At 38.5% G+C, this 72,089-nt stretch overlaps 1 protein-coding gene, 1 long non-coding RNA gene and 1 other non-coding gene across 3 annotated transcripts; 2 read left to right on the forward strand and 1 right to left on the reverse strand.

The window, feature by feature from the left end:
- Positions 1-23,014: 23,014 nt before the first annotated feature.
- Positions 23,015-24,811, reverse strand: LOC110897578. Its single transcript, XR_002568736.2, has 2 exons — positions 24,481-24,811; positions 23,015-23,537 (listed from the first exon to the last, which is right to left on the reverse strand). It is a non-coding gene; the product is annotated as an uncharacterized LOC110897578 (long non-coding RNA).
- A 38,480-nt stretch (positions 24,812-63,291) lies between these two features.
- On the forward strand, positions 63,292-67,565 carry LOC110897577 (thioredoxin-like 3-1, chloroplastic). The gene is made up of 5 exons (XM_022144344.2): positions 63,292-63,744; positions 66,507-66,581; positions 66,824-66,890; positions 67,193-67,210; positions 67,291-67,565. The coding sequence occupies exons 1-5, from the start codon at positions 63,440-63,442 to the stop codon at positions 67,387-67,389; spliced, it is 564 nt and encodes a 187-aa protein (XP_022000036.1). The 5' UTR covers positions 63,292-63,439; the 3' UTR covers positions 67,390-67,565.
- A 971-nt stretch (positions 67,566-68,536) lies between these two features.
- TRNAS-GCU lies at positions 68,537-68,618 on the forward strand. The gene has a single exon. It is a non-coding gene; the product is annotated as a tRNA-Ser (tRNA).
- Positions 68,619-72,089: the final 3,471 nt, after the last annotated feature.

Genomic DNA, 72,089 nt, shown 5'->3' on the forward strand with positions numbered 1-72,089 from the left:
CATCATCAAAAATCTGTGACTGGTATATGATGTTAAGGTCATTGAGCGAACCGGGTAGACCAAAAAAAGCATGCCATATCCAGAGATCCTGTGACGCAACAGCCTCTAGAATGATAGTCGGATGTCCCTGATCTCCCCTAGTATACTGACCTTGCCATGCAACTGGGCAGTTCTGCCACTGCCAGTGCATGCAATCAATGCTCCCGAGCATTCCTGGGAAACCATGTCTCTGTTCGTGTGCTTGATATAATTTTTGAACGCCGTTTGCGTTCGGTTTCCGCAGGTATCGCTTGCTATACAATTTGACAATCCATTGGCAAAACTTGTGCAAACATCGACGTGCGGTTCTTTCAGACATCCTAATGTACTCGTCTAATGCATCGGGTGCGTAACCGTACGCAAGTTGGCGAATGGCCGACGTACATTTTTGTAAATTACTGAAACCCCTTTGCCCCCTAGCGTCGTTTCGCAATGTAAAAAACGGATCAGACTGGGCCATGTCACCTGCAATACGTAAAAACAGTGGACGACTCATGCGGAAACGACGTCGAAAAATCTCGGCTGGGTACACGGGTTCGTCGGCAAAATAATCGGCTACTAGTTTATCGTGGCCGACTATAAATTTAAAACAAAACATAAATGAAACTAATTATAAAATACAATTTCAAATCTATATAAAACATAAGGAAAAAAAAGTAAAATACCTTCTTGGTCTCGGTTATATTTTGCTCGTCTAGTTAGCCGTTGGGACGACCCTTCATCAGCCGCCATGAACACCTGAGCCGCGTTCATAATCATGTTGTGCATAATAGCATCCTCTTCTGAAGATGATGAATACCACGCAGACGAAGACGATGAAGACATAGAAGAAATTGAAGAAATGGAAGAAACGGGTGAAGCCATGATAATTTTTTAGCGAGAGATGGGGTGGTAGCGGGTAAAAAATGGTACAAAATATGAAGAGTTTTTATAAAAAGGGAAGAGTGGTAATAAAATGTGAGAGAGAATGGGTTGGTAGAGAGTGAAAAGTTATGAAAAAAGGGTTAAATAGGTGAGTATTTATAAAAATGGAAGTGAAATGGGGTGTTTTTGGAATTATGACCGTTAGTTTTTAAATAATTTAAATTCTGAATTTAATTTTTTTTTTCAAACGGTCAAAAAGCACATCGGTCCCCACACTATTTTGTCATCTTGTGCGCGTCCTAAATGTCGGAACTCGGACGTTGGCGACAGGACGGGAGGGAGGGGGGGCGACGGTGTGCCCAGCGGCGCCAGACCAAGACGTCGCGGGGAGGTCCCCATACCGAGTAGCCTAAGACCCTTCATTCATTACGAAACACTTCCCAAGACAAGACTTAGTATTTGTTAAGGCGGGAATGTCGTTTCCAATTAATAGTACATCTTCTACACCCAAGGTCATGAAAACAACTATGCTCTCACTAGCTTTTAAGTAAAATGTAAACACAAACTTATCTTCGTTCTCAATAAATCCAAATTGCTTTTTCCCTTCAAAGCCAAGAGTTCGGGTACGAGATTTGTTTATTTTCATTTGTTTAACATTAATTGCACAAATGAATGAACACGAATACAGAAAAGAAAATGAACGTGTTTGTGTTCGTTTTCATGTATGTTCTTTCATTAATATTTGACAAATATAAACAAAAGAAAATGAACGTGTCCATTGGTTAGCTAGTTGATTACCCAATGCATGATTCTAAAATTTGATTGTGTTGATGCATGATGGGCGGATTAGTATTACTAAGTGTTTTATATAGAGTGCTTAAATTTAGAAATTTGATTTTTCTTTAATTTCTAGTCGTTGAAGGAGTTAAATTTGAAATTTCTAGCCGTTCGGAACTCCCCTCCCCCCCTTGGATGTCACCCACAAATCGACGCCCCATCAATCTTGTTTGATTTATTTTAATCTCGTCCGCTCATCACTACCAAGATCCGGACATCGCCAAGAATGTGACTATATTTATAAGGGATAATGATAGCACCCGATTATGGTAACGGATAGTATTTTGAAATTAAATGATAAACGGCTAGAAACTGATAGATCTAACGCCCGTTTGTGATACAGACACACCACACAAACACACGATAGGGCAGCCGTTAATACTAGATACAAATTCATCACTAGTATCAATTTAGGATCCAAAGAACACCATTTAAGTTGCCACACTTAAACTAGCAATGGAATGATCAATTAACTCAAAATCCAATGAGATAATATAACCAAAATAATATTCATAAACACACTGTCCTCCATAGATTGTCCTTTACGAAATACATATAGAAAATAAAAGAAACTGGTGATAACCTACCACTACTCACGAACAAATCTAGTACTATCTTTTAAGCTAAAAGTACAATTAACTAAAAGTACAATTAACTAAAGCATAAGAAATAAACTAAAATAAAGTGCTAGACTTTTTTTAAGCAAAACGTGGGGATGTGGGGTTGCATGGAGTGATCATGCATGTAACTACTAAAATCTTCCAACGAGCCGACTGAAATAAGTTGACCCACGTTTTCTCCATCTGAATCGGGTTGGGTCGCGGGTCTACGGACTTGGATTTTTTTGCATTCCAACCAGATCCGTTATAGATTGGCTATTAGATAATATCAAATTTGCTTCCACACATATATTCATTTGTAAAGTTGTGTTAGGTTTACATATAAACAAAGTTATGTAAAAACTTAATAACTATTATATTAAATAAAATAAAAGGTTAAAATAAAATTCTTATTGAAACATAAACAAATTAACATAAGTAAACAACACTAAATCAACCCATACATTATCGAAAGTTCACAAACACAATTGAATGAACGTTGCTCCATTACTTAGTTTGTTGAACGTAATTCCATGTTCATAAATTAAACGAACGAACATAAACAACATTCTGTCGAAGGTTCACCAAACGTTTGGTTCCTACATAGCCCTACGACACTTTTGTTGCCTCTTTCCTTCCCCCTCTCACTTTCTCCCATTTATGAACAAATATAAACAAGCAAACATAACATACGTAAATTAACAAAGGCTTTCTCGAACATCCATGAACACAAATGAATGAACACAACCTCCATTTGTGTTCATTCATTATATTATCTTGTTCATTTATCTAGCGAGTGAACATGGAAAAACTTTTCATTAAACAGTTCGCCAAAGTCCAATTCATGTATTATCCCTACAATGGCTTTATGCGTAAACTAGGGTGAGCAGTCGCCCACCGTCCGATCATGAGAGCTACTGCACGTGGGCATGGAAAAATATGCATGGCATGTTATGGTTTTTTTTTAAATAGTTGTTATTTATTTTTTGTATTTCTATTAGTTATTTAAGTAGCAGTGTATTACTTTTTGCTTTAATTTAGGTTGTCATGGGTCAATAGCATAGTGGGTAGTTTGGTTGGTCGTTAATTGTTTCACTCGTGTTGGTGGTAAATATAATGCTTTGATATTATTTAGAAAAGCTTCATTACAATACATGATTACAATGGCTTTAAATAGGCCTGTACAAAAGACTTTACAATGAAAATGAGAAAACAAAGGCAAAGTAAAAGGCTGGTGAAAAGGACGAGAATAATTACAAGAATAATTACAAATTGTGTCTAAAAATAAATCTCATAATGAGTAGGAGAATGTTATGTAATATTGCCTTTAATATGCCCCGCAAGATGGAGGATCCATCGGAGACTCCAATCTTGGACCGTAAGTTCTGAAACGGACCCCGTCCTAATGGTTTGGTGAGCATGTCAGCCAACTGATCGGCCGAGTGTATGTGAAGGACCTTCAACGAACCATCAGTGATTTTTTCCCGAACAAAATGATAGTCAAGTGCCACATGTTTCATGCGTGAGTGGTATACGGGGTTGGCACATAGATAAGTGGCACCCGCATTGTCACAGAGTAATGTAGGGGGTTTAGATATGTGTAAACCAAGTTCCAATAAGAGATTCTGGACCCAAGATAGTTCAGCCGCACTGTTTGCTAATGCCTTATATTCCGCCTCAGTGGAGGATCTAGAAACAAATTTTTGACGCAACGAGCGCCAGGAGATGATGTTAGACCCAAGATAGATGATATAGGCAGTTGTGGAACGACCCCCATCAGTGATTCCACCCCAGTCAGAATCAGTGAAGGTTGTGAGAGTAATGCGTGAGGTACGGTTGAGGAATAAACCATGGTGAATGGTGCCTTTGAGATAACGAAGAACTCGTTTTAAGGCTTGCCAATGGAGTTGAGTAGGCGCATGCATATATTGGGACAACTTATTGACAGCAAAGGATACATCTGGTCGAGTAAAGGCAAGGTACTGTAAAGAACCCACCAATTGGCGGTATGGTGTAGGATCAACACTAGACGAGCCATCAACTGGGGAGAGTGGTTTGGTAGAGCTGAGGGGTGTGGCAACTGGTTTAGCACCTTCCATTTTGAACTTGGTTAGAATGTTTTGAATGTGAGCATGTTGGGATAGAAACAAACCGTTAGTGGTAGAAATGACCTCGATGCCAAGGAAGTGGTGGAGCATGCCTAGATCTTTGATGGAAAACTTTTTGGACATGGCATGAATGATATGTTGAACAAAGGCGTCGTCACTGCCGGTTAAAACAATATCATCAACATAAACCAAAAAGTATGAGACAATGCCATCCTTTTTATAGATAAATAGAAATGGATCAACGAAGGACTTATGGAAGCCAAGTTCAAGGAGAAATGAGGTAAGTTCCATGTACCATGCACGTGGTGCTTGCTTGAGTCCATAGAGAGACTTTTTCAAGCGACAAAGGTGATGGGGAAGGTCCGGATTCACATAACCTGGAGGTTGAGTCATGTAAACATCCTCATGTAAAGTGCCATGTAAGAAGGCATTGTTGACGTCAAGTTGTCGAATAGGCCATTTTTGGGACAATGCAATGGTAAGAATGGTGCGGATTGTAACGGGTTTAGTAACAGGACTAAACGTATCAAAGTAGTCCTTACCATATTCTTGAAGGAAGCCTTTGGCAATGAGACGAGCTTTATATTTGTCAATGGATCCATCAGGATGTCATTTAACATGAAACACCCACTTGCAACCGATAGGTTTGTGTTGGGAGGGAGGAACAAGTTCCCATGTGGTGTTTGTTAGTAGGGCATTGAACTCATTATCCATAGCTTTCCGCCATTCCGGATCTTTTAAGGCTTGTTGGTAGGTGGATGGTTCAAGTTTGGGAGGGATGGAATGGGTAGTGGTGTGGTTAACAAATGCGGAGTTGTAGTACTTTGGGTTAGGTTTACGGGTGCGAGTAGGTAGAGAGGAGGGTGTGGGAGTGGGTGTGAGGGTGATAGGTTCATTGGTCGAGGATGGTGAAGAGGAGGTGGGAGTGTAGTTAGATGTAGGAGATTGAGGGTTGGTTGGGACGTTGTCGGGAGAGGTAGGTGTAAGCGAAGGGGAAACTGTATGGAGGTTGGGTGTGATGTCTAAGTGAGATGATGGGGGTGTGGTTGGATTGGGCTGAGGGGAGACGTGTTGGGCCTGGTAAGGAGTGGTTTGATGGTGGGAGTGGACCAAGTGGGATGGAAAGGGATGAGGTTTCGTAGATTTAGCCTGTTGGCCCAATAGGAGGCTGGTGGTCTATAGGTGAAATAGAAGGGGCATGAGGTACATGTGATGAGAAAAATGGTGGTGTAGAGGGTTTTGAGGATTTAGTGTGGGTGTCATGGATAGTAGTAGATGAGTGGGACTTTGACAAAGCAAGAAAATCATCAATAGTGATATTGTTGGGAGGTTTTGAGGGACAGTTGGTGGAAGGTTTTAGTGGAAATGTTGACTCAATGAATTCCACATGTCGGGAGTGATACAAGCGTCGACTTTTGTAATCGTAACATTTGTAAGCCGACTTGGATGGAGAGTACCCTAGGAAGATACATGGTTCCGAACGTGGGTGAAGTTTGGATTTTGCATATGGACGTAGCCACGGGTAGCATAAGCAACCAAAAGGTTTTAGTTTGCTATAAGTTGGGTCGGTCTTGTAATTAACGTAGATTGGACCTGTTTTCACCACACTGAGAAGTTGTTGGATGTTAGGGTGGTGTTGAAGTGGGTAGCAGCATTGATTTGGACAATTGACTGAGATGCCATGGGATCAGAGGTGATAGCCAGGGAAAAAAAGGAACAGACTTTTGTTTGAGTTATCAGAAGTGGTAGCCAGGAAAAAAAGGACAGACTCGTTTGAGCTTAGTAGGCTCTTGATACCATATAATGCTTTGATATTATTTAGAAAAGCTTGATTATAATACATGATTACAATGGCTTTAAATAGACCTGTACAAAAGACTTTACAATGGAAATGAGAAAACAAAGGCAAAGTAAAAGGCTGGTCAAAAGGACGAGAATAATTACAAGAATAATTACAAATTGTGTCTAAAAATAAATCTCATAATGAGTAGGAGAATGTTATGTAATATTGCCTTTAATAGTAAATGGGTCCCTCTTAAATGTAATATCATGGCTTGCAGAGTTTACTTGGATCGTTTAACAACAAGGAAGAATCTAAGGAGAAGAAACGTGAATATCATGTCGGAGTTGTGCCCTGTCTGTGAGGAGCATGAGGAATCGATAGAACACATTTTTACGGCTTGCATGTTATCAAAAGGTTTATGGGTGGGTTTTAGTGCGTGGTGCAACATTCATCCCTTTTCATTTTCACTTTTGAAGATCTTATGGAAGCTCATGGTTTCGCATAGTTGTGTAAGAAAGCTAAGAAGATCATTCATGGCCTTATTATAATCACATGTTGGTGCATTTGCAAAGGAAGGAATGAGGTGGTTTTTCACAATATTAAACGCGGGCCTCAGGATATCTTAGTGGAAGTCAAGTCCAAGGGTTTTTCGGTGTTAAAAATTAGGTTTTCGTTTAAAACACTTCGTTGGGAGGATTGGTGTAAATATTCATTGTGTATGCTGTAATTTGTTGCTTTTTGCCCGTTTGAGTCGGAGGTATGTTTTAATGAAGTTTACTTTAAAAAAATGTTTCACTAATCTATGTTGGAGTTTGTAGTTGGTTTTTATTATGAAAAAAATGTCCCAGTCTCCTCCTTCATTCTTTTACCATATTATACATGGGCGGATTCACAATGAAGAAATGTGATACTCTAGTTGGAATTGAAGGAAGTAATGGTGTAAATGTGTTTGTTTAGCATATGGTTATTTTGCTTTGGTAAATGGAATATTCCCTTAATGTGTTTAACCTGATGTGGAGGAGTAATATAAGGTTTAACCATGATATTTGGATGTTTAAAAACGAGTATTGGATGAGAATTATAAGGAACACGTGTGCTGAATTTCGTAATTAAATGTATGTTACTGCTCTGCTTTGGGATATTCATGTAAAATCAACAGTTAACTCAATTAAGGTGATTTTTTTTATTTTTATTTTTTTTTTTTGTGTTAGAAAGCTATTTTAACCTTTTAGGTTTTGTCTTTGAACATGAGAAGTAAAATCAAGCAGCAAATGAGTCAAAATCACTAAACATAATAGCCATCCAGAAAGTTAAAGTGCTGCTAAGAAATGAAGATATAGTTGTTGTTCTGACTTTCTAAAGATCATATAAAATCATAGAAAGTTTCAATTAAGCTGATTCTTTTAGGGTTGAAAAGCTATTTGAGTTTACCACATTTCATATATGATCATGTTGAATTAACACGGATTGTAAAGGGGTCAAAACAAGTGGGTTAATAGACAATGATTTGTATTGAATTTGTTGACGTATATAAAAGTGTGTGTTAGATAATCATGAAAGGATAATAATCTTTGAGTTGCATTTAGTTATACATTATGTATTATGTATCATAAATTTTTGTATGTTGGCATGCAACTAAGCTAGACATAATCACGGGATAAAATGCATCAAGGATCCAACGGGCAAAGGTAAATGCAACTTACATTCCCTCACGTTGTTCTAAGTTAACATGCATATATCCTATGTCTTGCAACTAATCCCAAAGGTTTATAACCAAGTTCACAATGAAAAGATAGGTTGATGAATTGTGGGTTAAAAAGATAGAAGATAAATGATGTTGTGTTAAGGTTCTATGCTATTCCAGGAACCGACGAGTTTGACGGAGCCTCGGTCCCGATACGACGTGTTCGGTTCGTTATTATTACTAAGAAAGGAGTAGAAGATAGATACGACACCGAGCAGTCACTCATAATCTGGTCTCTATTCATATCTTGACAAGTTACAGCACCATGAGACCAATTGGACAGCATGTCCCCTCTGGGATCCAAAAGCTTGTCCAAATGGGAACCCCAACTCCCTATTTATAGGCAACAGCCTATCCGGTCCGAATGAGCTAGTGTCCATCCGTCCGGATGACCATCTGTCCGGATGGACTTTACAATATCAATACATATTCGACCGGAAGGGGTTTGGACTATTCTATTGTCCATCCGTTCGGATGGACTTGTCCATCCGTTCGGATGGACTTGTCCATCGTCCATCCGTCCGGTTGGAATTTGACAATACTAGAAGTTGTCCAACTTATACTAGTCTATACAATATTCAACACACGCTCTATCTAGCTATTCGCACAGTGGCAGACGTACAAAATATGCACCAACAGATTCCCCCTCGGCTGTCACTGTCGAACCGTCACTAACACTTTAAGAACCTTGAGTCGTGTTTGAATATTTTGCAATCTTCAATTATTCTGCAACTTCAATCTGGCATCTTGAAATCTTCAATAGATTCCCCCCTTGATTGATGATTCAGGTTTGCTTTGACAGAGTAAAGCACTAATTCCCTATGAAATGAATTTTCAGGTCTTTTGCAAAGTTCACGACTCTCCTCTGATTTGCTAAACTCCAACCTTCACGAACAATCACCAACTTGAAACTAGTCAATGCAGCATCCTCTGTTTCAGCTTTAACCACATCCGAGCTCAGTTTTTGATATATCATTTTAGCACCACAATCTCGCATTCCGCTTGCTCGATCTAAGAATGTACAAAAAACTCAACCAGCAAATGATAGAATCTTCAAACACCCCACTGAATAACTTCAAATCAGTAATTCCCCTAAAGATCTGATATCCCGTTTACCGTGATCAACGTTAACGCACCGTAAGAATGATAGATCCGTGTAAACGATATTCTCCACAATCGGCAAATCTTCATCGGAAAACAAATCATCTGGTAATGTAATCCAATCTCCAAAGCATTCGTCCACAATCAGATATCAACACCTCGGATCATCTTGATCTCGGAAGCTTTCACCCACGATTAGATTCACATTCCCCCTGACAATCTGAAGTCGAAACTACCCGAATACTGTTGTCGCGTCACGAATTTCAAAAATGCTGGAACATCTAAAAATTTTTATTCCCCCTCATTTTTCCAAATTCTGACGTCTTTATCACTAAATTCCCCCTCAAACTGAGCAATCCAGTCCTCTTTTATCTGTGAAAGACTCGACTATGCCGAAAATATGACAATTTTCCTCAAAACGTCAGTTTTCATCATTGTGGATATTACGTTTTGGCCCATAAATAGTCAGATAATCTGAATGATAAACATTCTATACGAATATCATGACTACCCCACTAAATTCCATAATCCGTCATCGCATCATCAAATCTATTCACTGAAGCCCCAGACGATGTCCCGAACAACCCAGCTTGGTAGTTAAAAACCCGAAAAAAAATTTTCAATCACCAAATTTTTTCTGGAGACTCTCCTCGTCGTTGCGATCAAAAAATGGCTTTTTTAGGCATTTGTTCATCCGTCCGAATGGAGTAGGTCCATTCATCCGGATGGACTGATCTTGGATCACCTTGACAATTAACCACCTTATTGATCCATTCGAATGGCATGTTGTCGAATGACCATCCGATCGGATGGGTTTACTTGTCCGGATGACCATTCGCTCGGATGGTCATCCGTATGAAAAACAAATGAACATTCAAGACCAGGATAGTGACATGGTCCGGATGATCATCCGCTCGGATGGTCATCCGAGTGAAAATGTTCTAACAACTCAAGAACACTCCAAATCATGTTTTTTCGATCCAAAATCTTTATTTGTGTGAATTTCATGATGAAACTTCACCGGATTGTGCGTGAATTAATTCCGAACAGATTGATGGCTTCAATTCCAAAATCCATCCGTGAATTGACCTTTATTTTGATGATTTTCTGTTTTAATGTCAAAGCTCTCGTTTAACCCAAAATTGATGAGCTTGGGTGATTTAATCGACTGTTAGATCGATTAAATCGGTACCGTAGCTCTGATACCACTGCTATTCCAGGAACCGGCGAGTTTGACGGAGCCTCGGTCCCGATACGACATGTTCGGTTCGGTTCGTTATTATTACTAAGAAAGGAGTAGAAGATAGATAGGACACCGAGCAGTCACTTATAATCTGGTCTCTATTCATATCTTGACAAGTTACAGCACCATGAGACCAGTTGGACAGCATATCCCCTCTGGGATCCAAAAGCTTATCCAAATGGGAACCCCAACTCCCTATTTATAGGCAACAGCCTATCCGGTCCGAATGAGCTAGTGTCCATCCGTCCGGATGGACTTTACAATATCAATACCTATTCGACCGGATGGGGTTTGGACTATTCTATTGTCCATCGTTCGGATGGACTTGTCCATCCGTCCAGACGGACATTGACAATACTAAAACCTGTCCAACTTATACTATTCTATACAATATTCAACACACGCTCTATCTAGCTATTCACATAGTGGCAGACGTACGAAATATGCACCAACATTCTACAAATGTTGGTGAACCTTTTGTGGTACATGTTGTGACTCACGAATGACAAAAATATATAGAAGGAAAGGTGGTGTCGTGACATTTACAATCACAAGAATGATCATGTAAGTAGATCTTACACCACACATTTACATGTGTATACATGAAATGGATGTATTGTATGTAATCATAACTAATAGTTGAATAAATGTTGAATTTAATATGTGATGGGTTGTTGACCTGTTGATGTAGGTTATATAGATCAAGGAATATAATATGGTGTTTACCCCATTCAAATGAGTATATTGGCATTATGCTCGAATAGTATTTTGACCCGTTTGGATACATACGAGCTTATAGCGGTGATGTTAGTAAAGGTTAAATAAATTGCTTGAATGGTAATAAAGTAAGTAGCAATATAGGTAAATCAATGTTGTCAACAACCAGGTTCGCGTTGTTGGGATTGAACCCTATCAGAGGAACAGATAATTAAAGCCAAAACTGGATCAGAGCAGAGGATCCAAAATAAGCAGAAGTTATGTATACAAGTCTCTCCCCTTGAAAGTGGTTTCAACATCTAATGACCTCCATCCACTGATCTTTTACAACATCTGCTGTCCAAGTTAAAGGCTAATGAAGACTAAAGCCCTGTTGATCAATCTACTGCTATGGGTCAAGCACTGCTGAAGGAAACAAGTATTGCTGGAGTCATAACAGTGGAAGGATAAAGTAGTAGTTTAGTTTTCATTATGTAATGTATTGTAAAACAATAGATAGCATAGCAGTGTTTGTATTAGATCAGTTGTTAGAATTTGTTAGGAGGTTAGATGTCACTTTCATGGTGACGTCAGCCAAGATGCTTCAGTGGTTTGGGCGTGCCTATTAATAGAACAGTACCCTGTACTGTTCTATCAGCTCTTCACCACTTTTCTTCCTGTACGAACAATCACTGTGAGCTCAGGCTGAGGGGGAGTTTGTTACATGCATACATTGTAATCGTAGTTGAAATAAATTCAATCATTCGGTTCTTTGTGAAAGTGTGTGTTCAAAGCAATTCTCTTGTTTGATTGTGTGCAAAGTTTACTTCCATCTTAATTCCGCTGCATTACTTGTTCATCTTTCATCTTAAAACAAACGTAAAACACAATCAATCCAAACTCAGATCCTAACAACGACAATCAAATTTGATTTAACAATCATTTTGACATAAATAGTTCAGCTCACAATCGTTGATACTGATAGTTATTTGTTTTGTTGAAAAACAGAGCAAGGTTTAATCACCATCAAAGTTGATTAATCAATGCCTGTAAAACAACCAGGATTACGTCACAATCACAAGATGATAAGAATAACATCGGTTCACTTTTCAAACCACCCATGCTTAAACGTAATGAATACAACATCTGGGAGAGAATGATGGGTCACATCCTTGCTCAACAGAATACAGGATGTTGGAGATCTGTTGTTTTTGGACCACATGTTACCATGGTGCCAAGTGTTGAGGATATAAAGAAGTTCGAACCTAAAAAACCTGAAAACTATATTGAAACTGATTTTCAAAAGTTCGAACTCGATGCCAAAGCATTTAGCATCATTGCATCTGCATTACCCATGAAATTTATGCTGGGCTGTTACACTGTAACAGTGCCAAGGAATTACGGGATGCACTTAAGGAACAATTTGGGGGAACTGAAGAAGTAATTGAAAATAACAGGGAAATTCTGAATCAGCAGTATGAAACCTTTTGTCATATTAAGGGTGAATCATTGACTCAACAGTTTGAGCGATTCAGTTGTCTCATTAGTGAGCTAAGGCTTGTTAAGGTTGTATTTGCTAATTCTACACAAAATAGCAGGTTCCTTAGATCACTACCTAAAAAATGGGATACAATTGCCGTTGTAACTAGAAACTCTGCTGAGTTCAAAGATCTGACCCTGACCCAACTTCATGGTAGACTCCTGACCTATGAAAGGGAGTTAAACCAGAAAAAGAAGTTGCAAGAGTCTGGTAAAGTTGCTGATGATTATTCATTTGGCAGCACAACTCTTTTTAGTCAGGAAGAATCTGGTAGCAGTAGTAAGGATCAGAGTTATGATCATTACATTGACATAACTGATGGTGTAAACTTTAACAACTTTGATTCTTACTCTGCAAATTATGCTTTTACTGCTAATTGTGAAAACCAGATGTCAGATAACTTGAGCTTTGAACTAAATGACTTACAGCACTTTGATCCAACTGATCTTGAAGAAATGGACATTTTGCACTAATTGGCTCTGCTTAGTGTAAGAACAAGAAAATTTTATAAAAGAACAGGGAGAAAATTCGCAGGGTTAAATGGGAATTTAAAAGTGGGGTTGGATAAGTCAAAAATCAAGTGCTATAAGTGCAATAGGCTAGGGCACTTTGCTAGGGAATGTAGGAGTCAAACCACTGGTCAAATAGTTACTCATCCTAGCTCAAACCCTAGACCTCAAAACCAAAGCACTATGCACTATTCCCATTATATCCCTGCTGCACATGTAAACACTGCTCATTATGCAATCCCTGTTCCTGTGCATTATGTTTAAACCACTGTCCCTCAAATTCAGTATGTCCAGGCTCCTGTACCTCAGGTACAAGTGCAACCAGTTGCACCACAACAAGCTGCACCACCAGCAGTGGTTCAACTAGATCAGCAAACCTTTTTCACCCAAGGCTTTGTTGACTGGAGCAGCTTACCTGATGAGCTAGGTGATAAAAATTTTGCACTCTATGCTACTAATGATGCTTCTAATGATGAATTTTGTCTTATGGCATTAGAGTCAATTTCAGAAGAGCTAGATGCTGATAAAGGGCAAACAAGTGCTGAAACAGTGGATGAAGTTGCTAAAGCAGTGGTTACTGCTGTTGCTGGTGAACTACTGTTGGAAGAAAGTTTAGAACCCCTGATTGAACCACTGAATGACCCCTGGTCTGAAGATAAAGAAGAAGAAAAGCATGGTGAAAAGGAAGAAAAGGTGATTGATGAAGAAGAGCATGTTTGTGATTGTGCCATGATGGCTGCAGCAAAGGTATCATCTCAGGTTCTTGAAAATCTGTGTTCAGACAAGTGCATCATAGCATTTGCTAACATTAAAGAGGTGAATGAAAACCTTAGGGATAGAGTGTTGAACGATGAAGTCAAATTTGAAAAGTCTTTAAAAGAACTTAAAAACAAATTGGCTGAAAAAAACAAAGAAATCTGCAGTTTAAAAGAAGAGCAAAGCATACCAAGAACCAACTCCAAACTATGGTAGAAAAATATCAAGTTTGCAAAAAGGAGTTGGAATCCATCCAAATCACTTGTGAAAGATGTGTGGAATCTTGCAAAGGTTATGAGGTCATGTTAGAAAAACAACTTTCAAGCAATGTGAAATTTGGCATAGGATTTAGAAAATATGATGATATTGAAAACACTGCTGCTAAACAAGCTGGTTCTGTTGAAACAACTTGATAGCTTAACAGCTGAAACTTTTACAAGACTTTCAACACCTTGCAAAACAAAAGCAGAGGTGCCTGAGCAGAATTTAGCAGCTACCACTGCTCCTCAGGTATCTGTTGCTAAGCCCACTGCTCTAGGTGATCACAGCAGTAAAACAACTGCTGTGAAACCCACACCTAAAATCACCAAAAAGCCTAGACAAAAGAAAACTCAAAAACTCTCCAAACCCACACAAAAGGCAACTCTAGAAGATGAGATCCCAGAGCAACTGCCAGTGACAACACAAAAGTCACAAGAAACCACTGCTGCTACTTCCTCACAGCAGATGGTAGAAAGATCTCAACCCATGCCTGAAACTCCTCCTGCTTCTTCTCAAAAAGAACAGGTTGTAAGCATAGGGACACCACAATATGATGCTCTGGAATCACTTGCTTCCATCATCCACAGCCACTACCCGGGGCAAATTCGCTTTCTACACCCAACCTCACCTCCACAATTCCCCCACAAACAAAAATATTGTTGGATCTCTTGATTTGAACCAGGCACAAACTAGTCCTTCTCACTCACCTATCAATGAGAACATACCTCAACAAGTGACTGGGTCTGATGTATCAATCATTGCTAACCCACCAACAACACCTGAGGAGGTTACACCCCTTGAGTTACAAGAAACTCTTGGTGGTAGTTCAAGTGAAGCAGCCATTACAAGTGCTGAACCCACTGGTTTGCATTTGGACAGTGGTTATATCAATAAGACTTCATTGAAGGCAATTTCTTCTCTGAGAACACTTGTGTATCCAGTCTTCACTGGTTCACTAAAAAGTGTCTCTCAATTTGAAGGAAGAAGTCCCAGTTCCAAGACAAAGGGGTATCAGTGGATGATTTCTGGAGTACACTCCCTGAATCAACCACTGTTACAACCACTGTAAGTGGGAAATCAGATGATCCCATTAAGTTGGTTGATGGTTTAATGTACCGAGAATTGACGGATAGAGTTGACAAACTGGATACCTCTGTTGTAGAAATCAAAAACATGCTGCAACAGTTGTTGAAAGTTCAAAAGGTACCACCCACTGCTGCAACAACACCAACAACTTCTCCACCATTTGCTGCTACTTCAAATGAGTTGTGGAGTTTGTTTCAACCACTGCTCCAACAACAAAGAGAATTAGCTGATCAGCAGCATGAGATTCAAATCCAAAAGTTCAGAAATCTCATGGAGTCAAGGTTTAAAGATACCCAAGATGATATTAAGGCTATAAAGGCCCACTTACTAAACACCACTGGCACTGCTCATCCCTCTGTTATCTTTGTGGATAACCCACCACCAGCTAATGCCAAAAAAGGGGAGAAAATAAAGCAGTGGAAGAAAAAGGGATATGAAGATGGGTTGTACATTGATGGGCCAAATTCAAGCATGCTTGCAGACATTCCCTTGCCAGATGGTAGTAAAAAGATTGATGTTACCACAAAGGCATTTGCTGAAGCAAAAGCAAGTGTAAAAAGGGATAGAGAGGCTAAGGATAAATCCAGGTGGAATGAGGAGAAAAGAGCTTTTATGGAGCTGAATGAGCAGGGTATTTCTGAGCCAAAGGATGATAAAAATCCTGAGCCAAAAAGAAAGAATCCCACTAGAAAAGTGAGGGAACCCAAACACACACCATCCAGACCCACAAAGCATGCTTCCAAACCACCTTCCAAAAGCTCCAAACATCAATCTTCCACCCAAACAGCTGTTGTAACACCTGCTGTATCAACAACTGTTGGTACTTCAGTGGTTTCAGCAGTTGTTAAACCAAAAACCACCACTTCAACCACAACAACTGCTCCCATTTCAACCACTGCCCCACCAAATATTCCATTACCACCAAAATTACCATCACCACCAAAAACAATCTCACCACCATCACCTCCTACCAAAAAGCAGAAGACAGCTGATGACACATCATCAGTTGTAATGACAACAGTGGTTGCAACACCAGTTGTTTCAACAACTGTTAGTCAGCAACCTCCCACTTCAATCACTTCCAATACAATAACCACCACTCAAATCACCACCACTGAACCACCCAAAACATCATCAGCCTCTCCTCAACCTAAAAGGAGAAGGTTAATTCTGAAAGATGATGATCCTTCACCACCACCAACATCTTCACAACCTTCATCACTTGTTACTATACCAAACCCTGTTCCTCTTTCTTCAGCTCAAGTTCAACAACCAATCACTGATATTGCTCCTGCAAGTGTTCAATTTCCTCTAGAGCTTATAGCAGTCCGAGAAGATATCAAATCCTTCTACTATAGGATGATCCTGCTAAAAGGAGTTTACCATCTGTTGAAGGATATCCCAGGCCTAAAAACATTGAAGAATACTTGAAAGGCTAATGAAGACTAAAGCCCTGTTGATCAATCTACTGCTATGGGTCAAGCACTGCTGAAGGAAACAAGTACTGTTGGAGTCACAACAGTGGAAGGATAAAGCAGTAGTTTAGTTTTCATTATGTAATGTATTGTAAAACAGTAGATAGCATAGCAGTGTTTGTATGAAATCAGTTGTTAGAGTTTGTTAGGAGGTTAGATATCACTTTCATGGCGACGTCAGCCAAGATGCTTCAGTGGTTTGGGCGTGCCTATAAATAGAACAGTACCCTGTACTGTTCTATCAGCTCTTCACCACTTTTCTTCCTGTACGAACAATCACTGTGAGCTCAGGCTGAGGGGGAGTTTGTTACATGAATGCATTGTAATCGTAGTTGAAATGAATTCAATCATTCGGTTCCTTGTGAAAGTGTGTGTTCAAAGAAATTCTCCTGTTTGATTGTGTGCAAAGTTTACTTCCATCTTAATTCCGCTGCATTACTTGTTCATCTTTCATCTTAAAACAAACGTAAAACATAATCAATCCAAACTCAGATCCTAACACGCGTAATATGAACGTACATGCTTGTTGCTTGTTAGTAATGAGTTAGATATAATAACTTCAAACGATGATGATGTTGATGTCGTAAGAAAAAAAATGATAAGCTTTTGATGTGTTGGATAAAAAACTGGCAACTAGGCAGATATTAGAATTTTGACCCGTCAGTATGGTTAAATAGAAACGTTGATTAATGGGATCATGTTGTAATAGTTTCCGTACTGTAGTTAAGTTGAGTTTGTGAATTAGATTATTGGTTTAACTTCATGTGTTGCGATTATGTTGATTAGAAGCGGGTACGAAAAACCCAAGATTGTATTAGGAGGTTTAAAAGCTGGAAAAAAGGGAAATCTGGAGTGTACACTTGTAGCAAGCATAGGCTACGTAGCTTGTAGTATGTACACTAAACACCACTGTTTTACGTTGGGTCTTACGCTAGTCTAGCGTAGACTATGTTGACCACGTCGTAGTCTACATTGAGTTGGCAAAATGTTGGGATTTTTCATGTTTTGACGTTGGGTCTCGTGTTTTATGTCATTATAAGATATTATGTACTTTTTATACTAATTGGTAGAGTTGTATTGACTTAGGTAAAGCTCACCAATGGATTTACAAGTTTCAAGATCAAGATCTCAGGATAGAATGTCAATCTCAAAGTTATATTTCTATTTTGTAGTGGCTTCAAGAGTTGTTTTGTCAAGTGTTGGGTGTTGATTTGTCAACTTAAAGTTTTGTAAATATAAAAAGGTCATTAATAGGCTGATAAATTCTCAACTATGTCGTGTTTGTTAAAAGAAATTTTTTAGGATCTCTAAATTTTAGTATAAATTATTTAATTTAAAAGGTAATTTTAAGTTTTAGGATGTTACACTTTTCTTTCCCAAAAGGGACGGTATCCATTTCTTCAATTTTTTGAACAGTTAATTGCTCGATAGTTTTTATGGTTTGTCGTTTTTTCACATTAATCCTCAATTTTTTAAAATAGCAAGTTTGTTCCCTGTAGTTTGCTTAATTGTTACTCGAATAGTCCCCGGATTGGATGACAATTAGTTTGCTCAGTTAGGTAGGTGTGAAATTACTAAATTGCCCTTCATTAATAATAATAATAATAATAATAATAATAAAACATTATAAAATACCTACCCACACTATCCCCTTCCCCTCTTATGCATGTTCGCATAATAGTCCACAGAAACACTACACAAGAGCTTTACCACATCAATTTAAGGGGGTGTTTGGCTAAGCTTATTTAACTCAAAAATGACTTTTTGTTAAAAGGACTCATTGACTTATAGCTTTTTGAAAATGAGTTTTTAAAAAAATGTTTGGATTAGCTTATGTGGTGGGAAAAGTCAATACGTTGTTTTTTAAAAAGTTTTTGTTTTAGCTTATTCATGTTAAATGACTAAGGAGCTTCAAAAAGCTACCATATTCTATGAAAAGTTATACGGAGCTTCAAAAAGTCACAATGTTCTAACTTTCAAAACTGACTTTTCCTCTCTATACAAAAAGTCATTTTAAAAAGTCCTTTTGAGTTTGTCAAACACTTTTTCTCCTTATTAACGTTTTATAAAAGTCAATAAGTTATAAGGAGTTGTGGAAAAGCTTAGCCAAACACCCCCTAAAGCTCATCCCTACACACAAAAAAACTCAGACAAAAGCCACTATAATAACCATCACCCATTCATATCTCATCAAATTACACCAATCCCCCACTCCATCGTCCGATGAACACTGTTACACTACCACCACCACCTTACACCGGAGCTTTTTTTGGCAGCAGATTCAGCTACCGGTTGTCGATTGAGCAGCGAAATCGTGCAAATCGGAACTTCTAAGGATGAACCTTCATCTTCATACAGATGAAAGAAAAGAGGAGATGGTTGTTGTAGATGGGAGGTAAAAGATGAGGGAGTGGTGGGTGGGGTGAACAGCGTTGTTGGAAGGTGGTTAAGGTGATGAGGTGGCGATGGTGTTGGATGATGGTTAAGGTGACGGGGGTGGCAGTGGTTATGGATTTGGTTGTGAACGGTGGTGATGGGATGATTTTGGGCGGTGATATGGTGGTGATTAGAGTGGTGGTGGCCGGAGGTTTTGGGAGTGGTGAAGTGAACATTGGTTATGGGAGTGGTGGTGGCCGGAGGTTATGGTAGTGCCGTAGTGGTGAGGTGAACAGTGGCTATAGGAGTGGTGGTGGCCGGAGGTATGGTAGTGGTGAGGTGAACAGTGGTTATAGGAGTGGTGGTGGCCGGAGGTTATGGTAGTGGTGAGGTGAACAGTAGCTATAGGAGTGGTGGTGGCCGGAGGTTATGGAATGGTGGGGTGAACGATGGTTATAGGAGTGGTGGTGGTCGTAGGTTAAGGGTATGGTGGGGTGAATGGTGGTTATGGGAGGGTGCTGGCCAGAGGTTTGTGGAAGGTGTTTGTAGCGGCGGTGGAAGGTGGTCATACAGTGGTGATGAGAGGATGGGTGGTGGTTGGTCGGAGTTGGGTTTGTTTGTAGGTGTGGGTTTAGGTGGAGGAAGATGTGGGTTTGTAGGTGTTTGTTTGGGTGAAGGAGGGGTTGGGCCCCACACAATTTATTAATTAGTTTTTTGCTTTTTTAATACTTGTATAGATAAGGGTAGTTAAGACATTTCACACAAATTTAACTGAGTAAATTAACTATCATTCAATCCGGGGACTATCCGAGTAACAATTAAGCAAACCATAGAGAATAAACTTGCCATTTTAAAAAAGTTGGAGACTAAATGTGAAAAAAAGAAAAATGATAGGGACCATCTAGTCAATTAATTATTTTTTTAATCACTAGCTTCTTTTGGACAACATTACGTGTGATTCATGATTTCGAGTATATATAGGAGATGGAAAAGACGGTTTTACATAGAGTAAACTGCTATTTTGATCCCTGAGGTTTGGTCACTTTTGCCATTTTAGTCCAAAACTCAAACCTTTTAAATCTGGGTCCCTGTGGTTTCACTTTTATTGCCATTTTGATCCAAAAATCAAATGACCTGTTATTTGGCTATTAAAATCTGATTATTTTGTCTTTTTCTTTAGGGGTAAAATGGTCCATCTCTATTTATTATAACATATTAATAATTAAATTAATAATATTAAATCCCTACCCTCATAAATGAATGGTCAGACATATCTTCCCCCCATAAGTTCTTCTTCCCCAAATTATCATCCCCTAAAACACTCTGTTTTATTTCAGATTCCATAGCTTGTTGGAGTGTTTGTGGGTCTTCAAGAATATGGCAAATGATAGTAGCCGCAACATTATCAAAACCAACAAACAGACTATTTGCAGGGAAAGATAGCAGCAAAGGCAAACCACCAACATTTAAGAAGCTAACAACAGAATGATCTCTTGTAAGTGTGGAACATAGTTAAAGAACAACATGAATTGTTTCAGCAGGAAAGTGATTCTTTAAATAATGACAAGATATTTCAACAAGTCTCTTTTGATCTTCTATATCAATAAGCCCTATATCGGTTGTACCTTATTTTGTTTTTCGTCATCAATCACAACAGCATCTTTCTTTAATAGCTCTGAAATAATATCATTGCCCCTGCGGAGCTAGCGAAATCGATGACGAAAATGGGCCAGCCGTTGTCGTACTGAGAGCTGTCTCAAATGGTTCGAGATGCGGATACAGATGGCGATGGTGTTATTAGTTGTAAAGAGTTTCAAGGGATAATGGCTAGATTGGCTGCCGATTCACTTGGGTTCTCATTCTAATAGTTTTGGTTAAAAATGGCATGTATCAAGAGTAAACTGCCATTTTGGTAGAGACCACTGTCGTTCAAATGGTTGCAGGGGGAGAAGATGAAGAAGATGAATTAGGAATTAGGGTTTGGTGTGGGGCGATTTTGGGGAAGACAATTTGGGGAAGAAGAACTTATGGGGGGGAAGATATGTCTGACCATTCATTTATAAGGATAGGGATTTAATATAATTAATTTAATTATTAATTTGTTATAATAAATAGAGAAGGACCATTTTGCCCCTGAAGAAAAAGACAAAATAACCAGATTTTAATAGCCAAATAAAAGGTCATTTGATTTTTGGACCAAAATGGCAATAAAGGTGAAACCACAGGGACCCAGATTTAAAAGGTTTGAGTTTTGGACTAAAATGGCAAAAGTAACCAAACCTCAGGGACCAAAATCGCAGTTTACTCTTTTACATATGTTACTTAATATTTTTCTTACGTAGACTAATCTATACTTTCTGTAAAAGGAGAAATCCCAATTACATAAGAAAAGCTGATGTCTCAGCCATAGAGGCTGTCCAACAAGGCTTTTCTTATGTCATTACTGCATCATAAACCGGAATATATAAATCACTTTAAAATACATTAAATTTCAAAGCACTGTCGTGTATTCAAATGTTAAAGATCTGGCCCACATTCCAAAGGGTAAAACACTGCCCATCTACAAGAAAGTATAACTTAGCAAATGGTTCCTTTGGCAAACGTATACCTTAGCAGATGTTTTGAAACTGCGGGTAATTTCAAATTCAAAATGCATGGGGATATGTAATTTGCAATTAATGCATGTCACTCACTCACTTCTGTGTAACGCCCATATTTCTTAATCCGAAAAGTAATATCACCATACTATTATTTAATAAAAATTCGGGCATGACCCGTTCGTAATAAGAACGATTCCCTGTAAGATCATCGTGTAAAAACTTAAAGATAACGCAGCGGAAAAATAGCTTTAAAAATTTCTTTACGATCTTAAAACAATACACACATTCAATAAAAAGCTTACAAAATTCACTTCCCTTTTTACAAATTAATGCGTTACAAAATTAAGACTACGTAACCGTTCTTTCCGTACAATCCTTGTTAATTCGACTCGATCTATGCCCGCTTATCTTCGATAGTGGTAGAAGAAATCCGTGTAGTACTTTTGGACATCACATACAACTTAACCATTAGTCATTGACAACATCATACAACAATAATCTAGTACAATTAAAAATCATATAACATTCAACAACATAAACTTTGATTCATTCGACTATCCTCTCGGATTCCTTTGTTTCGAGTTCGGCTTCCAGGTTCGGCTTCAATTCGACAAGAGTCTGACATTCTCATTCCTGCATTACATTCCAATCTCAAGCACATCATTAGTAACGTCCATACTCAAACGTCATGTATACATGCATACCTGTCCCATTCTTTTCATAGGCAATAAATCCTACTTCGTGCATTCGTATATTCATACGTCTAATCATACGCACCTACATATCTACACATCTACCTACCTATATACATAACTACATGCTTACATAATCATGTCTACACATACTTACTTACATTCAATTCTTGATTAACTTATTCGCATTCACTTATCATACTCGTACATTAATTATGGAGTGCTTAGACTTGGATTTATGATCCAAAAACATCAAGGAAACATTCAAAATTATGTTTGGGAGGCCCGTCGTAGACCACGGTTAATATACCAAAGCTTACGGTACACAAAATAACTTAATTAACAAATTTCAGCATTTTAAACATGTGGAGGCCGTCGGCGACGGCCCTATAGGGCGTCGGCGACGGCTATTAGTTTTTCGCGTAGCCAGAAACCTCCGTAGACAGGAAAATTAGGCGTCGGAGAAAACTGAAAATGCACAAGGCGTCGGCGACGGCCCATAGGGGCGTCGGCGACGGCCTCTAGTTTTGCCATTTTTCTGCTGTGTTGTTTTCGTCGTTCGCACGCACAAAAACTTGCATAGCTTTTAAACCGTTTACCCGATTAACCTCCCGTTTCTTCCTACATGATTGTAAGCTAACATTCTATTATGTGAACTTAAAATCCAACATCCGGGTTAAGGAAATTCTTAACTTATACATTTTCGGCTTATTATTCATTACGAATTATTCGACCCGTCATGCATTTATCAACAACTCATATGTTTACACTTAAGGCTCACATAATGTTAATGTTATAACACCTTACACTAACCGGGCACATGAAATACTATCGACATTGCTTGTACAAACGTTCCATGCTAAAGTATACCTTCACTTTGACCCATTAACCTAAGTCCCCATTCTCGGTTGGTGCACTTATGTGCAATTTTACCCATTACCCGATTACATACCGTAGCCATTACTTAGACATTATTCGTCATATCATTACAACTTTATATTGTCCCATTCGGTCTACTAAGCTAAAATTACCAATTTCATACGACCAAAACCATATGAAACTTCAAACATCATCATGCTTAATCAACTAACGCTACTTTACTTAAATAAAATAAGAAGTGATTACAGAAATCACTTACCTCGTGCGTCCGAGTTCATGCATAGCTTCCGTATTTAGCTTTGACCCATTGCCCTTCCATGCTCGTGTCCATGTTGACATGGCTCCTACGCTTTCAGGTTATCATCAACATATTCTTGTTAGCATATATCATTGTACTTGATAAGGAGCATACATTTGCATAATTTCATATTCAACTTGCATTGATCATTCATTAACATGTATAGCTTATTTCACTGAAAATATGCTGTTTGGGGACGTCTGTTTACTATACTTACGAGCTTGCAAAAATTACAATATTTTTATGAGACGTGCCCCTCGGAGGGGTTATCCTTGTGTTAAATTTTTAGAGTCCAACACTCTACCAAAAATTTATAAAAATTCATTTACTATGCTGTAATCAGATTCGTCACTTCTGACTGCAGCTTATGGAAAAATTCACTAAAAATTCCTCATTTATCCGATTGACGAAATTCCAATTGGTGATTCTTCTAATCGCTTAACACTATCTACAGTAACAATTTGAGACCATAACCAAATTACTAAATTGAGTTATGACATTCGTAATGGGCTGCAAATTCTGCCAGAAAACACAGCTTGAACCTTTGATAAGGAAAAATTCATAAAATGCTCAATTTTCGTCGAAAAAATGTGACTCCAGTGGGGTTTTAAAGATATTTCCTGGAATTACCTTTTAGACTCAAGAAACACACGTTTTTATCACGTTTTGTTCAGGTTATAGCCAATACAAGTCGGCTGTAAATTCTGATCAGGAGCTGTTTGAATTCAGCTTTCAATTTAAGCATGTTCTTGACATCTTAACACTAATTTTTAGCAATCAAAACCCTAAAAATATCTCATACATGAATTTAATATCAACAAAAATCTGAATCTACTTGAGCTAAGCATGATTTTAACATATACTTGTCTAGGGTTTACTCCTAGACACTACTATGTTCCTATTTCATCCATATAACAATCATGCATCAAAAATTTCTAAATTCTCTAAGTTCATCAGAATTTCAAGTAGAGATTGTCTATCAAATTTCACATACCTTATGACCCCCTTGCAATGGAGATCACCAATCTAGGCTCGGATTTCGTTTTGGAATTGATCTTGACCTTCAATTTGTGAATTTTTGGGTGAGTTAGGGTTTTGGAGAAACCTGATCGCCCCCCTCTACGTTCTGGTCGATCCACACACCAGTGTGTGTGTTGGATTTTTATTTTATTTGTGTTTAATAAAACTTGTTTCATACTTGGCACTTTTAACCCTCCTACTTTCATGAGGTTTTTATTTTGGGTGTTTCTAACACTCTAATTTATTATCACTAAACTCTTATCTAACTAGGTTAGTTTTATCACTAGTTAGTTTATCTCGTTAATATCAACGTCGGATTTATAATAAAAGGATTTATGTTTTCGGGTGTTACATACACCCCGTTACCTCGGGTCTTTTATAAGCTTTATTTCCTCCAAAGCTTTGATTCACTTTTTAGTTAATATTAGGCTTACTTATTTAGATCCTAATATTTACTGGGTTTATTTTTATCACTACCGTATTTTACCCGTTTATTTTCGGTTACTTTATTATAATTAATAAACCCGTTTTTGGGGTGTTACATTCTGTCAATCATCTTCTTATATAAACTGATTTATATTCTCATTTCACTCTTCATATTTACATTCTCGTGTTCTCTTCTTTTGTATTTTCAAACCACATTTCTAATGTATCTCTCCCTCAATCCCTTCTTCTCAATACTCGACATTTGTTCATAAAGGATAAGAGAAAACGGAAGCTCTCTCTGACCCACTTTCAGAACAAATTTTGGGGATATGTGGTTTGCCTTGATGATGGTAATGTGTTATATATGATTATGTTTGTTTTGGTTTTCAATTTTTACTAAAGTTTTTTTATCTGAGTTATGACTAAATGATGATTGTGAATGATCTGAGCAGATGATGATGATGATTGTTCTACGGTTGTTTCCAGCATCATTGTTCCAACATCGTTTAAAGTATGTTTTTTTTGCTACTCTAATTTTGAAATTTTGAATTTTTAATTTTGAAGTGATATACTCTAATTCTCGCTTTAAATTTCAGTCTAATCACAGTAGTTTGAAATTCTTACAATCATCTGCGGGTTATTTTAAGTTTGTATTAAAAGAATCATAAAGTTAAATTAAACACAAAGAAAGATTATTAAATGTACATTTAAAATAATTTTTGCTTATGACTAAATGATGATTATATATGACTTGGGCAGATGATGATGATGATGATGATGTAGAACCCACAGTAGTTCCTACTAAACGCAAGAAAGGATCTGCTACTGCTGTAAGATAAGATTTTATTTTACTAGAGCTTTGTTCTTTCCTGCCTTTTTTGTATTAAAAGAAGCATAAAGTTTGGTTTAAAGCAGCTCTTTATGAAGCAAGTTGAGGATTAAGTATATGAGGATAGGGCTACTCTTCAACAGCTGAAGAATTGTTTTCATGTACTGCATCTTGGTCTGTTCACGAGAGATCAGGTTTCCAGAAACCTGATAGTGATGCATTCAGTACTTCCGTGGAGTTCATGGCGATTGTCGAAGATATACATTGAGAAGTTCGGTACTCGATGGAGTTGAAGCTAAAAGAACTAAATTTTTGCTGTTAGATTCTTAAATTTCTTGGTGTTGTTAGATTTTAAAGTTTCGTTGTTCAGTACTCGATGTAATTGTTGATCTTTTAATCCTCATAATTAAATTTTAATCCTATTAATGTTTGTGGAGCATTTTATTTTTACTAATTTTAAGGTGAATAAGTATTATTATGTAATTTTTAATATCATCTGATTATTGCAGATCGGTACTTTTGATATAGAAGTGAAATTGTCTCTGAGTTTAATTAGATTATGTTGATGTTATTTCAATTTCTGTTAGTGTATAGATCTGTCAAAGTTAAAGTTTGCCAAAAGAGAACATCTGCTCTAAATCATCATCTGCTGATCTAACGGCTGTTTGACTTGCTACTGTTGCCAACATCTGTTGTTGCCTAATAGAGCTTTTCGAAGAATTTCCTCCTCTCAATTGTAAATACTGATGCATCTACTACTTTAACTCTCTGTCAAAGGTAAAGTCTGCCCAAAGAGAACATTTGTTTAGTGGTGATCTTCTGCTAATCTAACGGCTGTTTGACTTGCTACTGTTGGCAATATCTGTTGTTGGCTAACAGATGTTTGCAATATCTTTGTCTGCTGGAGTTGAAGAAGCATTTATTTACTATGTAGAGTATTGTTGGTCTTTAAATGAATAGATTTTTTATCTGAGATTTTTTATCTGAGTTAAAATACATTTAATTTCAAACCACTACTCTATATTCAAATCTCAAAGGTCTGGCCCACATTTAAGAGGGCAAACCACTGCCCATCGCCAAGAAAGTATAACTTAGCAGATGTTTCCTTTGGCAAACATATACCTTAGCAGATGTTTTGAAATTGCTGGTAATTTCAAATTCAAAATGTCTGGGATATGTACTTTGCAATTAATGCATGTCACTCACTCAGTTCTGTCTTATGGTAAAGGCCTCTTATGGTAAATGAAGAGGTTAATTGTAATTATAATAACGTGTTTAATTTTATACTTTTCCCATGGAAATGCATTAAAAGCCTAACGAGTGTCGCATCATATTCTTTCGTCTGATGATGTATTTAGTCAAAACCGCCTTCATTGGGTATATAAAATACATTGGGCAGAGGTTTTCATCATTACCGTTTTCATCCATCTACTCAATCATCTTCAAAAGTTTTTTGTTTACCAATATCATTACAATTTCTTTTACTTTCAAAGATGCATTGGTTCACTGCAAAATGGAAAACATTGGTTTTCAAGTGATTGTTGACGAAATTTTCACAAGGCTCTCTGCAGAAGATATTGGTCGTTTGAAATGTCTTTCCAAGAATTTTTATTGGGAACTGTCAAGTCATGGATTTCAGATGATGCATGGTCTCCGAAGTGGAGATTTACTACAAAAGAAACTACTCTCCTTTAAAGACACGTTAATTGTCGTTGACGACGTAGTTGCTGGTAATTTGGATGTTGTTAGAAGCAAAACCTTAAGTTTTCCTAACGATGTCCACCCTACCTTCTTATGTATTCTATCGTCATTTAATGGATAGTTGTTAGTTTGCAATGAAGGGATTTGCTGTGAGCTGATTCTTTGGAATCCAACTACCAGGCGCTATAAGGTTTTGTCTGACGACTACTTAAATTACAATCATGATCAAAACTCGGATACTGGTGGAATTTATTTTGATCAATTCAATGATCTGAAAGTGCTGAACATCAGATCTTACCATAATGTTGCTACTGCTCGTGTTTACTCACGACGTCGTGAGTCATGGAGAACAATAAATTTCGGTAGCGTAAATAATTATTGTTCAAGCGGTTATTCATGATCTACAGGAGTTTCTGCTGATAAAACCATATATTTCATGGTTTCAAATTATTGGTATCCACTAGGTGAGAGGATGTAACACCTCGAAATTTTGTGTCCAATAATTTGTTGACACGTGTCATGAGTTTACACGTGGTATTAAATACTAAATAAAGGACTAAAGTTGAAAAACCTTGAAAGTATGTAAATTCGAGGGTTGAAAATGTCAACGAAGGGTAAATATACTGTATAGTAACCCTAAACGATGCTCGTACCTTCAAACGAATAAATCATGGATCGTACGGAGCGAAACGCGGAAGGAAGTGAGAGATTACAAGCTTCAGGGGTTAATTGTGTCAACATGTTTAATTTATACCTCTGAGTGACCCTTTGATGAACCTGAGGCTTTGTAACAGTAAAATACGCTCACTAGAATATACGATATAAATTCCGCGAAGTTCCGTTTTAAAACGAGAAGGTTATGATCAAATTTGTATACGAGGGGTTAAAAGCGTCAACAATAAAAGTTAAGGCTTTTCGGGTAGTAATTAAACTAACCGGGGACTTAACAATGCGGGTAAAAGTCACGAGGCCCTTAATTGTAAATAATCGAGGGCCAAATCGCAAAGTTACCCCTTCGAAACCGAAAGGTCAGGTTAATCATTACAAAAGATTTGAAAATCTCGGAATTTAACCCTCAGGCGGGCCGCGTTAAGGATATGGTTGAGCTAATGCGGGCCGCGCGCCAGGTGAAGATACGTTTACTGACTTTAGGATTCATGCGGCCCGCGTCCGAGTTGCTTGAATCCTAATGCAGGCCGCGTACGAGTCCCAGATGCAGAATTCTTGGACAGATTCAATGTTTGAGCTTGTGAACGATCATTTAGGCATTTATTGAAGCATGGGCGCCCTCTACATGTCCCCTAGCACCTTAGGACACCTGCTGATCATCCATGAGCAATCCTAGAGTGAGTTGTAATGATCTTGAGCATGGAAATTCACTATAAAAGGCAAGGCATTGCACCATTGTGAAACACACCTCAAACCTGCCTTCAAGTTCATTTCTGGAGCTCTCAAGTATTCTTCTAACATCCTTAGTCGTGCACCAAGCTTCTGAAAGTGTGCCTAACCTTTTGTGGCTTAGTTTTTGCTTAGTTTAGCTTAAATGTCAATCCGTCGTAATTAACGATTGACTTTATGATAAATCACAAATGGTCTAGTGGTTTGTCAAATCAAAGGTAGTTATATGTTGGTAATCATGTGGGCTTTAAACCCCTAAAAGGGCACCCTCTGATTCCCACTCTAACTAGTCCGAATGTCGAATCAAACGTGCTTAGAAAAAGTCAACAGGAATGCTATTTTGCGATTTAATGCAAAATCAGTAATGTAGATGATGTGTAACCTGTTTTAACACTCATAAAACTTGATAATAAGTATATTAACTAGTCTAAGCTTGTTTGATCCGACCATTTACTGTTTTGACCCGGTTCGGAGCCGAAAGTCGCAAAGCTTTGACTTTTGCATTGACTTCAGTTCTGACCCGTTAAAGTATGATTTAGATATGCCTTAGGACTCTCTTAGGACCAGGTTACATGATGGTATAACCCTCTGTGACCGGTTCGTTGTTTGTCCGAGTCTTTTACACATTTCCGTTAAATGCTTAAAAGTTGACCGTAACGCCCTTTTTGATTTAAAACGAGAATTTCGGACATGTGAAAGAATCATAACCTTAGCTACTGATTTCTAAGCATGTCCCTAAAATTTCACGTTAATCCGAGGTCCAGAATAGGAGTTATGCTAAATAGCGCAAATTACGGAAACTTTAGTAATTAAATGGCGCAATTAGCATAACGCCTATCTAAACCCAGATTTCGACACCAAACCTTTTACACACTGATGTAAAATAATATTTTGGGATTTTTAAAGATTTTTAATTATTTTAACCTGCTCATAACCTGCGGTTATGGCAACGGTTCGGTAAATACCGAATATACCCTTTTCGGCCATAACTTGAGTTCTACAAGGTCTTTTGACCCGATTCCAGTTGCTACTGATTTTAAATAATAAATAAAGTATTTTAGACTTTATAAACTGTTCGGGAAACTCAGATTTCCTGTAGAACTCAGAAACCTCTTTTATAATCTTTAAAAAGACCGAAATACCCTTACGGGGCATAAAATGGATTTAAACTCGTTACGGGCATTATGGAAGGTATCCTACTGATACCACAACCTCTTTAAAGCATATTGACTTAGGAAACCGGTGTAGGACTCTTACGGTTACCCGTTACGCCTTTTTGCGCGCACGGTTCGGCTTATGTAACTAGTTTACATAAACTAGCTGAAACGGGTCAAACCATATTGTTTTGACCCCAAAATCCAGAGTGTGATTATTATACCCATATAAAACAAGTCTTCAAACTTGATGGGTCCAAAATCACATTACATTCTCGGTTTTCGCCTTTCACGCGATTAAACCGTATCTATCCTTGAAACTGACCGGTCTAAGCTACGGCTAAATTAAAAGACCCGTTAGGATTCTAATAGGTTATATTAAACCTTTGTTCCAGAATAGGAGACCAGTAAAAGCTATCTGCAATTTATTTCGATTAAGGATTTATACTTGCAAAGGTAAATACTTTTAACTTATTTTCCGTTATACGGGCTTGGGTTACGGTATATAGTATACCGCTTGGTCGGGCATCAAATTCTCCACAGTTAAGTGGGTAATTGAATAAATTTGATCGGCTCGTTTAAACAGTCTTGTTACTTAAAAGCCTTTGGGGGGTTAATGACCATGTCTCGGATATCCCTGGCATCATTTTACGAAATGGCCACGACCTAAGCGCGGAGTGTAGGCGTACACTCGTCAGTGCATAAATAGTCGTTGTGGTGTGTCTATTGATCTTTAACCCAGACTTGATCCGGGCTACTGAACGCATAAGGAACATGTAATTCGTTCACAAGATTATATATTTAAATAATTCTCCCAAGTTATAAAAGAGTTTGTGCCTTGTGCATTCAAATCAATTTTCATAAACATTTTTCAAAAGTGTCGGTTGAATGTATTTACCAGTGTAAACTGACGTATTTTCCCAAAAAGACTAAATGCAGGTACTATGCGTAATTGGCTGGATATTCTCCTTAGCATCATAAAGAGTCTCGCAAGCTTAATATGCCTTCGTCTGTTGAACAAAACTTATATTTTTATTTGATCCCCTGTGGATACTTTCTCGACTATTCGTAATACATTTGATATTACAAACAATGGTTGAAATATAATTATCTTTATGCTTCCGCTGTGCATTCTTATATTGTGTGGTTTGACTATATTGTTGCCAACTACGTCACGATAATCCCCCACCGGGCCCACCGGTGAGACACGTGGAAATCGGGGTGTGACAGGTTGGTATCAGAGCCAACACTGAGTGAATTAAACACTAGCCTTTGTGTTTAATCTCAGTTACACAATTGCACATACTTGAGTCTAGACAAGAACATAGGACAAATTCGAATTGTTACTCCAGTTTGTCTTTTTATTGTTTATTGTTATTTAAAGTTTTGAAAGCAGGAAATATGCCACCAGCAATCAGACGAGGAAGAGGAGGAAGAGGCAAAGGGACGATCATTACTCACAATGATCACGAGGCTAGACCTTCGAACATGCGAGCTCCTTCCAGTACAAGGAGTGAAGAACTACAGAGACGAAGAAGAAACCTCTTTGAACCTGCGAGACATTCTACCTCGCATAGCTCAACACCCTCATACCGTCATTCTTTTGGTCCAAACTCAGAAAATGACCCCAGTAACCCTCAACCATCATTTATACCTCTCCAACGATCTGCTTCGCACCGTTCTTATGGCGATCCTTCACCTTTCTTCGTAGGACAGTTTAACCCGACGGATTATGTCCAAGAGCCAATAGGGTATAACCCTTTAGGACCAGAGGATCACTTTTCTGAAGATAATGCCGTGGATATGGACGAGGATACAGACCCCGTCGAGCCTGCAAGGGGTACTCCCAATCATCCAATCGAGATCTCTGATGGGTCATCCTTTCATGGAACACCCTATCAAGGTCCCGACAGTTACCAGGCGAGGTTTGACCAATGTAATTGGTACTGTACACCTTCACATCATTTCTCGCCTCATGATCAACAGCAACAACGGGATCCTTCTAAGGATTCGCGGTTCGTGGCAGTTACGCCACTGCCACCCGTTCAACCAGTAATTCCAGATCCGCCAAGGCATAGAAGATTAGGCGCACAGATGTCCACCCAAGGAGTGGAATTCCATTTCAGCACCCCTCGCCACTCGAGTGCGAGTCACTTTCCGTCAGTGCCTGAAGAAGAACCACAATTAGGGGAACCTTCGGGTCACCCTGCAGAGGTGAATTCTGCACCAGTTGCACCACCTCCGCCACCTTTCGGATATGACAATCCGATACCAGCGTACGGCGGCTCCACCGCGTACAATCCGTTTGAGCAGCCAACTCACATGCACTACAACTATAACTATGATTCCGATCCATACGTGGTAGCGGCTAATTACAATGCCCTCCATGGAACCTCTTGGAGACCAGATTACTCAGCTCATGGGTATCCAATACCTCCTAGACCTCTGGTTCAGCAACCGTCGCAGCAGCCACGTTATTCTCCACCGGAGCAAGAAGAAATACTCCACCGTCTAAACCGTGTGGAACGAGACTTCGAACAAGAACGTAAGAGTAATTGTGGATTTCTCAAGGCCCTAGCAAACCTACTAAAAGGGAGGAAGAAACGAGACCATTAGTCTCCTTATGTATTGTTGTATTTGCAATTTAGTCCCTGCGTGGACATTTATCGTATTTCAGTCCCTACGTGGACTTATCTTTTAGTCCCTGCGCGGACATCTATCTTGTATCGGTCCCTGCGTGGACTTGTTTTTCTATAAACCTCTGCGTAGGTATTTATTTATTAAAAAAAAGTCCCGTTTAGGGCAGCGTGTAACCATATTTGAAATCTATGGAATGTTATGTTATGAATTTCACTTTGTTATTATATATGAAATAAATCAAAATACATTCCTTTTTAAATTAATCTGCCTAAATAAAGAATCTTAAGAGTGAAACCTAGCCAGGTGTCTTTATAAGACCCGGCCAAGATGGTAAGACCTGATTAAAAGATTCAGATTCCAAGTTAACCACTGTAATCAAGTTAACGTTCATGGCAGATGTGATTCGTTAAAATCGCACGCGTCATTCTTATATAAGAATCCTTTTAAGGATTCCAAAGCCCAAATTAATGATTTGTAAATCATGGGTTAAATCGTCAATAAAGATGATCATTATTAAACATCCATTAGCGATGTGGTGCCTACGGGCCAAACTTATTAAACATCCATTAGTGATGTAGTGCCTACGGGCCATATTTATTGTCATATAAGACAAAACGCAGTTGTAGTCTATGACTCCCTGTCAGAAAAGGTAAAAGGACTACGGTTCAAACCTTCATGCCTTGATTCTCTGTAATCCCGGCTAATATTATAAAAACGTCTTTGTGACTAGGCTATTATGCCACTAACAATATTGTTTGTAATTAGGATAAGTTATATTCAAATCCTAAATAAAAGTGAGTAGCAAGTTAACCAGATATGGTCTCTGTTACCATGGTTAATGAATTGCCATAAAAGACAATCCCATAATAAACTCATAAATAAAACTTTTTCGTTATCTTCTGTAGCAGATTCAAGTTACAATGGTTGATCCCAATGAAGTGAATAGCCACTCGAAGGAAGATGAAAATGATAATGCCCAGATTCATTTGACGGGCGCGGAATTGAAAGCTCTTGTCGACGGTACTGTTAAGGCAGCCCTGGATCGACAATATGAAGAGTACACTGAATCCCGGAGCAGAACCATATCTAAACCACACTCAAAGCCAAAAACCCACTCAAAATCTCACAGCAAGCCACCGTCTAAGCCTAAAAAGGACGATGATAACCACTCATCTAATGAAAACAGTGTTCGTCCAGAAAAAGTGTATACTGATGCATCTCGCGCCAGGGGCTGCACCTACAAGTATTTCGTATCATTCAAACCCCGAGACTTCACTGGGGAGAAAGGCGCGGTAGATTGCATGACGTGGCTAGACGAGATGGACACCGTGGTGGACGTCAGTGGTTGCGCAGAGAAAGATGTGGTAAAGTTTGTTTCACAATCATTCAAGGGCGAGGCCCTGGCTTGGTGGAGGTCGTTGGTTCAGGCCTCGGGGAAGGCTGTTTTATACAGCATGACATGGGAGGAATTCATTTCTCTCATCAAGGAGAATTACTGCCCTCAACATGAGGTTGAAAAGATAGAGACTGACTTCCTATCGTTGGTTATGACGAACCTTGACTGTCAAGCTTACCTCACGAGCTTCAACACGATGTCCCGGTTGGTTCCGTATCTGGTAACCCCGGAACCAAAGAGAATAGCTCGTTTTATCGGTGGTTTAGCCCCCGAGATAAAGGCAAGCGTAAAGGCCTCTCGGCCAGCGACCTTTAGATCGGTAGCTGACATTTCTTTGTCCCTCACTCTAGATGCGGTCCGACAAAGATCGCTGAGGAACAAAGAGGCAGAGAAGAGAAAGCGTGAAGATGATACTTCACGAAGGTCAGGCAAGAAGCACCGTGGAAACGGTGACAACAAGAGAGGGTCTGAGTCAAGGAAGGATGGGCAACAATCTGGTGAGAAGCCCAAATGCAAGAATTGCAAGAGACATCACTTTGGAAAGTGTAGACTCGAATCAAACTCGCAGACTCAGTCGAAGTCATTTGCTTGCGGGTTATGCAAGTCCAAGGACCACAAGACCGTGGATTGCAAAAAGATAAAGGATGCAACTTGCTACAGTTGTAATGAGAAGGGGCACATTAGAACCAACTGCCCTAAAAACGCCAAGAAGCCTGAAGAGGCCAAGGGGACTGATGTGTGTAAAATGCAACATATAAAACACATCAATTAAGGCATAAAACTAACCCTTTTTTAGTACTAATGTTGGAAAAAGAGTGTTTTTGTCTTCCTTTTGTATTTTCAGGATGAAATGAGCTCAAAATCACAAAAGAAGCAAAAAGACCACTAATTCTACCATAAATACAAGAAAAGTGTAGGATCGTTTGCTGACCCGATGAGTCGATCAGAAGAGCACTTAGACTAGTTCAGAGGCGGAATTCATTGAATTAGTCTTCGTAAAGCTTGATTTCACACTTTAACGTCTCCTTTATTGATTCTATAACAGTTTACAAGCACATGGAGACAATTCGGACAGAGCTTCGCTTTTTCACACACACATCCGTGGAGACTATCTGCTGGAACCACCCATATGACACCTATATATAGGAGTCAGGAACCACTCATATGGACATGTCCATATGAGCGAACCTACCAGTTGACATATGGGCGGTCCACTTAAATGTCACAAAAGCGGTCCGACTTATTTACCCTATAAGCGGTCCTAATACTCTAAACACATATACAATACGATCAACCCTGTCCTAAGACTCGAACTAAGATGTAGTCGACAGACAACTGCACCAACAGACTCCCCCTTGAATGTTGACGGAATCTTCAGTGAGAGTCTTTGATCATTTCCAGCACCTCAATCTTGTTCGAACTTCTTCAGGAACTCAGCCTGGAATAATATCTTCTTCAGGAATTCCTTCCTGGAATCATATGCCTGGATCATTCTCTGGCTCTAACTTTCATCAGACTCCCCCTAACATAATGCTGAGATCTCTGTCTAGAAATCGTTATCACCATTGAAATCAACTCCTGGCTTTCTCTGTTTAAGCTCTCCTATGGTTCTGATGTGTCTCCTGGCTATTCGTAGCAACAGGATCAGAAACCTGCAAAACTCAACCATACTATTACAAACTAATACAATTTGCAATTCAACTTAATGAATCAGCAAATCATATAAGAAAATTATGAAGATCAAACTGTAGGTTACCATTCAACTTATTCATCAAGTTAATGAACCAAATTTGCATTTCAAATCTTCACAATTTAACATACTCTCCCAAACCACAAGTTCAACATGTTTAGCACTTGAAATGACAAAAATCAGTTCTTCACACTCTGTTGTCGAAAATCTTTTTGTAGTTTTCAAATATCAAACAAAAATACAATATTTTTGGATTTTTGAATTTAATGAAATACAAAAATGAACACTATTTTTGAGAGATTGTGCAAGAGGATCATATCGGTTTTTTGAGACATATCACCAACACCGTTGATCTTGATTAATCAGCAAATGTTAAAAACAAATTTACTTCTGATTGTCAGTATTGTTGTCCACTTAAACCTCTACACAAATTTTCAATTGATTCAAGATACGTATTTAATGTTTTAGAACTTAGACTTATTTGAGTGTCCCACCTCTTGAATATACTCCCGTATCCAGATCCCAATATTCTGATCTACAGGTAAGTATAACTACAAATGATATCTGTATATAAATTAGGGGAAAAATGCGAGAACTGAGGGATCTCAGGTCAGAACTTCCGTTCAGCAGAGAGATATCAGCTTCGACTTAGCAGTGGGTCCCCTTTAGAGGATCTTTTCAGCTACAACAACTGATCATCAATTTTATTGTCTAATCAGCTGAGGGCTTTATGCTATGTTTCAAGCATATGAAGAAAGTATTAGCCAGGGACTAGGTCAGAACTACCGTTCAACAGAAGTCCCGGAATAATACCCCAGACATCAATTGAGTACAAGAACCTAGTATTTCAGAATAAGAAACCTTTCAAACGAGATTTCAGGGGTTACCTATATATCCAAGTAGTGTTCCCCACAAAATAAGTAAGTTTTGATTTTATGTTTATATCTCGAATACAATTTACTAACTGTGTGAAGCCTACTGACACATCATTAGTAAGACTTGTTTAAAAACAATTTTGTCTTTACAAATCTCTAGCATGCTGTGATAGTCCACCGATGTACTATCATCTCCTCTTTTTGCAACAAAACTCATTTTTATTTTTCAATTTTTTTAAATTTTTCAAAATTTTCTTACTCCCCCTAAAATCAAAATATATTTCAATTTTGATTTTCTGAAGAAAAAAAAATTGAAAACAAACTATACAAGAAACTTGACAACATTATGTGAATTACCTCAATTCACCATTCTCGTGCAAAAAACAATCAGAACTCCCCCTCACAACAAACTATTTTCCCATTATGATTTCAAAACACTCAAGTTTGTTTCAATCAAAATGGTTTTTCCGGAAAAATTAGTTTGTTTACCAACCATTTGTAGGTTCGGGGTTATCTCTTCATTTTGTTTTCTTCAAACCTTTTAAAGATTTAACATTTTCAGTTTTAACATAAACCACCTGTAGAAAATCAAGTACAACTTAATGTCCCTGATTTACCACATTTGAGGCGAAAAATCACCAAAGTGAAATTTCTCAAGAAATGTGCCGATTCATGATCCACGATACCATCTTGGGATCTCCGGCAAGTCAGGTTTTTCTATTTAAACAATTTCACCCAAGCCTGACTGACCTTGGTTGATTTTGAATTCTTGCTCAACAATGGTGGAAAATTTGCATCATCCATTGCTAAACTAGAATTCTCAACTTTTACCTCAACCAATGGCTCCTCTGGTTTTACCGTACCAGAATCATTGCCTGAAGGTGGCTTGTCCGACTTTGATCTGTCAGATTCATCGCCGACCTTTTTCTTCTTCTCCTCTCTCTGTTCTGTCCTCAGATTTGTATCTGATGAATTCGTCTTGCTTGACTTTGTAGCCGAAGAAGTTGATTCATCAGAACTCTTATTTTTTCTATCCGGTGAACCCGAGGACAATATCTTCTCGAGATATTCTCTTGCTTTCTTTCTTTTCTTCCTCAGTCTGTCTTTCTGCCCCTGTGAAAGCTTGACTTTCTTTTCTTGAATTTTCTGTTCTTGAACTTTAGGTTTTAGAACCTTCTGTTCCTGGGGCTTGACTTTGACTGGAATCTTTGCCAATTTATGAGAATTAACCCTCAATCTGTCATTCGATTTCCTTGGGCATTCTCTGGCAATGTGACCTTTGATGTTGCAATTAAAGCACCTTCTGGTCTCATAACTCCAATACTGGCAGTTAACAGCAATGTGTCCGTGATATCCGCAGCTGTAACACACTCTGTTATCGTACCATATACCACCTTCACACCAAACGCTCAGATCATAGCATTGTCTGGCTTGGTGATATTCCTTCCTCAAGTTTGCTGAATTTGGCTTTTGAGCACTGTGGTCCGACCTGCACCACTTATTACCAACATTTTTTGAGTTTTCATTTTTTATTTTTTGTAAATTTTGTTTTTGATTGGATGATTGATCCGATGAACTTTTATTATCTTTTTGTTTCTGTTCTGCTTTCTTCTTCAAAGGCTTTTGCTTAGAACATTCACCTTTTTCTGTCGATTGCAAAACAGTTTTCTGAAATTTTTCTTTCGAATTTAAAAACAATTTTTGTTTTTTTTTTTAATATTTTCATCATCGGATGCATCATCACAATCTTCAACTTTGACAGAGTCAAAGTTTGTGACACAGTCACTTATTGGAACTGAATTGATCGGTTTTGGACAAGGAATATTCAACTTGTCAGATTTGGTCGCAAAACTGATCAATTTCTTTTCAAGTTCATCAATCTTGATCCTTGAACTCTTAGCTTCGTCTTCAAGCTTTGATATTCTTTCAAGATGAGACTTGATTGAATTTTCATTTTCATTTTTCAAATTTTCAAGAACAGATTTTTCATTTTCCAAAACATTTATCTGTTCTTGAAGTTTCACTTCATTAGCTTTAAGATTTTTGTTCTCCAATTTTATCCAGAAATCTTCATTTTCTGATGATTTCTGTTTGCTTTCAAAGACCTTTTCATTTTCTTTCAAACCTTTGTTCTCTAATGTCAAACTGTTCACACTACCCAACAGTTTGCCATTTTCGACTTTCAACTTCTCACAAATACCCTGTAAGTCTAGAATCTGTTTTTCATCAGCTTTCTCTTTATTGTTCAACTTCTTTATCTCCAATGCTAAACTTTCTGCATTCTTCACAAGTTTGTCATTGACTGTCTTGAAGTTGTGACAATTTGAGCATACTGATGCAGACCTTGACGATTCATTCTTCACAGATTCTTTGACTTTTAAAACTTCCTTTTTCTTTTTCTCATCTTTGATCACCATCTGTTCTTCAATCTTACCAATGAGTGGAGAAATTGTCAGTTGAGAAAATTCTCTAGAACTTTTCAACTTCAAGACATAATCTTTCCATTCTTCTTTCGGTAAAGCACTGATAAATTTTTCAACCCACTCTTCTGGTGCTTTGGTTAAACCAACTTCGGACATTGAACTAACAAGATGTTTGTATCTCTCAATGACACATCTTGTGCTTTCTCCTGGAAAACCTGAAAATGAATCAAACTCTTTCGTTAATACTCTTCTTTTATCAACTATTTCTTGAGTCATGTTAAAGATATTAAAACCCATGATTCGATAACACGTTTTTCAAACACTGTGATGAATAAGCGAACCAATCAGCAATCTGACACAAAAGCGGATCAGATGGGCCAAAAGAGTGGACCAGAGAAAAATATGTCCAATAAGCGATTCAGAAAAGATGTTCAAATAAGCGATCCACCAAATGTCCGAATAAGCGGTTCAGTATTGGTCCAAGATCAAAACTGTTCGAATAAATGGTTCCTGATAATCCGAAAAGGCGATCCACAATCAGTTCGGTCGAGCGATCCTAGAATTTGTCCAAATGAGCGATCCTCGACTGATCGGATAAGCGGTTCCAACCGTTCGAATGAGCGGTTCCAAACAACTTCTGTTCGAGCGGACCAGGATGGTTCAAATAAGCGGTTCAGAAATAGTTCGTTCGAGCGGTTCCAACTCAATCGACCGGATGAGCGGTTCTCAAATGTTCAGATTAACGGTCCAAAGATGTCTGAATGGGCGGTCCAAGAACAATTCGACTGAATGAGCGGTTCAAGTTCCGTCCGTTCGAGCGGTTCCAGACCAAATTTTCGAGCGGTTCCAGACCAAATTTTCGAGCGGTTCCAGAACAAGTCAAAAACACGGTCCACTTTCAAACATCATTTTGACCCCTAAAAACTTTGAATTTTGATCTGAAACTTTCCAGGGTTTGTCACGGTACTATTTCGCACAATCCCTGAGATTTTGATCAAATTCCGACCGTGAAATCTTTCCGAATCAGAAAAAGAAGGTGTAGAAGTGAGAATTTCGAGCGAAAATCGAGCTAAACAGCAAGAACTCTTCCTCCTGAGCTCTGATACCACATGTAGGATCGTTTGCTGACCCGATGAGTCGATCAGAAGAGCACTTAGACTAGTTCAGAGGCGGAATTCATTGAATTAGTCTTCGTAAAGCTTGATTTCACACTTTAACGTCTCCTTTATTGATTCTATAACAGTTTACAAGCACATGGAGACAATTCGGACAGAGCTTCGCTTTTTCACACACACATCCGTGGAGACTATCTGCTGGAACCACCCATATGACACCTATATATAGGAGTCAGGAACCACTCATATGGACATGTCCATATGAGCGAACCTACCAGTTGACATATGGGCGGTCCACTTAAATGTCACAAAAGCGGTCCGACTCATTTACCCTATAAGCGGTCCTAATACTCTAAACACATATACAATACGATCAACCCTGTCCTAAGACTCGAACTAAGATGTAGTCGACAGACAACTGCACCAACAAAAAGGAACAAAAGTAGACTGCCCGGACCCTCAACGGCACCTCCAAAAGCAAAAAGGAAGAAACAGAGTCTGAACACGCCCCGTGTCCAGCGAACACGGGGGCGTGCCCAGGAAGCAGCAGAAAAGACAAACCAGTAGAAGCTTCCATTGCCCACCACGGGGCCGTGTCCAGCGGGCACGGGGGCGTGGTGAAAGTACAGCAGGCGCATTAATTGTAATTCGCAATTACAATTAATGAGGAGAGAGAGTGTCAGGCGGGCACGGGGCCGTGTCCAGCGGACACGGGGCCGTGTCCAGCCTTCTGTTCAGCCTATAAATAGAGGAGCTTGGCTTCATTCTCTCTCATCCCTTGGCATACCACCTCTCTCACACCTCATCCACCACCCACCACCACCATAACACCATCATCCACCACCATCATCCATTGTCCATCGTAGAGTGTGTGAGTCGTCTCGGGATCCAAGATTGATCGTAAGAGTTCTTGACAATCAAGGCCATGTTTGCCTAAGTCTCTTACATCACTTGGTGAAGACAAGTGTTTAGTATAATACTTTTTATTTTTAATCTTTTGCACTTTTTATTTGGTTTTGTATTAATGACTTTAATAACTAGTTACTTATGTTGAAGGTGATCTTTCCTTATCGTTTGTCCGTGGTGTCTTGGCATTATTTTACTGTCTATATAAAATAAAAGATTTTCACCATTCATATCTCCACGGTCTATATGGAGGTATGTTGGCTACCTGGTCGGGGGTTAAGGGAACGGTTTGGTAAGGGTCTTGCCCTTGTTCAGCGTTTAGAGGTCCTGCTTGGGACCTGGGTCAAATTTAGTAGGATCTCCTTCAATGCCCATAGGTATTGGATGGCGGGGATCCAAACTCTTTGACCCCCTCATAAGTTAACTACTATTAATACTATAACCCGACTATTTAGGACTGTATCCCTGCTGACTCAGACTACTTAGCCGAGGGTAACGTCACCGCCAAAAGCGGGGCCTACCATAATTTGCATTAATAACTTAATTCATTATCTTTCAATAATCCGACCCTTTAGGATTGTATCCTTGCTGACTCAAACTACTGGGTTGAGGGTAACGTCGCCTTCAAAAGAGGGGCCTACTACAATAACTAAGATAATCTCTTAAACAAGTGCAAAAGTGCGAAAATAATCAAAGGTTATACTAATACACGTGTCGGATCCAAGTGATTCATCTTGTCTATCTGTTTTTATTTTATTTTTATTTTCAGCATTTAGTTAGTTTTTATTTTTCTTAGTTTAAAACATTTTTTCTAACCTTTTTGATTTGATAAGACGTTGAGGATAAACCGGTATTAAAAGCTCTTGTGTCCTTAGACGACCTCGGTATCTTACCAACACTATACTACGTCCACGATGGGTGCACTTGCCCATATGTGTGTTTAGTGTTAGTGAATATCGTGTTTTATAAATTTAAAACTTGGCTAGAAGTGTAAAAAGGGCTTAAATATACATAAAAAAATATATACACACTGACACGCATCAAGTTTTTGGCGCCGTTGCCGGGGACACAAGGATTTTAAGAAAGCTTAAAATCGACGGCCTAATCTATTTTTCAAAACCTTTTCAAAACGCGCGTATTTTTCTGCATTTTAGTTTAGTTTTGCATTTACAATAGCCTGAACACGGGGCCGTGCTCACTGAACACGCCCCCGTGCTGCATATTTTTAGAGTAGATACCCAGATACAGAGTCTGAACACGGGGCCGTGCTCGCTGAACACGCCCCCGTGCTCAACGTGACCAGCAACTTTAATTAAAACGCCCAGATACAGTCCCTGAACACGGGGCCGTGTCCACTCAACACGGGGCCGTGTCCAGCTTCTGTTTCCGTCTTATTTTTGTTTTCTGGTCCCGAGACTCAGTTGTGGTCTGTTGAGTGATTCTTATGGATCAATACTCAAGAGGTTACAACTACACCTATGATGAGGATGATTATAGGGGTAATTATTGCACTAGTTGTCGTAACACACGCTCGGTTCAATATAATACTTCATATCAACCATCCAATTCATACAACCATTATGAGGAGCCCAGGTACGAGCCATCAACTTCATACACATCCTATGAAGACCAAAGGTATGAACCTCCTCCCTCATACTCATATTTTGATGAACCAAGGTATGAGCCTTCATACTCATACTTTGAAGATTCAACATATGAGCCACCACCTTCATACTCTTATTATGAGGAACCATGGCGTGAACAACCCACCTCATATGAGTACTATGAAGAACAAAGTTTCGACCCTTATCCATCATATACTTACAATGAAGAACAATGGTGTGAACCATCTACTTCATATGAGTACTATGAGGAGCCAAGGATCGAACAACCGGATTCAAGCTTTGAGGATCCAAATTCTTTCAATCTCACCGAAGTGACCAATAGGATATTAGAACACATTAAAACTATCGAACGTTGCATAAAAGAATCTCGCGCAAGGGAAGAGGAATCCCGCGCAAGAGAAGAGCTAAAAAATGATAATAACGTAGAGATAGTTGAAAATGTAAAAATGGAAGAACAAGAAAGTGAAAAACCGACACATGAGTTAAACAACGAAAATGGTGAGTCCGATAATGATAAAATGCAAGAAGAGTCTAATTTTGAAGAAATTAACCTCTTGTCACCTACTTTCGAAAACCATTGTTTAATAACCCCTCATGCTAAGTTTTTAAAAGAGTTAAACACTAGTGCTAAAATCAAAGACTTAGTAGGTGTTAAGTTAACTAATGATCAAACCTCGCTAATAAAAGAAGACCCTTTTGAAATTAACATTACACCGGTTCCATGTTTCTTTCAAAATTCATTTATTAGCAATATCACCATCGATAAAGATCTTTGTGTTAACATAATGCCTAACTACATTTTTGAAAAATTAAGTGTTAGTGATTTTTCTCCACTTCAAATACCCATTTTTCTATCCAATCGAAAAGTAATAAAATCAATCGGTGTAGTTGAAGATGTTTTGGTTCAAACAAATCAAATGGTAATCCCAACCGACTTCGTCATCTTAGATGACGCCCCCTTAGTCTTGGGAAAACCTTTTGTACAAACTCATAGAGCTTTGAAAAACCGGAAATTCAACAATCTACCTCTTCAATTAGGGGCATTCAAAAGGAGCATAGATCTTGAGCGCTCAATGAAATATCCTTTTGGTAACAATGACCCCCTAATTGAAGATGAAGCTAAACCGCCCGATACAACCAACGAAGAGGACCACTTTGTCGAAGAAGAGATAGCCATAGAACAAACTTTTAAGGTTCTTGATCTAGACGAGCCACAAAATAAGGTGTCTTCTAAAGACCCACCCATTGAGCTCAAAGAACTTCCTAAAGGTTTGGAATATGCTTTTCTAGGCAAAGAAGGTAGTTTACCCGTAATTATTTCATCTAAATTAAGTAATATAGAAAAAGAGAAATTAGTTAACTTACTTAAAAAACACAAAAACGCGATCGCTTGGAAGCTTGTAGATATTAAAGGAATAAGCCCTTCCATGTGCACGCACAAAATTTTAATGAATGATGACTACAAGACGGTAATTCAACCACAACGAAGAGTGAACCCCAATGTTCAAGAAGTGGTTAAGAATGAAGTCATCAAACTACTCGACGCCGGACTAATCTACCCTATCTCTGATAGCCCGTGGGTAAGTCCCGTTCAAGTAGTCCCAAAGAAAGGAGGTATGACGGTAATAACTAACGAGAAAAATGAATTAATACCAACGAGAACCGTCACAGGATGGAGAGTCTGTATAGATTATAGGCGATTAAATGAAGCGACTAGGAAAGACCACTTTCCTTTACCCTTCATTGATCAAATGTTAGAAAGATTATCCGGTCATAAATTTTATTGTTTCTTAGATGGTTTTTCAGGTTACTTTCAAATACCGATAGCACCAGAAGATCAAGAGAAAACAACTTTCACATGTCCCTACGGAACTTTTGCATATCGACGCATGCCATTCGGTCTATGTAATGCGCCTGCAACATTCCAACGTTGTATGGTCGCCATTTTCCATGATATGATCGAAAAGACAATGGAAGTCTTCATGGATGACTTTTCCATCTTTGGAGACTCATATGACCATGCCTCGATAATCTTGAACGAATGCTATCCCGATGTGAGGAAACTAACCTCGCCCTTAATTGGGAAAAATGCCATTTCATGGTAACAGAGGGAATAGTACTCGGTCACAAAATCTCAAGCGAAGGAATGGAAGTTGATCGAGCAAAAATAGAGACTATTTCTCGATTACCTCCTCCATCCTCCGTGCGAGCAATCAGAAGTTTCCTAGGACATGCCGGATTTTATAGAAGGTTTATCAAAGACTTTTCAAAAATTTCAAGGCCTCTAACAAAATTACTTGAAAAAGATGCACCCTTCATCTTTGACAAGGAATGCAATCAAGCATTTCTAACCCTCAAGGAAATGCTAGTCAATGCACCTATCATGATAGCGCCAGATTGGAAATTTCCTTTCGAAATCATGTGCGATGCAAGTGACTTCGCTGTTGGAGCAGTCTTGGGACAAAGAAAAGAAAAACATTTCCACCCAATCTATTATGCTAGTAAAACTCTTAATGATGCGCAAGAAAATTATACAACTACAGAAAAAGAATTACTAGCGGTGGTATTTGCTTTTGATAAATTTCGTTCTTATCTTGTTCTTTCTAAAACAATAGTCTATACAGACCATGCAGCCATCAGGTACCTTTTCAAGAAGCAAGACGCAAAACCCCGTTTGATAAGATGGATTCTACTCCTCCAAGAATTCGACATTGAAATCAAGGACAAAAGAGGAGCAGAAAACACTGCTGCAGATCATCTCTCACGCTTAGAAGACCCAGCTTTGGAGACAACCAGGGACGAGCAAATCAACGAGAAATTTCCCACGGAATCCTTGGAAATGATAGAGAGTAGACAAGAACCATGGTATGCCGACTACGCTAATTTCTTAGCTAGCGGTGTAGTCACCAAAGGATGGCCACATCATCAAAGAAAGAAATTCTTTGCTGATGTAAAGCATTACTTTTGGGAAGACCCCTATCTTTTCAAAATGTGTGCTGATCAGCTCATCCGAAGGTGTGTCTATGGTAATGAAGCACGAAGAATTCTCCATCATTGTCATGAAGGTCCATACGGAGGACATCATGGTGCCGCAAGTACCGCACGAAAGGTATTTGATTCAGGATTTTACTGGCCGACCATTTACAAGGATGCTCAAAACCTTGTAAAGACATGTGATGCATGCCAAAGATCAGGTAATATTTCTTCCAAAAACGAAATGCCTCAAAATGGCATTCTCGTCTGTGAAATCTTTGATGTGTGGGGACTCGATTTCATGGGACCTTTCCCACCTTCAAAGGGAAACAAATATATACTTGTGGCAGTAGATTACTTGTCTAAATGGGCAGAGGCCGAAGCTCTTCCAACAAACGATGGGAAAGTGGTGGTAAAATTTCTGAAAAAGTTGTTCTCTCGTTTCGGGACACCAAAGGCTTTGATAAGTGATAGAGGTACCCATTTTTGCAATCATCAACTCGAAAAATATTAACAAGGTATGGGGTCTATCACCGGGTCTCAACAGCATATCATCCTCAAACAAATGGGCAAGCCGAAGTGACTAATCGAGGTTTAAAACGAATACTTGAAAAAACCGTAGGAATAAATAAAAAAGAATGGGCCGATAAATTAGACGACGCTTTATGGGCTTTTCGAACTGCTTATAAAACCACTATAGGCACAATCCCATATAAACTCGTCTATGGAAAAAGTTGTCACTTGCCAGTAGAAATAGCTCACAAAACCTACTGGGCAATAAAAAAACGTAAACTTAGATTTGGAAAATGCCGGTAAAAATCGATTTTGTCAAATAAACGAATTAGACGAACTTAGGAATTATGCATATTCTAACTCCGAAATTTATAAAGAAAGAATGAAAAATTTGCATGATAAATATATTAAATCTAATGAATTTCGGGTTGGAGACCAAGTTCTATTGTTTAATTCACGACTTTGATTATTTCCTGGTAAGTTGAAATCTAGGTGGTCAGGACCTTTTTCCGTCACCCATGTTTTTCCACACGGTGCAGTAGAAATTAAGACTCGAAATGGGACACCATTTAACGTCAATGGCCAACGGCTGAAACTCTACCGAGGATCCATTGAGGATGAGGAAGAGGAGATCTCACTTCAGACGGTTAACGAATAAATTCGTACCCGACATATTACAGGTAAGTGTACGTTTAAAAACCGGTAAATCATTTTTCGGAAATAAGGGGCATGCACACGAGCACAAAAAAAAAAAATTTCAAAAACTTCGCCCGGCACGGGGCCGTGTCCGCTGGACACGGGGACGTGTCGAGGCGACTGACGGGATAAAACCCTCTTTTCCTATCAGTTACACCATTCCACACGCCCCGTTTAGCCGAAAACTCTCTGGTTAGAGGCGATTTTCTGCGGATTTTCAACGTCACCACCAAATCTAACAACGTCAAGGTATGATTCTATCTTCATTAGTAGTTAGATTAGTTACTTGCATGTAGTTAAAACATCAAAAATTGGGGAAAAATCTAGGGTTCTTCATGTTCATCCGGATCGAACTCAAAATTTTTGATGAAATTTGTTAGTAGTAGTTTAGATTAGTGTAGTAGAAAGTAACTAGGCAAGTATTGTTGATAGATTTGTCCGATTTCCAAATAAAACCCCAAACCCTTGTTCTTGAACCGAAAAACACGAAATTGAAAGGATAAACGGTTTGTTATGGGAAAAATGACACTTAGGGTTTCATTTTCGGGGGGAAACCGCTACTATTGGGCTAAAAATTTTCAGGTTTTCGAAACCGGGACGAAAAATGGAATTTTTGGGTTACAAACGCCTGGACACGGGGCCGTGTCCGCTGAACACGGGGCCGTGTCCAGCCCACTGTTTGCAGTTTCACTCTTGCTTTCCTTGTTTCGTACTAACTTTTTATGTATTCTTTTCAGATGTCGAAATTCACAAGGTTTAGCGCAAATGAACTGGATGCTAGGGCACGGTACGAGGTTCTACAAACACGACCGGAAGAGTACCCAAGGCGGGCGTGTACAGATTTGCTAACCATGGTGAACCAACTTGACCGCTTCAACAACATTGTGAGGGGTCCACTGCATGTCGCGTTGACCACCCGACTACGGTCGGTACATCAATGCACAATGGAGTTCTATAGCACCTTCATTTTCAACTCGAGGCTCGAACCGTTTGATCATGACGCGGTCGAATTTCGATGTGGAGGGACCACGTTTAGAACCTCCATGGCACAGTTTGGAGCCATCATTGGGCTGTATAGTGAAGAGGAAGCGGGGAATGAAGAGAATACCGGGGGATTGCGAGACTTGGATGCGACTGAACGCCAAGCCGCATGGGCTCAAATAGGTGAGGGAATCTACAACCCGAGCAGCACAAAAAGCACCAAACTGAGGGACCCGTTATACCGCTACATCCACAGGCTCCTCACGTACTCGCTGAACCAACGCCATGACAGTAGTGGCGTTGTTGGGTTGAAAGATTTGGTTGTCCTTCACTGCATCCACAACCAGAAGCCCCTCGATGTTCCTTACTTCCTACTGCGAAACATGCACTTGAACCGCCTTGCCTCTGCTCCTACACCAATCTTCTTCGGAGGATGGGTGTACCGTCTTTTCAAGCACTTCACGAATATCCCAAGGTCCTTCGAAAGGAGTCCATGGTCGGGACGGGTCGATTATCATATTTGCCGAGCCATGAATTTGCTTTATGAAGCGGAGGACGGGACGGTGAGCTTTCAGAGGACGCAAGGCTACGCATGGAACCCGCAGGATGCTCTAGTTCTTCATGCACCACATCCCCATTTTCAGTATCCACCCCAAGACGATCCGGGTCAATCCTCCTCTCAAGGAGGCGGTTTTCCTAATTTTCAAAGTTTACATGATCTTTTGCAGGAAAACCTTATGTGCACCAGGAACACCTACAACCTCGCCAACAACACATACCACCGGGTTGGAGCTATCGAACGCAGCGTCAACGATATACAAGATGATATCGGTAGCATCCGGGAGTACATGGCGAGGCAAGGGGGCGGAGGTGATGGTAGTGATGAAGACATGGAGTAGGAGGCTTGGAGGAACAAGGGGCTGGCTGGTGATGAGCCCACAGGTTTGAATGCCCTTCTTATCTATCAAACAATTCATGGCCTGCGTGCCATTTATCGAACAATTTACTTTCCCGAACTACTTTTTATCTTTATTTTGTTTATGTTTGGATAATGCTTGACAATGGTAAATTAGGATGGTTTGTGCTTGGTTGGTTGGTATTGAATGATTAAACAGGTGCAATGCAAGGGTTAGGGCGCTAAACATTAGCACTTGCAGCCCTAGGATGAAGAAACCGGGAGAAAACCTTATTTTTCAGGCTAACAGACTGTCCACACGGGGACGTGTCCAGCCGACACGCCCCCGTGTCCATCTCCCAGATCTGCTGTTTGGCTACTGACCTGCAATTTTTTGCCCGACACGTGGCCGTGTTCACCCGACACGCCCCCGTGTCCACCTTCTGTAAGTTTTCGTTACTGGCAGTTCACCACGGGGCCGTGTCCGCTGAACACGGGGCCGTGTCCAGACTTCTAGTAACATAAATCTTTGCTTTTTAACACACTTTTATACATTCTAATCAACCAAAAATATTATTTTTGGACACATTGAGGACAATGTGTAATTTAAGTGTGGGGGGGATGCTAAAACCTTGAAATTTTGCAAAATCCTAAACACAAGCCTTACACAAAACTCTATTGGAACCGCTAAACACCCCAAATTTTTTCAAAAACTTTTTCATTTTTTTTATTTACTTGTCTTAGTTTAAGTTGGGAAGAACAAGTTCTAAAAAACAAAAAGAAAGGTTATATTTTTACAAGTTTACAACCGATAGCGTCGTGATAAAAAAGGAACCAACATAAGAAAATTATGAAACGGCATAACAAGTCTAGTTTAAAATTCGATTATATATGCTTGGTCACATTAAAAACCCATTCCCACAAAAGTGAGTTTTGAGCCTTTATTGAGCATAAAAATACACATATTAAGATTAAATGCTCATTTTTCGTTTCTTGTGTGAATAGCCGCTCGGTCCTTACAAATCTAGAACTTGCCACGACGATACATTCCCGGTCCTTACCAACTTAAACCCAAGTAAGTAAATGATGGAGGCATTAGGACTAACTATTTTTCTTTCAAAACCATTATTTTTCATTTTTTTTTACCTACCCAAAATCCCCTAGATAGCCCCTTTGAGCCTAAACCTTTCATTTCATTACCCCAAAAACCATTTTTACCCACCAAAAACCTTTTTCATTTTTTTTCACCCTTTATTTTAGTAACAAGCTCGGTTTTTCGTCAACTTGCCCTTTCATGTGACAAAAAAATAAAAAAAAAATGATGATGAAGTCAAAAACAAACAAAAGCTATAAAAAGCTTGTTTGGAGAAATACTTCAAAAATAAAAAGTCACTAAAAATAAGGTACTTCACGAAAACCGACGCTTGTTACGATTTTTCGCCCTTTTTACTAACCACTAACCAACTACCCACCTTTAAACCCAAGCCTTCACCCAAAAAGTCCTCTTGATATTTACAAAGGTAAAAAGTTAAAAAGGAGGAGGATTGATTGCTTGGCAAGCCTATGGAAAGACGTAAGTTCCGTGCCGCTCTCGAGTGATTCACTAAAATATACACCTTCGGCCGAGTGTTGAGTGATCTCCCGTGAGGTATGTGAACTTGTATATAAATGGAATTTTAATAAGGCATGCTATGCCCAAATAAGTAATTTATCTTATGAAAAGTTCAAAATAAATCATAACGAATAGGATTGTAAATAAATAAAAATAAAGCCTATAAAAACCTTGGATTCCTGACACTCTAGAACAAGCTAAAAACTTCTCTTCTACCAATTCCATTTGGGAGTGTAAGCCACATTTAAAGAGTTTTGCTTGAGGACAAGCAAAAGTTCAAGTGTGGGGGTATTTGATGTGTGTAAAATGCAACATATAAAACACATCAATTAAGGCATAAAACTAACCCTTTTTTAGTACTAATGTTGGAAAAAGAGTGTTTTTGTCTTCCTTTTGTATTTTCAGGATGAAATGAGCTCAAAATCACAAAAGAAGCAAAAAGACCACTAATTCTACCATAAATACAAGAAAAGGAACAAAAGTAGACTGCCCGGACCCTCAACGGCACCTCCAAAAGCAAAAAGGAAGAAACAGAGTCTGAACACGCCCCGTGTCCAGCGAACACGGGGGCGTGCCCAGGAAGCAGCAGAAAAGACAAACCAGTAGAAGCTTCCATTGCCCACCACGGGGCCGTGTCCAGCGGGCACGGGGGCGTGGTGAAAGTACAGCAGGCGCATTAATTGTAATTCGCAATTACAATTAATGAGGAGAGAGAGTGTCAGGCGGGCACGGGGCCGTGTCCAGCGGACACGGGGCCGTGTCCAGCCTTCTGTTCAGCCTATAAATAGAGGAGCTTGGCTTCATTCTCTCTCATCCCTTGGCACACCACCTCTCTCACACCTCATCCACCACCCACCACCACCATAACACCATCATCCACCACCATCATCCATTGTCCATCGTAGAGTGTGTGAGTCGTCTCGGGATCCAAGATTGATCGTAAGAGTTCTTGACAATCAAGGCCATGTTTGCCTAAGTCTCTTACATCACTTGGTGAAGACAAGTGTTTAGTATAATACTTTTTATTTTTAATCTTTTGCACTTTTTATTTGGTTTTGTATTAATGACTTTAATAACTAGTTACTTATGTTGAAGGTGATCTTTCCTTATCGTTTGTCCGTGGTGTCTTGGCATTATTTTACTGTCTATATAAAATAAAAGATTTTCACCATTCATATCTCCACGGTCTATATGGAGGTATGTTGGCTACCTGGTCGGGGGTTAAGGGAACGGTTTGGTAAGGGTCTTGCCCTTGTTCAGCGTTTAGAGGTCCTGCTTGGGACCTGGGTCAAATTTAGTAGGATCTCCTTCAATGCCCATAGGTATTGGATGACGGGGATCCAAACTCTTTGACCCCCTCATAAGTTAACTACTATTAATACTATAACCCGGCTATTTAGGACTGTATCCCTGCTGACTCAGACTACTTAGCCGAGGGTAACGTCACCGCCAAAAGCGGGGCCTACCATAATTTGCATTAATAACTTAATTCATTATCTTTCAATAATCCGACCCTTTAGGATTGTATCCTTGCTGACTCAAACTACTGGGTTGAGGGTAACGTCGCCTTCAAAAGAGGGGCCTACTACAATAACTAAGATAATCTCTTAAACAAGTGCAAAAGTGCGAAAATAATCAAAGGTTATACTAATACACGTGTCGGATCCAAGTGATTCATCTTGTCTATCTGTTTTTATTTTATTTTTATTTTCAGCATTTAGTTAGTTTTTATTTTTCTTAGTTTAAAACATTTTTTCTAACCTTTTTGATTTGATTAGACGTTGAGGATAAACCGGTATTAAAAGCTCTTGTGTCCTTGGACGACCTCGGTATCTTACCAACACTATACTACGTCCACGATGGGTGCACTTGCCCATATGTGTGTTTAGTGTTAGTGAATATCGTGTTTTATAAATTTAAAACTTGGCTAGAAGTGTAAAAAGGGCTTAAATATACATAAAAAAAATATATACACACTGACACGCATCAAGGACCAGTGCGAGAGTCTTCAGGATGGATGCGAAAGAAGCAATGCTAGACGATAACGTGATCACAGGTACTTTTCTCGTAAATAATATCTTTGCAAGAGTACTTTTTGATTCGGGCGCTGATAAGTCTTTCGTAGATCATAAATTTTGCAAATTGCTGAATATGCCTGTCAAAACCTTAAATGTGAATTATGAGGTAGAGCTAGCAGATGGCACCATAGAAACCGTCTCCACTGCGTTAGATGGATGCGTGATATCCATTAAGAACCACTCTTTTCCTCTATCTCTACTTCCCTTTAAATTGGCCGGTTTTGACATAGTATTGGGTATGGACTGGTTATCTCACAACCAGGCCCAAATCGTCTGCAACAGAAAGCAAGTGGTGATAAAGACTCCGTCTGGTGAATCGCTTACCATTCGGGGAGATACCCAGTACGGATTGCCGGAGCAAGTGACTATGCTCAAGGCTTCAAAATGTCTAAAGAAGGGTTGTGTCATCTACATGGCACAGGTGATTTTTGATGAGCCTAAACCGAAGATAGAAGACATCCCCGTCATTTCGGAATATCCAGAAGTTTTCCCTGAGGATCTACCTGGTCTGCCACCAGATAGGCAAGTGGAATTCAGGATTGATATCATCCCTGGAGCAGCACCTATTGCTAGATGTAACACCCTAACACGTTTTAACCGAAAGTCGCAGCGGAAATACGAACTTAAACATTTTCTTTCATCATATTCATTCTAACATACTTAGAAATATATTAATTCATTCTTTTACCTCAAATACATTAATGCTTTCTATAAATTTATAAAAATCGGACATACTACTATTAAATTACGTAACCATGCACCCACATGTACAATCCATCTCTTAACTCGATCTTCAACCTTTTACACTCCATGATGAAAATCCACAGTTCTGTACAACCTGCAGACACCACGTACAATCACATCATTAGCAACCGGTGTCATCATATATAAAATTTAAACATGCATAATTAGGCGTTAACATATCATGCTTTCGCTTATGTTAGTCCATTCATCCATTCATTCAAACCACCCGCATTGGATTTTGGCGCCTACCTTCAACTTCCATCACTAGTATACCTGCATTCCCTATTTCATTCTAAATAGGAAAACGGTTAGCATCTTTAGATTTCATTCATACGAACATATCAATGTATACGCATAACCAGTCTCATTCATTTATACATATAACTATATTCCAATACATGCATACATACCCTTTCTATTTGTACATGTGCTTACAACTTACATTCTACACAATATTACTTTCAATCCTAAACGCACCCGTCAATACATGTAATTTGCATACACTTAATTCTCCATACTTACGAGTTTATAGTCATACTCTCCTATGATTCCCAATTACTTACTTACAAACTAACCCATACCTACGCGTATAACTACTTATTTCATCTTTATGCATAATACCATCATGTAAGCTTCTTTCTTACCTATACTTAATAGAAACTATTTCTTAACCATTTTCGACACCTTTACCGTAAACTTACCTTATTACTTCCATTGTATCATACTTTCTCACATGATTCCCAATAATCATTATACTACAATACGTTTTACATCTAAAGTGTAGGTTCGGGATTCACTTACCTTTGCGCGTCCGTATTCTCGTTCGCTTACTTGATTGAGTCTTCTTAGCCCGTTAGCCCTCAATGCTCCCATCCATCTTGACATGATTCCTATACACTCATGTCATTACATTCACATTCTTATTAGCATATATGCTTACACTTATGAACAACCATACCAAATTCACATCTAACATACGACCTACATAAAGCATACTCAACATCATTAATCCATTTAAACAAGCATAAAGCATACTCTACATCATCCCTACATAATCTTCACATGAACTATATATGTTTACCCATTACTTGCATACAATTTCACTTATTATTGTCTTTTAGACATTTTATCAAACACTTGGCGTGCGTACTACTTCCTAAGCATAATGTACAAGTTCTTTAAGCATGTTCTTCCTTATTTCATCTTATGAACTATCACATTCAAACAAAATCTCATAATCATAAATTTCACTTCAAGTTTAACTATCTTAGTCTATCATGCAACACCTTATACAACACAAGATTACACTATAGCATCTTCAAGTTCATCATGATCATCATCTTCACACTCATGCAATGGGTTTCATTCTAAATCACCCAATTACTTGAAATTATTCATAACACAAGTTCTATTTAGTGTTTCTAACACCTCTACATGCTTAATTTCATACAATTTCATGGATTGATTATAACCCACTTCAAACAAGGTCACCAAATCTAAGTTTTAAGACATACCTTATGATCCCCTTGTGAAGGTGATCGTTAATTCACATTCGGTTGTGAATTTGGGCTTCGTTTAGCCTTTCAATTTGGAGATTTTATGAAGTTTAGGGTTTTGGCTCCATGGGAGCTTTCCCTGCTCGTTCATGAACACACACGATGTGTGTGTATGTGTGTGTGTTGTTTTCTTTTAACACAACAACTTTCAAGTTATCCCACCTTGGTCCTTTCAACTCTTCGCTTACTACTAACGAGACCAATAATCAACAAGGTTAATTATTCCTAGTAAATCCTCATTTTTCAGGTTAACTTTTCTCATTAACGGTACCTTACCCGTTTCTTAATAGTAACCGGGTCTAAATTACCAAACCCGTTTTTGGGGTGTTACACTAGAGCACCGTACAGGTTAGCACCAACCGAAATGAAGGAGTTGAAGACCCAACTGGATGAACTGCTAGCTAAAGGTTTCATCAGACCTAGTTCGTCTCCTTGGGGAGCACCTGTCCTGTTTGTTAAGAAGAAGGACGGATCGATGCGTCTGTGCATCGATTATCGTGAGCTTAATAAGGTCACGATAAAGAATAGATATCCTTTGCCGAGGATTGACGATTTGTTCGATCAGTTACAAGGGGCAAGTTATTTCTCGAAGATTGACTTGAGGTCAGGCTACCATCAACTAAAAGTCAGAGATGAAGACGTACATAAAACCGCATTTAGGACTCGTTATGGTCACTATGAGTTCCTAGTGATGCCTTTTGGGCTCACTAACGCACCGGCTGCGTTCATGGATCTCATGAATCGCGTTTGCAAGCCGTACTTAGACAAATTCGTCATCGTTTTCATCGACGATATTCTTATCTACTCGAAGAACCGAGCTGACCATGAGAAACACCTTCGCTGTATTCTCAAACTCCTGCATCATGAGAAACTCTATGCCAAATTCTCTAAATGCGAATTCTGGCTTCGAGAAGTCCAATTCCTAAGACATGTTGTCAGCGAGCGTGGTATCCAAGTGGATCCCGCTAAAGTAGAAGCTGTCATGAATTGGCAAGAGCCAAAGACGCTTACAGAGATTCGTAGTTTTCTGGGGTTAGCAGGATATTACAGGCGTTTCATTGAAAATTTTTCAAGGATTGCTGCGCCCTTAACTTCCCTGACCAAGAAGAAAGTAAAGTTCGTTTGGGGCCCTAAGCAGCAAGAGTCCTTTGATATTCTGAGGCAAAAGTTGAGCAATGCTCCTGTACTGACATTGCCTGAAGGTACCGAAGAGTTCATAGTTTACTGCGACGCATCACACACTGGCATGGGATGTGTGCTCATGCAGAAAGGCAAAGTTATTGCCTGTGCTTCGAGACAGTTAAAGGTGCATGAGAAGAATTACACCACCCATGACTTGGAGCTGGGTGCCGTTGTGTTCGCACTAAAACTGTGGAGGCATTATCTGTATGGTATCAAGTTTGTGATCTATTCGGATCATAAGAGCCTTCAACATCTGTTTAATCAGAACGAATTAAACATGAGGCAACGCCGTTGGATGGAGACTTTAAATGATTATGATTGTGAAATCAGATATCATCCCGGCAAGGCGAATGTAGTCGCTGATGCCCTGAGTCGAAAGGAAAGGGTGAAACCCATCCGAATCAATGCCAAGAGCATTGAAGTGAAGAATAATTTAATTGAAAGGTTGTTAGCTGCACAGAGAGAAGCTGTGTTGGAAGCTAACTATCCTAAAGAAAAGCTAGGAGTAACTAAGGAGCAGTTGACTCTTAGCAAGGACGGAATTTTACGACTAAATGGACGAATATGGGTTCCAATTTATGGAGGACTACGAGATGTTATCCTCCAGGAAGCCCATAGTTCCAAATATTCTGTTCACCCAGGAACTGATAAGATGTATCAGGATCTAAAGGCAAATTATTGGTGGATAGGCTTGAAAAAGTCTGTAGCCGCTTATGTAGCCAAATGCTTGACTTGTGCGCAAGTCAAAGATGAGCATCAAAAGCCGTCTGGCCTGCTACAACAGCCTGAACTTCCCGAATGGAAGTGGGAATGTGTAACTATGGATTTTATTACCAAGTTACCCAACACGAGAAAAGGAAATGACACAATATGGGTTATAGTTGATAGACTGACTAAGTCAGCACATTTCTTACCCATCAAGGAGACTTATAGCTCCGACATGTTAGCCCAGTTATACGTTGATAAGATTGTAGCCTTACATGGCATACCTGTGTCTATTATCTCTGACCGAGATACTAGATACACGTCTCATTTTTGGAAAAGCTTCCAGCAATCTTTGGGCACACGTTTGAATTTTAGTACGGCTTACCATCCACATACAGACGGTCAGAGTGAGCGTACTATTCAGACGTTGGAGGACATGCTGCGTGCATGTGCGATCGATTTGGGTGGTAGTTGGGATAAGAACCTACCACTAATCGAATTCTTCTACAACAATAGCTACCATACCAGCATAAAGGCTGCGCCTTTCGAGGCATTATATGATAGAAAGTGTAGATCGCCTGTTTGTTGGGCGGGAGTTGGAGATGTCCAATTATCAGGACCAGAGATAGTCTTCAAAACGATGGACAAGATTGTCCAGATTCGAGACCGTCTCAAGGCTGCCCGAGATAGGCAGAAAAGTTACGCAGATCCAAAGCGTAAAGATTTTCACTTCGAAGTAGGTGAAAAAGTGTTACTTAAAGTATCACCCTGGAAGGGGGTGATGCGTTTCGGTAAGAAAGGCAAACTAAGCCCGAGATACATAAGACCTTTCGAGGTTATCGAACGTGTCGGGTCAGTTGCCTACAAGTTAAACTTACCAGAGGAGCTCAATGGAATTCACAATGTGTTCCACATCTGCAATCTGAAGAAGTGCTTCGCTGATGAATCACTGGTGATACCACATACAGATGTGCATATAGATGAGAGCTTGAAATTTGTGGAAAAACCTTTGTCGATTGAAGATCGACAGGTAAAGAAGCTTCGAAGGAACCATGTACCTATAGTAAAGGTCAAATGGGATGCCCGTAGAGGTCCCGAATTCACGTGGGAGGTTGAATCCACGATGAAAGAAAAATACCCTTATTTATTTCTGTAAATCTCGGGTCGAGATTTATTTTAAGGGGGTGAGGATGTAACGCCTCGAAATTTTGTGTCCAATAATGTGTTGACACGTGTCATGAGTTTACACGTGGTATTAAATACTAAATAAAGGACTAAAGTTGACAAACCTTGAAAGTATGTAATTCGAGGGTTGAAAATGTCAACGAAGGGTAAATATACTGTATAGTAACCCTAAATGATGCTCGTACCTTCAAACGAATAAATCATGGATCGTACGGAGCGAAACGCGGAAGGAAGTGAGAGATTACAAGCTTCAAGGGTTAATTGTGAAAACATGTTTAATTTATACCTCTGAGTGACCCTTTGACGAACCCGAGGCTTTGTAACAGTAAAATACGCTCACTAGAATATACGACATAAATTCCGCGAAGTTCCGTTTTAAAACGAGAAGGTTATGATCAAATTCGTATACGAGGGGTTAAAAGCGTCAACAATAAAAGTTAAGGCTTTTCGGTTAGTAATTAAACTAACCGGGGACTTAACAATGCGGGTAAAAGTCACGAGGCCCTTAACTGTAAATAATCGAGGGCCAAATCGCAAAGTTACCCCTTCGAAACCGAAAGGTCAGGTTAATCATTACAAAAGATTTGAAAATCTTGGAATTTAACCCTCAGGCGGGCCGCGTTAAGGATATGGTTGAGCTAATGCGGGCCGCGCGCCAGGTGAAGATACGTTTACTGACTTTAGGATTCATGCGGCCCGCGTCCGAGTTGCTTGAATCCTAATGCGGGCCGCGTATGAGTCCCAGATGCAGAATTCTTGGACAGATTCAATGTTTGAGCTTGTGAACGATCATTTAGGCATTTATTGAAGCATGGGCGCCCTCTACATGTCCCCTAGCACCTTAGGACACCTGCTGATCATCCATGAGCAATCCTAGAGTGAGTTGTAATGATCTTGAGCATGGAAATTCACTATAAAAGGCAAGGCATTGCACCATTGTGAAACACACCTCAAACCTGCCTTCAAGTTCATTTCTGGAGCTCTCAAGTATTCTTCTAACATCCTTAGTCGTGCACCAAGCTTCTGTAAGTGTGCCTAACCTTTTGTGGCTTAGTTTTTGCTTAGTTTAGCTTAAAAGTCAATCCGTCGTAATTAACGATTGACTTTACGATAAATCACAAATGGTCCAGTGGTTTGTCGAATCAAAGGTAGTTATATGTTGGCAATCATGTGGGCTTTAAACCCCTAAAAGGGCACCCTCTGATTCCCACTCTAGCTAGTCCGAATGTCGAGTCAAACGTGCTTAGAAAAAGTCAACAGGAACGCTATTTTTGCGATTTAATGCATAATCAGTAATGTAGATGATGTGTAACCTGTTTTAACACTCATAAAACTTGATAATAAGTATATTAACTAGTCTAAGCTTGTTTGATCCGACCATTTACTGTTTTGACCCGGTTCGGAGCCGAAAGTCGCAAAGCTTTGACTTTTGCATTGACTTCAGTTCTGACCCGTTAAAGTATGATTTAGATATGCCTTAGGACTCTCTTAGGACCAGGTTACATGATGGTATAACCCTCTGTGACCGGTTCGTTGTTTGCCCGAGTCTTTTACACATTTCCGTTAAATGCTTAAAAGTTGACCGTAACGCCCTTTTTGATTTAAAACGAGAATTTCGGACATGTGAAAGAATCATAACCTTAGCTACTGATTTCTAAGCATGTCCCTAAAATTTCACGTCAATCCGAGGTCCAGAATAGGAGTTATGCTAAATAGCGCAAATTACGGAAACTTTAGTAATTAAATGGCGCAATTAGCATAACGCCTATCTAAACCCAGATTTCGACACCAAACCTTTTACACACTGATGTAAAATAATATTTTGGGATTTTTAAAGATTTTAAACTATTTTTAACCTGCTCATAACCTGCGGTTATGGCAACGGTTCGGTAAATACCGAATATACCCTTTTCGGCCATAACTTGAGTTCTACAAGGTCTTTTGACCCGATTCCAGTTGCTACTGATTTTAAATAATAAATAAAGTATTTTAGACTTTATAAACTGTTCAGGAAACTCAGATTTCCTGTAGAACTCAGAAACCTCTTTTATAATCTTTAAAAAGACCGAAATACCCCTACGGGGCATAAAATGGATTTAAACTCGTTACGGGCATTATGGAAGGTATCCTACTGATACCACAACCTCTTTAAAGCATATTGACTTAGGAAACCAGTGTAGGACTCTTACGGTTACCTGTTACGCCTTTTTGCGCGCACGGTTCGGCTTATGTAACTAGTTTACATAAACTAGCCGAAACGGGTCAAACCATATTATTTTGACCCCAAAATCCAGAGTGTGATTATTATACCCATATAAAACAAGTCTTCAAACTTGTTAGGTCCAAAATCACATTCCATTCTCGGTTTTCGCCTTTCACGCGATTAAACCGTATCTATCCTTGAAACTGACCGGTCTAAGCTATGGCTAAATTAAAAGACCCGTTAGGATTCTAATAGGTTATATTAAACCTTCGTTCCAGAATAGGAGACCAGTAAAAGCTATCTGCAATTTATTTCGATTAAGGATTTATACTTGCAAAGGTAAATACTTTTAACTTATTTTCCGTTATACGGGCTTGGGTTACGGTATATAGTATACCGCTTGGTCGGGCATCAAATTCTCCACAGTTAAGTGGGTAACTGAATAAATTTGGTCGGCTCGTTTAAACAGTCTTGTTACTTAAAAGCCTTTGGGGGGTTAATGACCATGTCCCAGATATCCCTGGCATCATTTTACGAAATGGCCACGACCTAAGCGCGGAGTGTAGGCGTACACTCATCAGTGTATAAATAGTCGCTGTGGTGTGTCTATTGATCTTTAACCCGGACTTGATCCGGGCTACTGAACGCATAAGGAACATGTAATTCATTCACAAGATTATATATTTAAATAATTCTCCCAAGTTATAAAAGAGTTTGTGCCTTGTGCATTCAAATCAATTTTCATAAACATTTTTCAAAAGTGTCGGTTGAATGTATTTACCAGTGTAAACTGATGTATTTTCCCAAAAAAGACTAAATGCAGGTACTATGCGTAATTGGCTGGATATTCTCCTTAGCATCATAAAGAGTCTCGCAAGCTTAATATGTCTTCGTCTGTTGAACAAAACTTATATTTTTATTTGATCCCCTGTGGATACTTTTTCGACTATTCGTAATACATTTGATATTACAAACAATGGTTGAAATATAATTATCTTTATGCTTTCGCTGTGCATTCTTATATTGTGTGGTTTGACTATATTGTTGCCAACTACGTCACGATAATCCCCCACCGGGCCCACCGGTGAGACACGTGGAAATCGGGGTGTGACAGAGGAACATCATTGCTTTTGATGTTCTTTCTGAGGTATTCAGAATGCTTCGTTTTCCAGAGAGTATCGTAGTCAATCGGGGCGTTTTTTGACCATTGCAAAGAGGCTGCATTTGATTGTTATTGGAAAGTCTGCTGAGCTAACTGCTGATTTGCTCAGATGTGAAGAAGAAGGCTGGATGAAGGTGTTTGCTTTCAATAATCCTCGTGTAGTTGATTATGTAGATAGGCGCCAAAGGACTAATATAATTGAAAACAACAAGTGGCTGATAACAAGCATCTGGGGGGATATGGTTGAAGTTGATCTGAGCAACGAACTTCTAAAATACCTCCAACATGTTGACAACTGCAATGGTCCGAAACGAGCTTTATTTATCGAGACTACTGTTTCGCCCATTGATTAGAAATTAGTATGCTGTATTTTACTGAATGTTGTTTGCTGTTTTGAACTTTGTTTATTATATAGTTACCTCTGTTTGACACTTGTAGTTTTTATAAAATTAGTTGTGTTAAAATTGTTAACCATGTTTGTTATTTAAATTAACTAAATGAATATTTAGGTTTGAGAGTGTAAAAGCATGTAATATTGGCAAAGGTGTGTTTAAATGATCAAAGCTATGTTATTGTGAACAGTTGTTTGAAAATAAAACAGTGGTTGATACATCTGTTGACTTGGCCAACAGATGGATGAAAACAGATGTTTGGAACTACTGTTGGGATAAAGCAGAGTGTTGTGAAGAAAACTGTGGTTGAAACCGCTGTTTGGTTAAAACAGTGGTTTAAAACCACTGTTGGGTTAAAATAGTGTTTTGTGGAGGTTGAAGGTGATTGAAACGACTGTTGGGTTAAAATATTGTTTTTTGGAGAAGGAACATGCTTGAATGCAAATGTTATTTTGTGTACAAAAGATAATAAATTGTATATTTTTGTATTTTTATACGGTAAACTTTAAGTATTTAAGGTTGAAGTTGAAGTTGGAGAGATATGGTTGAAGTTAATTTGTGCAATGAACTTTTGAAATACTTCCAACATGATGACAACTACAGTGATCCGAAAGAAGCTTTATTTATCGAGACTACTGTTTCGCCTATTGATTAGAAATTATTATGTTGTATTTTATTTAATGTTGTGTGTTGTTTTGAAGTTTGTTTATTATATAGTTACCTATGTTTGACACTTTCATATTTTATATAATTAGTTGTGTTAAAATTATTAACGGTGTTTGTTATTTAAATTAATTAAATGATTATTTAGGTTTGAGAGTTTAAATGATGAAAGCTCTGTTGTTGTGAACAGATGTTTGAAAATAAAACAGTAGTTGATACATCTGTTGACTTTGGTCAACAGATGGATGAAAACAGATGTTTGAAACCACGGTTGGGTTAAATGTATTTGTTGTGGAGAAAACTATGGTTGAAACTGTTGTTGGGTTAAAACGGTGGTTTAAAACCACTGTTGGGTTAAAATAGTGTTTTGTGGAGATTGAAGGAACATGTTTGAATGCAAATGTTATTTCATTTACAAAAGATTAATAAATTGTATATTTTTGTATTTTTTATACTCTAAACTTTAAGTATTTATCGACTGACTTATTTATTTATAAGTCTATAAATATAACCATATTCATCATTTATATTTGTTATGCATGGTTTTCTAAGAAACGACCAGTGTTTGCATACGAGTCTTACTGCTATTAACAAATAAATGAAATAACTGTTTTTTAAAATATACTCCCTCCGTCCCATTAAAAGTGTCATATTTTGAATTTTCAAAGTCTTTATTTATAAACTTTGACTTTAATTATATATTTTTTTTGTGTTATATAAAACTTGATGAAAATTAACCCGATAAAAATGCTTGTAAAACACACTCAAATAATATAACTTTCATCAAGTATTATCTAACACAAACAAAATTATTTAAGGTCAAAGTTTGTAAATAAAGACTTTAAAAATTTAAAATATGACACTTTTAATAAGACGAAGGGAGTATATAATTGAATCTCCAGAACTGCAGAATGCAGATGTGTGATCACGTTTACCACCAATATAAGAAATAACTATCTTTTTTAACATATTTGATGGACCCATAATTTATCATACTTGAATCTCCGACTCTCGTTTTGGATAAGCTTTTTCTTTCAAAATTTTCAACATTTTTGTCCCACAAACTAAAACATCCAATTTCAATCTCAAAGCCCTGAATTCCATTAAAAAAAAAAAAAACAAATTTATTTTTACTAAATTCCCTTAGTCCTAAAATATCTATTATTTTCAAAGGTCTCCTGTTCATCAATACCACAAACGAAACCAGTAGCACAAATGTCAGTTTTATCATCAAGTTCCCATCTTTTTCAAAGAGAACTCCATCACAGAGATCTACAGCAGCCACAACATCCAAATTGGAGTAACGGGTATCGATCAAATCCAACAAAAACACACGGGTTTGGTTTCGATCGAAGAAAAATGGATCGATGGACAAAAGTTTTCAAAAAAGATTGTAAAGTTGAAGCCTTTGGGGACATATCAAGACCTTTTGTAGAAATGGAACCTATAACTGATGCTGATCATTTGAATGTTGTTTTAGAACAAGCAAAACAAGCTTCTCAACCCGTCATCATTGATTGGTATACATTCTTTCTCATTTTTGTTTGGGTGTATGGATTGCAAGAGTTAAGTGTCATTTACATCCCTGGTTTGTTCATTTTTGTCAATTCATGTCAAATTTCAAAATTGCACTATTTATATTCTCAAAAAAACATGTCATTTTAGTCTAAAAAAACTAACCCAGTTAAAAAAACTCATAACTAATTTATCCCAAGGACGTAAATGGCACATAAACTATAGAGACAAAAATGACATATAATTTCAAGATTTTTTTATTTTTTAAATTTCTTTTTATTATTATTATTATACTACTACTAATAATAATAATAAAAAAAAGAAATTTAAAAAGTAAAAAAATGTTGAATTTATGTGTTATTTTTGTCCCTATACTTTACGTGTCATTTACGTCGCTGTGATAACCGAGTTATGAGCTTTTTTAATGGTTTAATTTTTTGGACTGAAATAACACGTTTCGATTATGTCAGGGAGGAAAATTGTACAATTTTAAAGTTTTGCCTGAAGTGGCAAAAGTTAATAAATCACAGGACCGTAAATGACACTTAACTCGGATTGCAATTACAAAGTGATTGGATGTAAACCAATTAAGGTTATTCCAACGCGTAAAATAATTTTAAAACGCAATTCCAAACGCCTAACTAGGGCCGGCTCAACCATTTTAGAGGCCTAAAGCAAGTTTCAAAATTGGGGCCGTTCTTGCCTATTTTTTTTCTTATCCAAAAAGAATAAAAGACGGTCGATCAGTCTAAACGAGATTCGAACCCGCCTCCTTAAGGTTCACAGATTACATGCGCGCCAACTAGAGATAGGCATAATAACCAGTTCCAAACTTGAACCAGTAGAACCGACCCGTACCCGGTTCCAGTTCCAACCCGATGTATAGAAGAACCGGTTCCGGGTTCAAAATACCCGGTGGTTCTTAACCGGTTCCATATTTCTTGATAATAAACGGGTCGTACCCGGTCAGTACCCGTACCCGGTTCTTCCAGTACCCGGTAATAAGATACTGTTAGAACCGGTTACTAGCCGTTAGAATCGATTCTTGGAGGTTGCAAAAAGCATTAAACACCAAACATAACTAAACATAACACACCAAACTTAACTAAACAAACGGGTTACATCAAACACACTAAACATTTGAACAACCGGTCCTGGATCATTCACCCTTTTCATTTTTTTCGCCTTGGTCACCGGGCAATGGCGGTCGATGTGTTTCTTTAGCGTCGAGTTGGCGGCCGCTTTCATGAACTTTCCGCAACCTTTGCACCTAGCCATCTCATGGTTATCGGTCATCAAACACAAATCGAAATGCTTCTGAAGAAACCCTGGTTTAATTGACCGAAATCAACTGAACCAGGGGGTTTGAATCTGCATAAAAGGGTTAAATTTTCTCGTCCGATTCGCGGGTGACTGACCTTCTTCCTCGAACAATTACTGCAAAACAACAGCCGTTAGACTCGCCACGGGGAGAATGGAGGTTCTCTCCGTGACCACCCTCCGGCGTGAGAATAAGTACAAGTTTTGATGAAGAAGAAGAAGTGTAAGTGAAGTGAATGTAACTTGAGAATTATACCTGAATTATCCTTCTATTTATAGCCGAAGTTTGGGCGGGAAAACCTGTTGGTGAAAACTTGACGGAAGATGCTTTTCCGTAAGCGGTTATTCTTTCCCTCCGTTAATCATTAACGAGTGTGTAAGCACACGGATCGTGATCTTGATCAACGGTTGGGGTATTGCCACGTGGAAAGTGGGCAAGTGTGGGTTTCTCTTCAATCCCATGCCATCATCGTGACTTTGAGAGAGCCTGGGATGATGCCACGTGGCCATTCGGTTATAACCGAATGGTGGTGCACGATGGAGTCTTCTAGAAGAATACAGCTGTAATCCTGTGTGGCTCTTCTTTATGTCCATTGTATGGTATCAAAGAAGTTATTTTTATCCGAGTCTGGATATTGATTATGCGGAAGTGTTTGTTAGGATTTTTATCCTTTTTGCTATGGAGGTCGGCGCAAGGATTTGTTAATCTCCTTTTGGCGTGCAGGTGTTGATCATTGTTTTCTTTCTAAGTTCTCTTTGTAGGACCAGTGCGCGGCCGCACAAGGTCTAAAGAGGGTTTACTGACGAGGTTATGGTATGGTCCTAAACACTTAAAGCAAGGTTTTTGTGACCTTACCCCTTCAGCTTCCAAATTGACGGGTTTCGTTTGGTTTCCATAACCATAACAACCTCGTCATTGCATGCCATTGTATCTTCGAAAATATGAAATCAAATATTGAAGTGTTGAATGTTTGCAGTAGTAAAGAAAGAGAATGGAGAAGATGAGGTATATATACAAAAAAAAAACGATTTTTATATTCTGGTATTATATCTGTTGGAACCGGTTCCAAACAGTAACTGGCAGCTTTTGGTTTGAAAAACCCGACGTAACCGGTTCTGGTCAGTACCCGGAACCGGGTCCAGAGTACCTGTAACCGGTTACATCAGTTCTAGTTTTATTGACGACTACCTGGGTTCAACCCGGAACCGGTTCTTTAGAGAACCCGGTTCCACTAACTAGTATCAGTACCCGGGTACGGGTAGGAACCAGTTCCGGGTATTAATAATACCCGATTATGCCCATCTCTAGCCCCAAGCCTCAAAATACTTGGGCTTGGGCTGCGCCCAACTACTGTTTAAGAATGCGGATTACTTGAGTATTTTGATATTTTTTCTGGTTTTTAAGATTATGTAGGAATGCATGATGAGTTATTTGTGATTTGTGTAGGATGGCTACTTGGTGCAGAAAATGCATATACTTGAAGCCAAAATTGGAGAAACTTGCAGCTGAATATGACATCAAGTATTTTCTCTAAATTAATTGTGTATATAAATAGTTTAATGTGAGTTCATATAATCATCTCACTTTTCTATCTCTTATTTCTTTATCACACATGCATTATAGACTTATATGTTGTATATTATAATAAAATCCATACTACGACTAGACAACAAAAATAGTATTATAAATCTGAGCCCGAAGAGATTAGTATATATCTAACAATTTTTTTATTTTTTTTATTTTTCCTCAAAATGTTTAATTAGGATCAAATTTTATTGTGTGGATGTGAACAATGTACCACAAGCACTCGCAAAACGTGGAAAGATCTCTGTACGTATAGCTTTTCAAATTTAAATCCTATGAATGTTGTTATAATGTTACTAATGATTCACTTATTTCTTTTTGTTATTAACGCTACTTTTGTTTGTTGATGAGTCGAGATCTGTCATATCACTTTTTGTGTGTCAATAAATGTCCAGTATGTATTATAGGTTTGTACTATAGAACGTAATGTAATACAAAAGCACATGATGCAAATTTGTATGTTCTATAGTAAAAACCTATACTGCAAATGATACATAGGTGAAACACAAAAGGTGAGACAACAGATCTCAACTCGTTTGCCAATGCAGAAAATGCCGACAATTCAGGTGCGTTTAGAATCATGAATACTATCTCATTACTTGGATCACGAATTTTATGCTCATTATTTAGATTTGCGTTCATGTAGTTGTGGAAGGATGGAGAGATGAAATCAGAAGTGATTGGTGGGGGTAAAGTATCGCTTGTGATCGAAGAAGTTAGAGAAATGATTCAGAATTTTGTATGATTTTCTCCCTAATTTTACATTCAAGTTCTTGTTCATACATATACATACTAGCTTAACAACCCGTGTACTATACGGGTAGCATATATATAATGTGAAAATAATTTGTTCATATCTCGTAATTACACAACTTATAATGATAATTACGCGACTCATGCTACAATAATACTTTATACCAAGATTTATGTGCAGTTCATTTGTTCCATTTAGTTCGTCTGTCTTACGATATTTATACACTTTATGCATTTAGCTTCAAGACAAGAGACCGCGTATGTAATCGATAATTCTTTATCGTTATCTAATTGTATGAATTATTAATGTACAAAGTATATGCATTGTACCGTTGAACAAGGTTGTATCAAGTAATTTGTGCGTGACGGTATCTATTTTTTTATCAGATCAACTATTTAGAAATAAGTATTAATCGCGATGGCTACAATGAGACTATAACTTACAAACAACATAGTGTTGAAAGGCAGAATAGCTTGGTTAATGATTAAAAAAAATTTGTTTAGTTACTCTACAGATTAAAATAGTGATTTATTCGAGAGGTTTCAAATTAAAAAAGAAAAAAAAAACAAGAACACTTGTGTTAAAGTCAGAATAGTTTGGTTGATGATAAAAAAAAAAAATATTTTTTTCAGTTACTCTAAAGTTTAAAATAGTTTTTTATGTCAGAGGTTTCAAATTAAAAAGAAAAAAAAAGCTAAGAACACTATGTTAACTATGTTAATAAAGATAATAAGAAAAATAAAAAAAATAGTCAGTTTTAGCACATATTTATAGTAAAATAGATATTGACTTTCCAATTTTTTTTAAAAACAATTACTAGACATGCATGTTGATACTTTGTGTCAACAAGACATGCCACATCTCATCATATCATGACACATGACCTTATGTGTTTCGTTTAAGCTCTATGACACATAAAGTATATCTTTTTTAGTGAAAAAAAAAAATCTTTGCCTTCAGAAAAATACATTTGTGAGACATGTGACATGATAATTTTAATCATAAAAAAAAGTTAGATAACTATACATGATAATTCTAATCTTCCACTTATGAATCAAAAGGCAAAAAAGAGTTGCTGATTCACAACGTGCACAAACGTAACTTATACATTAGTTTTGGAAAAGCAAATGTCAAAAGTGTCGCTTTGGCCGAGTGGTTAAGGCGTGTGCCTGCTAAGTACATGGGGTTTCCCCGCGAGAGTTCGAATCTCTCAGGCGACGAAATAATTTTTTGGCACTAACATTTTTTGTTTATTTTTTTATCGTAAATTTTCATTTTGGTCCTTATACTTAGTCACTAACTTTTTTTGTTTAACTTTGAGTCTGTCCCTTGGCGTTTGAACTTTACATTTAGAAGCTTCAAATTTTATTGAATCAATGCTTAACACAAAAACGAGCCAAAACATATCTGAAGTCTAGTTTTTAATTCTTGGAGACGATAATGATTTGTATTATTTTCGACGCCGAGCTTTTAACGAGTAATTTGTGTTAAAATACGCAAGTCACATTTTTGTTTTTTGTTGTGAAGTGTGAGATTTTGTTTTCCAATTATATCATATCTTATTTTTATTAAAATCTAGAGTAAATTACGTTTTAGGCACCTGTGGTTATATCATTTTTACTATATTAGATTATTAGTCCAAAATACGATTTTTAACAACTGTGCCCCCACGGTCTTTATAACTAACTATTTTGGCCCCTAAATCTAACCCCACCTCTAACCTTGGTTAATTATTTGTCACATGCAAGGATATTTTTGTAATTTCTTCTCCCCTTTAAATCTAATTTCTATTTTTGTAATTTCTCCTCACCTTGTCACATGGAGATAAGGTGTGTGTTGTAGAAAAAACTAGGAAGTTGGGGCTAGGGTTTTGAGAAAGTTAAAAGGGGAAGGATAAAGATGATGAGTGTTCTTGAAACATGGGTAAATAGAAATTAGATTTAAAGGGGAGGAGATATTACAAAAATACCCTTGCATGTGACAAATAATTAAGCAGGGTTAGGGGTGGAGTTAGACTTAGGGGCCAAAATGGTTAGTTATAGAGACCATAGGGGCAGATATGTTAAAAATTCTTATTTTGGGCTAATATAGTAAAAGTGATATAACCATAGGGCCCAAAAACGTAATTTACTCTAAAATCTATAAAATCTTAGTAGACTCGTGTTTATATACTGAAATTTCAATTTTTATTAAATTTGTGTTTGAATACAAAAAGGAACTCAAAACATACTTGAACCTCTAGCTCAAGTGGTAGAAGTACTTGAGTTTTTCTTTGAAAACTCAAGTTCAATTCCCATTTGGTGCAAAAAAGAACGAGACATTGGTGGCCAGTGATAGGAGACCCAGGGAAACTTGGGTTCGATGCTTGAGCCAAACGGGTTTTACCGGTAATTTACTGTCATGCCTACGGACGGGTGAGTTACTAGGTTTTTCCCGGAATTGGTGGTGGATGACTCAGGTTACTCTCGGGGTACTCCGTTTGTCCAGTAGATGCCTCGAAAGTGCTTAAGACTGATTTGTTAGCCGTTAAAAAAAAAGTCGTGTTCTAGAACCATTGGAAAATCAAAAACCAAAACAAAACATATGGAAACTTCAACTTAATGCTAATAGTTTAATTCTGAAAATTAAATTACTAATAAATTAATTTCATTGAATTAAACAAATAGATATAGATTCATAATTCATTAAGAAAAGTTGCCCACAAAGGGTTGACACAAATGAAGTGTGGTAGCAATTAGGGTTTGAAAGAAAAATATTAGAATCGCTACAAGTTAAAAAAAAACGCAAAAAAGAAATGTAAATTGTATATCTACGAGATTTTGAATGAAATTAAACTGGGTTTTCTTAAAAAAAAAAAAAAAGCTGAATAACACTTTGATCGGGTGATTGAATCATTGATTGATGACGAAAATCGCACTATAATGTAGTGATTATTGAGATAGTAAGTGAAGAAAACGTTGAAGATGGTGGGTTTTGAAGTTACTGGGGAAAAGAAGGAAGAAGAAAGAATAAGATTGACTAAAATGCTCTTACTCTTTATTTTAAATTTTGCCACATGTGATAATCCTATTGTTTTCTATCCTTCATAGGTAAAATAAAATTCCTATTTGATCCCCACCCTCTATTATAAATCCAACAAAATTTTATTACTCAAGCACAATTTTGATTAGAATTCATCATTTTTTTCTCATTTAATTATTTTTTAACAGTACACAAACACAAACAAAAACACACACTACCACACATACACATATATAAAAGTGTGTGTACATATAAAATATTGTTAAAAACCAACACAAATCCCATGTCGTAAATTGTTGATCATCATAATTGACGACGGGCTAGTGGGGAAGCCCACTTTACCCGCTTTGGACCATTTTTCTGGAAGCCCAATTACGCGTAGGCCCACAAAATAGAATTACCTTGTCCACTAAGGTTTCTCTTCCTTTTGTAACGGGCGGGAAACAGCTAGGCAAGGGGAGCAGAGCTCATTAAATGCCCGATAAGAAAAGGATCTCGTCTGAATTACTGTACTTCTCCGGCTGGGCATTAATTAAGGGGAACATCTCACCGTTGGGGGTCAGACACGTGTCTGCACCCCCCGAGAACCCTCAAAAACCGTTGGATCACGTGTGGAAAATCCCTAACGAGATAGGAGCTGGCTGTTATATAAGAGAAGGCATCAAGGAGCTAAGGCAGGTATCACCTCCGGCATTCCCTCATTTACTACACCCTCATTTACTCACCTCTCATTAACTTCCGACCAACATTCCCCCATATTTAATACACACACATATTAATTAGATTCACACCAAAGAGGAAACCTTCCGGTGATTATACTCATCGGAGGAAGCTCCTCTCATCTTCCGGCAAGTTTACTTACTCTCACGCTGGAGCTTGGTCACGGATCCCCCTCCTGGGGTCCTCCGTGGCGAGGCTAACGGTTTGCTCTTTTGTAGTAACGAAGATAAAGGCTCTTGACGTCAACGAAGATCCATCTAACGTCAGCCGGGAGTTGGGTATTTGACATTGGCGCCATCCGTGGGACATCAGCCTGCTCGGTGTTCCCACATCAAAACCCGACGTCTAAAGAGCATCTTATCCCATCAAGAACGACATGACAACCCCACATAACTCACGTGTCACTCAGACGGCACAAAACGATTTGGATAGGGTTACCGTAGAGGACATTACCCATGAGGAGGGTAACGAGAACCAGGTGAAAAACCCAGAAAAAACAGAGCATATCACTCCTGACTTCGTGGCCATGCACAGGGAGAAGTTAACAAAGTGCCTTGAAGATTTAAAGAGACAGGAAAAGCTCGACAGCCTCAGGGCCAGACTTTCTTTCGACACACCCTCCAGCCAAGAAGGAACGGGTCCTCAAAACAAGAACAACAATGGTGACCAGCTAGAGACGTTTATGACTACCCTAAGGCAAATGTCCTCAGAAGAAAGGGAGGATCTTATCACAGGGCAGAAGTCCAGGGAGAAAGGAAAGGAGAAGGATAACCTTGGTGATAGTAGCTTAGATCAGCCATATCTATAACGAGACTTAGCCGAGGTCTCGAAGTTCACACAAAGAATTGCAGAAGCACCTATGCCCCCCAAGACAAAGTTACCCCCAGGCTTTGACCGCTATGATGGAACAAGAGACCCCGAGGATCACCTGCATGCCTTCCGGGGAGCAG

The sequence above is a fragment of the Helianthus annuus genome, chromosome 13, assembly GCF_002127325.2.
Source record: "Helianthus annuus cultivar XRQ/B chromosome 13, HanXRQr2.0-SUNRISE, whole genome shotgun sequence".
NCBI lineage: Eukaryota > Viridiplantae > Streptophyta > Magnoliopsida > Asterales > Asteraceae > Helianthus > Helianthus annuus.

Coding starts and splice junctions, on each gene's coding strand:
- LOC110897577 (XM_022144344.2), top strand. CDS start 63,440: ATGTCAGTTTTATCATCAAGTTCCCATCTTTTTCAAAGAGAACTCCAT. Junction 63,745..66,506: donor CAACCCGTCATCATTGATTG/GTATACATTCTT, acceptor TGATTTGTGTAG/GATGGCTACTTGGTGCAGAA. Junction 66,582..66,823: donor GCAGCTGAATATGACATCAA/GTATTTTCTCTA, acceptor ATGTTTAATTAG/GATCAAATTTTATTGTGTGG.